The sequence below is a fragment of the Vidua macroura genome, chromosome 1, assembly GCF_024509145.1.
Source record: "Vidua macroura isolate BioBank_ID:100142 chromosome 1, ASM2450914v1, whole genome shotgun sequence".
Taxonomy (NCBI): Eukaryota; Metazoa; Chordata; class Aves; order Passeriformes; family Viduidae; genus Vidua; species Vidua macroura.
In genome coordinates, this window is record NC_071571.1 from 94061005 (window position 1) to 94121952 (window position 60948).

Here is a 60948-nt window from a genome sequence, read left to right on the forward strand (position 1 = left end):
TTGAACTTCTCCTGTAGTTAGTGTTCCAGTAGAATCCCTTCTTGTCACCCTTAATGGCCTCTCCTTGACTTAACTCCAGCTGAGCCTCGACTGTACTCATTTTTATCAAAAAAAAAATGCTAAAATAATATCTTTATATTCTTCCTTTGTTCATCTTTTCAATTCTTGTATGCTTAGTCCGGAGCCCCTTCTGCTGGAAGCCCATCCTTAACAATGGGATGCTTGATTGTTCCTCACCTCTCAGGAAACTGAAATTTTTTGGGTTTGTTTTTGCTTTTTTTTTCCTTTCAGTTTTGTTTGTTTTAAATCAGCCAGCCCTCCTTTGCCCTTTTCCCCCCTTGGCATCTTCCTTAGAAATTTTGCCTAGGGAAATTCCCTAATTAAATCAAACTCTATAAAGTCTAGAGTCCTAATTTTGCTACTTCTCTTTCCACTTTTCCTCTGTATGTTGACCTCAGTCATCTCACGGTCACTGCAGCCCAAGCTGCCATTTCTGCCAGAATTTTGGGTGGTTCTTCCCACTTTGCAAGCAGCGGGTCAAGCACAGCCCCTCTGGCATTTGCATCATAACCTGTGAGCTGCATAGCCTACAACTTCTTGGATTGCTCACACAGTGCAAGCCCAGCAATGTCTACCTGGACATCTGAAAAGTCCCAGGAAGACAAAGGCACAGTCAGGAGTGTTCTGTATTTGTCTGTGGAAAGCCTCATCTTCTGCATCTTGTTCAGGAGACTTTGGTCAGACCCCACCACAGCATCTCCGGTGACACTGCCCATAGGCCTTGGCTCTTGGCTGATACATCCTTGTATTTCTGCTAGAGCTCTGCTGAGTCAAGGAGCACCTTTACAGAGGGGACAGCAAGCCCACTGATCTTCCCTAAGCAGACTGTGCTCAGCCATGAGAGCACTCCAGCCAGGATCCAACACAATAGTTTATGTATCTTTCCTAAGATCTCTCACCATAAGTCTTGATATCATGCATTTGGTGTAAGACAGTGTTACACAAAATATTACTGCTCTGTTTTCACTTTTTACTCCATCTTTTCTATACCACTCCTTCTTATAATCCTATTAACTAGTATTTCAGCTCACTAGGATTAAGCTTTCCTTCTACATTTGTATTTCACCCACTTGAGTTCCTATCATCCCTGGCATTAGTGAAACAATTATCTTTTAAAAAGTGATTCATAATATAACTGGGGTGAGTGTTGGGGTTGAGGCACGGGAAAAGAGGAGTAGCAGGTTCCCAGTACTTGTAATTTGCAATTCATTAAATTAAAAAAAAAATATGAGCATGCTTTAAAAGACTCATAAAAATTTAGCATCCTTTACAAATGTAAGCAAAATTATATGATCTAGTTATAGTCATTTATCATTATTAGGAACAGGAAAAACAGATAATTTTTAATCCATTCAAATGAAAGGGAGATAGACCTATAGGTGATCAGGAAGAGTGAATAGACTGTAATTATACTACCTTTATTCAAAAATTCACTGCAAAATTATGTGCAGTAATTATGCCACTGTTTTACTGAAGCCAAAAATGAATTTTAAAATACCCTTTACTTACACTGATCACATTCTACAATACTTTCTATGAGACCTAAGAGGATAAAAACAGATGAAGGCACCAAAGTTGCTATGCTAATCTTCCATCAGAATACCCTACTAGATTTTATCGAACAGCAATCAATGACCCCAAAGAATATTCAAAGAAATAACAATTCTGTGGTCTCCAGAGGGTGAAAGCAAATGCTGCATTCCAACTTCTCCCTATCCTGTGCTGCTTCTAAGTGGGCTTTTCAAGATTTAGGAGTGTGGCCAGAAGCATGGCCTCCAAAAGGCCTTCAGGAAGTGATGCCTTCTTGAACCCCATTCTCCCATGCTCATCTTCACCTCCCATTCCAAGTCTTTTTCCCTGCCAATAGCACCCAAGTCAGGGAGAGGAGAGGGCATTTGCCAGCTTCAGGGGAAGCTCTCATTAAGACAGTAATGACCTGCCATGCCCAGGAAGAGCCTGTCACAACAAGGTGTGTGAATTACAGGATGGTCTAAGTGACTCCTGACTGATCCTGTGTTATCCAGACACTCTACTCTCACATACTGATGCTTGCTTATGCCAGCAGCCACACCTACTTGTCCAGGGGGCTGTGGTGCTGGCTTCAGGTAATGGGGAGGGAATCATCCCTGTCTATCTGAACTGCCACATCCCTGATAATTATTTTTATGAAGGGCACTTCTCAGACACAATAAGAAGTAAAACAATACTGAGATTTTAAGTCACTTCTTAAAAACTTCCATGCTAAATAGGGTGCAGCTCAGATGCTTTTGTCAAGTTAGGATTGGTATCTCCACTTTAAAAAGTCTTATTAAAACATGGTTCTTCAAGGAAAAACATTAAAGCAAACATGATGAAAGAATTCACAGTCACAGCCATGAGTGACTCTGATGTGTCTGTATTTTAAGCTCTCTTTCCTCCCTCTGATGCCTGAAAGAAGCATCTTTTCACCTCATTTTTTCTAGTAAGTCTTCATGATGAGGAATAATAACCAAGAACACAGTTCTGGTAAGTAGGTGACTTCTGTGCAGATCTCTTCTTCATTGCTCTTGCCAAGATGAGTAGTGCTGTCCCACTCTTTCCTGCCCAGCACTTTACTGGTGGGGAACTGTATGCTCCAAAAGGTGATTTATTAACCCGCTAAACAACAGAGCCAAATGCTGTAGAGGTCCTGCTGTCAGCATCCAGCATGGTAGCTAGAGGAAGGTTTGTTCTCTGGTCTAATCTCAACGATCGCTACTGATGTGAGTCATGTTTCCCACACTGTCACTGATTCCTCACCTGTGTGATGTCTAAAAGGGGATTTTAGACACCATCTCCTGCCCCAATTACTCACACAGAGCTAGCACCCTTATGCACAGACAGATACAGTAATTAGACATGTGTCACATCTCAGGCTTTAAGTACTGCTCCAACCTTCTTGCATGCAGGATTTTGTGAAACAACCTTGGATTTTCCAAGGGTGCAACACAACCACGGCAAATTCTGGCTGGCACACTTTTTGGCCTTGAAAATGATTTTTATTTATTTACTTGAAGTCCTTAAGGAGTAGAGTTTCTTTTAGGCGAGTATATGTAAAAGCAGGAAAGCAACAGACAGTGCCAGCATGACTCGCAGAGAGAGACAAGATCTTTAAAATAGTATTTCCGTTCCTTTTGAGGCTACAGTCTGTGGTTTCATCTGAGGTACCTGTGTGGCAACCTATTCAAATGAGCCCACAGAGAGTCTTGTATGTTAAAAGGAAAGAGGAATTTCCAGTGGAAAATGTGATTGAATGGAGAGATGCTCACTTGGACAATCTCTTACCAAAGCTCAGCAACCAACTAGTTGTATCTGCCAGTCTCTTTTTCCATGCCATGAGGCACTCTGTCTTTACTGCTTACATCAATTAGAACTCATAATGTCATTACTGGGCACATCAAAGCATCATGCCTCCCTTCAGGAAGGCTCATAAGTCTGCCCACTCACATTGTGGTCTGCAAGTAACTATGAATCCCCCAGCACTAAGTGGTCTGTTTCACACCTCAGGTCTGGGCTCTTATAGCCCTGGCAATTAGACACCATTCCTTAGGAACCCGCAGGCTTAGTCAAATATTCTCTTTTTTTCATATTAATAAGAACTACTTTTAGAACACGATGCTCACAATTTAGAATATAATTAAGAAAATAACCCATCTATTAACTGAATATTTCAGGACTGAGGTAATAGTGCAAGACAGCATAAGTACATATGCATTTACAGATTTCAAAATAAATTGTCCTAAAAATTTGCACGTGGGATTTTTAGTTTCCCATGGAACTTGTATGCGCATGTATAACTATCAGAATTGCAAGGATGTTTTGTAAGCATCAAGCTCTTTTCTGGCTACAGGTACTAATTATAACAATCACTGAATTTGTCAATATGCCACTGATGCTTAAGGGAAATGTCAGAGGAGATAGGGCCAATTTGAAAAGGACAAAGGGGATGGAAATATTATGGTTTGGAGTGTGGGTTTTTTGTTTGGGTTTTTTTCAGACAAGTCTCATACCATTGCTCTTGGCTTCACTTCTGTAACATGGTCAGTTTTCTGATCTCCTGACTGTGTGTCGGGGTGCCAGAGACCACAACAGAAGTGACAAGAATGTGTAACTGGGGAGGAATAGTCAGCAGTGGTCCCAAATTAAATAGTGTTTATCTGCAACCTGAGTCTTCAATTAGTGAAATTATTCAGGAAAGTGCAGTGAAGGGATAGAAGTGAGAGGTCAGTGCTCAATGGCTTCTATGTATCTTGTCTTTGGGGACTGAGGCATCTCTGACTGTTTACCTTCAACTTTCATGCACAGAGCCAGTCTTAAGCACAGAGGACACAGCTGTCTTGGGTAGCAGGCTGACAACCAGCCACAGCCCTGATGCCTGCTCTGTACACTGGAGCTGCTGAAAGCCATGCCAACACAGCTGCTGACTCCACTGAGAGAATGGAGTCAGAGGTTTCAGCTGAGGTCTTCAGTCATCCCATTTAGCAACAAGTTGATTTCCCCAGGCTTTCTCCTCTCTCTCTGAGCCAGCTCCTTCCCCTCCTTTCTCCCCTCCCACAGCATGGATCCTACCCCAGCATCTCACTTTGGAGGTAGCAACACTGTGTTTGGTTTTGCAGTGCCAAGAAGCCCCAAACAACCTCTGCTATTTGGCTGTGAGGAGCCCAACCACGCAGCTGTGAGCAGAACAGCTGCTGGCATTTGGGAGTCCTGCAATGCACAAACCTGGAAAGGCTGGGAGCTAGAGGCATCCTCATCCTACCTTAAATGTCCAGCTAGTGGACTGAATGCCTTTGGAGACACAGTGGCCATGAGCAGTCAGACCCCTGGAACTGCAGCCTCTGCTGCACACTGCCATGGACAGGCTGGTCACTGTGGCTCAGCAGCCTCAGGTTATCACTGTAGGTGACCAACCCAAACAGGCAAAATGAGAGTGCCAACAAACAATGGAGGAATATGCTGTCACCTGGGCAAATAAGCCTGAAGAGATCTGGAAGACCCTTCCACAGCAAGCAAAGGAAACTATCTGAAGGCCGCTGTCTTCTTTGAGAAAGTTTCTGCAAAGCTCTGAAGCTGAGTGGCTCCAGATGTCACCAGCGCAACTCTCTGTCCTGTTCTGTATCTCAGTAGTGGGGCCACCACAAAGAGCTGCTTGTGGAGCCTCATCACAGTAATGTCACAGAGAGGTTTTGTGGTTGGTTGGCTTTGTGTTTTGCTTTTTTTTCTTAAAGGTCAAAACAGCTGAAAACTGCAAAAAATGAATTTTTATCAAAATAAAGTTTTGCAAAAAAAAAAAAACAAAAAAAAAACAAAAAAACAAATGTAGTCCTTTGTCCAGCTGAGTATATAAATGTAGTTTCCTCCCGTGTCCTAGTGCAGACACATCTGAACCAGAAGCAAGGGTAAGCTCAATAAATATTGTTAAAGTGCATATTTTTCATTGAACTGGAGGGGACGGAAGCAAAGAGCAGAAAGCTAAGACACCTGTTGCACACCTCCTTCAAAAGAAACTATATAATACTAATTGCAGGCTGCCATAAAAACCCTTATAAATGCCTCAAAGGCATTGGGTCAATGTGTTAACAATTTGGCTCATATACTTAGTGGAAAATAAAGAGAAAAGAACTTCAAGGTATGCTTGGTGACCACAAACTTAAAACTTCAGCTGTATAGTTTGATGAATGGTTTTATGTTGGAAATTCCTTTATAGTTATAGGAAAAGCAAAAAAAAACCAACACCACTCCAGATCTAATATTGAAAAGTTAACAGGGATTGAACAAAAGAATGATTTGGAGACGTTCCCCAGGAAGGAAGGAATTATGGCTTTGTAACCAAAGGGCTACTTTTTCTTCCCTGCTTTCTCAAGACAAAATTTTGTGTTGAGTCTCTCTAAAAACATCTTTGCTTTTCAGGTGATGTCTGCTTCACTCGCTGAGAACAGAACTGTTAGGAAGGACAGCATCTGGGGAGAAACAAAGCCAGGAGCATTTATTGGAAGGCGTTAACTATATCAGAAAGAGTACTTCAGATGCTGATTTAATTGAAATCAGGAATGTAGCTGGAGAAAAGAAACATTGCCAGCGTACCCTGGAGAGCAGTGCTGAAATATGTGCTACATTGACCACTGACAATCCATAGAGAGCTGGCAGGTCACACTGTGCTGGCTCTTCTCCTTGTTTCCAGCTGCTAAATTACATTAAAGTCAGCTTAAAATTCATTAAACGCCTTCCTATTATTACTTTTCCATATAAGCAGTTGTTATAGCTGCTGAAGAGACATTGTGTGATGGTGACAGTGAAGAGAGAGGCCTGAGTAAATATGAATGGGAAAGGAGAGGTGATTTTGACCAAGAAAACGCTTGGGACCCTTCAGAATTTAACTCCTCTTCAAAAGATGAAAGCAGCTACACAGTAGATTGTGAATTCAGATGCTTAAATGCTCCAGAGATACATTAATACTGATTGTGGAGGTCACGTTTTGTTTGGCAGTTTTGCATAAATCCCGATCCAGTCAGAATCATCACTCTGTGAGACTGTCATTGCAATGATGCTGACCCGGTGTCACTGATAATTACAGGTAATTTCAAGTGCTGTCATTAATTTGCCTTTTTCAATCTCGCAGCAAAGCCTTACAGGCTTTGTCCTGTATATAATAGTATTGAAGGTAATAAGATTTCTTCCATCGGGGATTTAAGGAATTGGATTTTACTCTGATTTTTTTAAAGGCTTAGCACTATTTCTTGCAGGTTTTGAAAAAAAGTAGTTTTTTAGAAGTTTTCACCAATTTCGGTGGGAAGCTTTTTTCCACAGCAAGATAGAAAGGAGAGAAACTCAAGTGTTACCAGAAATACAATTCACAGAATTCACAGAATGACTAGGTTGGGAGAGACCTTAAAGATCATCAAATCCAAAACCCTAACACCTCAACTAAACCATGGCGCCAAGTGCTACATCCAGTCTTTTTTTAAACACATCCAGGGGTGGTGACTCCACCACATCCCCGGGCAGACCATTCCAGAACTTTATCACCCTTTCTGCAAAAAATTATTTCCTAATATCCAACCTGTATTTCCCTTGACACAGCTTGAGACTGTGCCCTCTGGTTCTGTCAGTTTCTGCCTGGAAAAAGAGACCAACCCCCACCTGATTACAACCACCCTTCAGGAAGTTGTAGAGAGTGATAAGGTCACCTCTGAGTTTCCTTTTCTTCAGGCTAAACTCAGTTCAGAAGGGAAGCTCCTTTATAGGTGAAAGTGGAGGAGAGAGCAGAGGTCCATCCCCTCCATGCCCCTGTAAACCTTTTTGCTTATGTGATCATTTTTTTTATAAAATATCAAAACCAAAAAGATTATTTTCTTGAATTCTGGCCTTTAATGGCATGACACATGCAACAAAGAAGAATCAAGTGGCATCCAGTAAGTGCAGCTTCACCAACAGGACAGAAATGGCAGGCCAAGCCCAGTATTAAATGGTATTTGGAAGTCAAATATCAGGCACAGTGCTGTCCATTCATTAGCTGCATCATCTGATGTACATGAGAAAAATATATCAAAGGGCCTTCAACAACACCTTCTAGTCCAACTGAAAGAAAGAACCCATCCATTTTCCTGGGAGACCAAAGTATCTACTGGAGGAAAAACTTTTTAAATCTAAAAACAAAGATATAAACCCTTTTTTTTTGTGACTCATATGACTTAGAGCTGCAAAGGCTTTTTAAAATAGTATTTGCAGTTTCTGCAGGGAAGACTTTCAGAATAGCACCACTAAAAATAGAATCAATGCCTTTAAAGATTTACTGTCCATGCCCAGAAATCTTGAAAAAAGTAGCATATTAAAATAATATAGATCTTAACAGAAAGCCATGCCTCTGCATATCTTATAACTGGAGTCTGCAGAGGAGATGCAGAGGTCCATCCACTGAAGACCACTGCTGCATGCCATGCAGTTCCTCTGCATATGCAATTCCCACTGGTATCACACTTGACCCAGTCTACACAAGGATGCTGCCATCACACAGTAGTCATGTGTACTGTTACCTTATTCTGATCTTCATTAAGTATTTGGAGCTGAATTTGGCTTGTCTGACAACTCAGGTGCAGCAGAAGATACAGAATTTCTCCTGACTGCGGGCTTCCTATGAGTTGGGACTATAGCAGGAGCAGCCAAATCAGCTATTGCAAAGGTGAAGAACAACAACACAAGACTAATGAGAATCTTCTGAACCTAAGAGTCTTCTAGGGAACTCAGTTAATCCTGCAGGTTTCTTCAGTGGAGTATCTGCCTCTGTGGAGAGAAGCGCTGCAGAGGCACCAGCTCTCTTTGGGAGAACTCATTTAATGTTCCAAGGTGGAGCTGTTCTGCCCCCGCATGGCAGGTCACTGGCAGAGCATGGAGCCAGACCTCCGCTGCATGCTGACAAACCCATCATCTCATGGCAAAGCATGCCAAAGATTCTGTGCCACATGGAAGGGACCCGTGTTAGTGTTCAGAGCATCGCGTTCTGTTACAGCTGCACATGCCAGAAAATTGTAGGAGCAAGGCAGCTGAAAGGAGCCTATAAAAAAATTAATGGCTGACATAAATACCAACCTGCAAACAAAGAATGGTCAGAAGGGAAAATGGAAAAGAACTGAAATCTGTGACTTATTACAGGCTTTGTGACAGGTTCTCATTTGGAGTACTGATTTTAAAATATCAGGAATTAAAGACAGGTTTTAGACAGGATGCAAACTTGGCTTCTGGAAGCAGAGACCATGCCTATATAAAAAATGCAACTGGGAAGTCCTAATGATGTTAACTACTCCACAGAAACAAAGAATGAAATACAGAGACAGAAGCAGGAGAAGGATGGAGTTAAAAGTTTCTGTGGAGGAATCCAGACAGCCTTTTAGGAGAAGAGAAAAACTATCTCAGGAGAGTCAATTAATTCACAGAGCATGGGAAGTTCAGTTCTCATAGTGAAATGTTCCCATGAGACCAGATAGTCCATCCCATTATCCCCCAGGACAGCTTAGACAACACCAGTAGTCACTGAGAGCTAAACAGGGTCTTGGCTGCATTCAGCTGACTCCTCTGAGAGTGGGAAGAAGATCGTGACTGTTTCCTGACTACATTCAAACAAATGTATAGAGCTTTTATGTGGGCAGGGGCATCTGGTTTTTGTACCATATGCTACTTCTTTTGGAATATAAGTATATAGCTGAGTAAATGCAAGGGGTTGTTTGTATGATGAGCATGAAACAGTCTGAAAGGACACCAGAAGCCACTAGTAATAAATAAATTCTGCTTTTCATCACAGGCCTCCAGATTCTCTTGGTAAACTTTTTGCTGATATGTTTGACCTTAAGTGAGATGGACATGGATGGAGGAAAACACCATTACTTTTTAAGTACACTCGATACTTCCAGACATCCAAAATGTGACAAATGAAACAGAAAAACAAAACCAAAGTAAACCACAGCAAAACTTCACAAAATTCCATCACATCCCAGTTGACATTCTCTCCCTGCAGTGCTTTCCATCAAAGATGCTATGCTCATTCATTGGCAAGGTGGCCTCTTGCCATTCAATGTAAGGGAGCTGTGATCAAGTGAGTAAACACTACTCTTCATAAAAACCTGAAAAAATAAATATTGTAAGTGGTGCAGAAGTGCAGAATTTAAGAGGGTGCCACAGGCTTCAGTAACCAGCGCTGTGGGATTCTTTCTGTCTTGAAAAGGTTTCCATCAAAACCCTTCTTACAGATAGCACAGTAAGGAACAGCACAGATTATTAGCATACAAAAGAATAAAGAAGAAAGAATTTCACAGTCTGTGGTGACTGGCTTTATTAATTGTAGGCTGGGAGAAAAGATAGTCAAAATATAAACTGCTGAAAACAAAGGGAAAGCATCTGCCAAAAGGAGATTACGTCTCAGACTGAAACCTCTGCACATCAGTGTGTATATACATGTGTACATATTATTTGCTAATGTTGGCTTCAGTGCATTTCTTACTAATCTTACCCCAATGAAATGAAAGAATTGTTTAAAAAAAAAAAGGTGTTTTCCTGGAAGAAATTTGAAGAAAGCTCTTGAATGTGGTGTATTAGTTCTTGTTAAAGACTACGATCAGTGACAAATAATACGGGTGGTACAGGGAAAAGTCATACATACAACTGGCATGATGAATTTTCTTGACAAGAAATCTTTGAAGTGTCGTCCAGCAGAGAAAGACTGAAATAGTGCCAACCATGACATGTACAGCCAGGACATAGTGTAAATGTGCAGAGAAAGTGATACAAGGATCTGTTTCTAGCCAGGGAAGGCATTTGTGATTAACCAGTAGCTGGTAGACATTTGCCATTCCAAGCCATAATAACAACTTTCAATCAGACTTGGTTTAGAGTTTCCACAGAGAAACATCAATATTGATGCCCAATGGATTTAGGAAACACACACCTGATGTATCACGTATGCACATATATACATATCTATTTCTGTGAATACACTTCCATATATTTAGGAGCACAAATGTAGAGCCACTAATATATAGTTATGTGATTAGACATGGACGTAGTTAAGTGGTGGTTTTATATTTGCATCTGTAACTATAGATAAAATTTTGGCACATTATAAAAACACTGATATATATTAGAGGTTTCTTTCTATATCTAGAAGAAATAGGACATACGTATATGAGATAAAGCTGTACGTAAATATCTGGCAGCCTGGCACACTGAGTAGGCCTGCGCTCTCACTGAAGGCTGGGGCTGAATTAATGTTAGTTTCCTTTCAACCATGACAGGGAAGGAGGAGGGAGGTCTGGAAAGCACCATCTGTTTTTCCAGATTGCTGTTAATCTGCCAATAATTCATATTGGATATAAAGAATTAATGCTATGGGAGAACATTGAAAAATATACAAAGCCTTCCTCTTCAGCATATGGAGCAAAGACCAGCAAAGAAGAGGCATCAGGTTGTCTTCCTGGGCCAGGAGAGTGGAAAGCCCTCTGAAATTTGTCTTGTATGTTAAAGAAAATGAAAACACAGACAGATGTGGAAGAGGAAGGGAATGTTCCTCTGATAATCAAAGAAAGAAACCTAGCATTCATCAAAAAAAGACTTTATAAAAAAAAAAAAAATAAGATTAGCCAAGCAACACCGAAAAAACAGGGCCCTGGCCCAGGAAATGCAGAGGAACAAACGATATCCTGGCTGTGGGGAACATTCGGACTACGCTTTGTGAGCCTGTGATGGCTTCTCTGAGAACACACATTGTGAGCAAAAGGTCACACAAAGGGAGCCTGAAGACACTTGGAAAGGGTGACAAGGTGGGATCAGCGAGACAGCAAAACATGGGGTGATACATCTGAGGTTAGGCACTCATCCAGGCTGATTGTGGATTTTACATTGACCAGAAAAGGTCGACATATGGTCTGCTGGGAAATCTGCCAGCAAAACTACTGCTATTTTTGGATGGTTTTAATATAATTTTCAACCTTTTCCTTATCTGTGCAGCTTTATTAGAGAAAGAAGTGATGGTTACTACAAGGAGTGATCACTACTTTTTACGGTACCTCTGACGATGTTAAGCTGAGCAGGAGTGAGCTACATACAGGTGACAATTCACTGAAATAGGGCTGTTCTGTCCCATTTCTGCTGCACCTATCCAAGTAAACTAAGCATTGGCAAGCGATCAGCCTTCCTACAAAAGCATGAGAACTCCTTCTTGCACATCTTTGGCCCAGGCCAAATGACATCCTGATCTCTAGTAACACTTCAAGAGCTAATGCAGGTCCACAGACTCTCTACTTTGCTTCTATGGCCTTCACACAAGCACACACTGCATCTTTGGGGAAATTTGCCAGTTCCAGTGCTTGAATCCAACCAATACAAACAAGTACGAAAGCTTTTCCACAGGCAAACATGGTATTCTGGATCCATCCTTCTATTCCTCCCTATACACAGTGGCAGAGGGTCTTTACACAAGTGAATAAACAGCATTTCAAAGCTACTGCCTTTGCATTCCCACAAAGATCCTCTGTGCTCCTGTGCAGCACGGAATTCTCTTACAACAACATCTAACTTCACACCAGAAGTGAAAGGACTTATCTACGCTGACACTAGGAAAAGAAAATCACCCACCTCTCTGAGGACAGAAAGCTGGTGCAGCAACATAAGTGATCTGGCAGTTCTTGCATAAACAGGAAGAGAAGAATTCCACAAATTTGATGACATGTGGTCTTTATTTTCAGAGTTGTTTGATTGACGAGTGACTGTGAAGGGGTGCTGTATACAGGGAGCTCTGCTGATGGGCCCTGTGATCCAAAGCTGGAAGGAGCTCTAGACTGATATCACTGCTACCTGATGACAATTTTCTGGCTCTGGGGGCTATTTCTTCTGTCAGACATGCTGAATGCCATATCTCCTTCATTTCATATGTCTTTTTTTTCTTAGGTTTTTTTTTTCCCCTCTGAGTTTTCTTACGGTATAAAACGTGTGAATGGGTATGGGTTGTACTCTTAAATCATGAATGTGGTGTCTCTGTTTCACTCAAATTTTTACAGTCCTCACTTTAGACCCAGTAAAATCTACCAGTAAAAAACTTGTTTTATTCTCCTCTCTGGTAAGCTTAAGCTGCAGGTTGAGAACTTCTAGAAAGATCAGCCATTGTAAAAAGACTACAAAAGTGGCAGGGGCCAGAGCCTAATGCCACACCTTCAGTAAAAGCATGGACTATTGACTTGCTTTCCAGAAGCAGGACAAGGTTAGTAAATAACAAAATTTTTGAATTGTTTGAAAAAACAAAACAGATAAGATCTGGTATACACAAGAACTTTAGGGGATTCTTTACCATAAAGTGGTCATGGTTTGAAGCTTTAGTATTCTAGATACTAGCCTTTATTTCCACAGATCCACAATGAATTTTAAGGAAAAAAAGTCAGCACATCATGTTCAGTTTACCCGTGAAATGCAAAGCATAAGTTCCAGAAATTAAAGTTCTGGCCATATGAAATACATTTATATTCAATCTATCCAAAGTATATGTTGTTTAACTTAGTCATTTGTTTTATGAAAAGAAAATGAAAGACATAATTTCTATAGCTGCTTAATGTTTTATTCCTGGCTGGGTATTTGGACTAGGAAAACAACAGCTTTCCTTTTGGCTGTTAGTGCTTAATTATTCAATGTTAACAGCCAAGAAGTAAGCTGTTAGCCCTCCTCCTCTTCTTCACAGCTTTTCTTTCCCTCGTGGGTCTAAATCTGTCCTTCACACATATGAAGAGCAGTTTGAATTGTAGGGATTGCATTTTGGCCTCAGAGGAAACATCCTATGGCTTACAATATTTCCTCTTAATATCTGTGTGACTTGTTCTCCAATCTTTTAAAACAACACAGTAGCAGCTTAATTTCCTGTCTTTGATGCTCTCCTTTAAATGCCATCACAGACTCCTTCACAGATCTGCTCCCAAGCTAAGCTCTCTTGGTACAATTTCTGAAATATGATGACTATTCTACCTAAATCATTGTACACAGTGTTAGGCAAAGTAAATAAGCTCTAAATCTAGTGAGTTTCTTTTGTCTTCCTTAGAAGCCTCAAGCAGCAGAGGACATCACAAGACCTAACCAGATTTGACTCTAGCAGCACTTAAAGGTTATCTTGAAAGACGGCAAATACTGGCATCAGAGGATGATGACTACTTAAAACATCCCCAAATAACGTCTCATAAATAAAACCACGTATTCAATGTATTTGGGTCAAGTCCATGAAGGCCAAATCCAGTAGTGTCATCCAGAGAAGTGTGTAAGCTGTGTTTTCCTAAAGACTCAAAAAAGTCATACAGCTTGCCTCTCTAGGATGAGGGCTACTAATGACATAACAACACTCCTTCCTTGGGTACAGCTTTCACCTTTACCCTCTTCTGAAAAAAAAAAAAAAAAACCTCTGGAAATTGATTCATTTGCTCCAGCTAAGCATAACAAAAGGTGGGCATGTACCCCTTCTTGACAGGCCACCCCAAGATACTTTTGCTACATCAACCAGTGATACACAGTTCATGACAGTTCCCTAGCCCTTTCTACCAAATAATTGCATTTAGGTTACATTATAGACTGCTTGAATTCCCATCAGTCTGATAAACTTGAAAAGTTAAGGGCAAAGGGAACACACCATATATACAAAGCCATGATTTTATGGTGAGTCTAGCTGAAGTCTTAACAGTCTAATGAAAGAATTACCCATCCAGTTACAATGACGCTATTGCTTCACAGCTCAAATTATATTACTTAATATATTAAAATTAAAATTAAAATACTTTAATTACTTAAAATTGTATACATACAAACATTTTAGCATCACAGAATCATTAAGGTTGGAAGAGACCTTAAAAATCATCTCATCCAATCATCAACACAGCACCACTGTATCACCCCAAAACTTCAAGAGCCGCATGCAGATGCTTCTTGAACACTTCCCACCTACCAGCAATCCTACCACCTTCCTGGATAATTTATTCCAGTGCCTAACCACGCCTTCAGTAAAAGTTTTTTTTCTAGTATCTAATCTGAACCTCCCCTAGCACAATTTAAGGCCTTTCCCTCTCATCCTTGCACTTGAAACATGACAGAACAGATCAATCCCCACCTCATCACAATCTCCTTCCAGGGAGTTGTCGAGAGTGATGAGGTCCTCCCTGATCCTTCTCTTCATCAGGCTAAACGACAACAGCTCCCTCCACTGACCCTCATAAGATTTGTGTTTGTGTTCCAGACCCTTCACCAGTTTTGTTGCCCGTGTCTGGACACCTGCAGCGCCTCAATGTCCTTTTTGAAGGTCAGGGCCCAAAACTGAACACAGGATTTGAGATGCAGCCTCAACAATGCTGAGTAGAGCAGGATAATCACTTCCTTTGTCCTGCTGACTACATTATTTCTGACACAAGCCAGAATGCCATCGGCCTGGGCACATGCTGGATCACGCTCAGTTGCTGTCAAACAGCACCCCCAAGTCCCTTCCTGTTGAGCAGCTTTCCAGCCACTCTGCTCCCAGCCTGTAGCACTACCTGGGGTTGTTGCATTTTCATTGTTGAACCCCATTGTCTTCATGGCTTCATGGGCTGAGTTGTCTTCAGCCCATCAATCCAGCCTGTCCAGGTGCCTCTACAGATCCTTCCTGCCCTTCAGAAGATCAACTCCCACCTAAATTGGCAATGTCTGCGAATTTACTGAGATGCACTCGATCCCCTCATCCAGGTTATTAATAAAGATATTATTAATAATAATAAGCAGGACTCATCCCAGTACTGAGCTCTAAGGAACATCATTTGTGGTCAGCCACCAGTTGGATGTAATTCCATTCACCACAACTCTCTGGGCCCAGCCATCCAGGCAGTTGTACCCAGCAAAGGGTACACCTATACAGGCCACGAGCAGCCAGTTTCTGCAGGAGAATGCTATGGGAGATGGTGTCAAACGCTTTACTGAAGTCTAGATAGATGAGCATTTCCCTCATCTACTAAGTGTGTCACCTTGTCATAGGAGATCAGGTTGGTCGAGCAGGACCTGCCTTTTAATCTCCTAAACAAGCCAAAATCTGCCTGTTGGAAGTCCAAGGCACCACTGGCACCACTCCTAACTTGACCCAGAATTGAAAACTATAATTTTGTGGTCAATGTGCCCAGGAAATACCAACCCATTTTTTTGGTGGTATGCTTTTCTTTCCACTGCACTCTGGGTCTTAACAAAGACAGCTTCAGAGCAGGGGGAGAGGAACAGTGAGCTCCTAGTGTTCAAATCTTTTGCCAGTATGATGTTGATGGCTTCCTCCTTCTCAGCTTGGAATCTGCTTGGAATCCTTTTAACATGCAAGGTGCACCCTCTGCACCTTGCCCTTTCTTCACTCTTCTCCAACTCTATGTGTGTAGTACATATGTCAGATATTTAGTATTAGTTCTTTTGTAATCCCTACCTGGTTTTACCTATTTCTAAAGATTGCCTTTCTTCAATTTCTTGCAAGGGACCTCTGGTGAACTGTTCACAGCCCTGGGGCCTCAGGTATCATCCTGTCCCTGTAACCCACAAGGTGCTTTATTCCAGGATCAGTCATACACAGTTCATTCTAGAGAATAAGTGCTTGTTATTAATAACTTCCAGTTACAAAAATATATAAGATTAGGTGTTACACCACACAGTTGTACAAAGTGATTGAAAGCTAAAACAAAGTAATAGTTACATGGTCATTAGACAATCACTAATACAGGTAAATAAGCTAAAATAAATCTAGAAGTAGCCCAAGACAAGTCCATATGAAGCCAAACAGTTCAGAAGTCTCCACTGTTGAGACAAAGCCTGTGGCCTCTTACAATAAATGGAACCACTTTATCTACTTGGCTACAAGGCTACAGCTGTTCCTTGAACCCTGGCCTTATCATGGAGATCAGAAAGTATATAACAGAAGAGTCTCCAGTAAAATTCTGAGCTTGAAAAAGCCTCTCAAGAATTCATCTCTTCAAAACAAGTGAACCTTTGGGAAGTGACACGGACTGTGATGCAAATGCTCTCTTCAAGATCAAATATTCAATTCAGACTAGATTAGAAGGGACTAGACTTCATTACTCATCAGTCAGTCTCCATGACAAATGTCTGAATTACAAATTTGCCATCATACAGGAAACAAACACACATTTTTATTCATTGCAAAAGAAGATCAAAACTGAAGACTTCATGGCTGTGAAGAGCACTTTAACACTCTTTGGTCCAAATGAAAGCTTACTTCTCACCAGAATGAAGTGATTGTACTCCTGATAGGTGCTCACTGCTCTTTTTCTAGCTCAAAATATGGAAATAAACAGTAGATGTGAGTTTTCAGGACAGTAAACACAATCCTCAGTCTCTGCATGCATATTAAAACATAAATGCAGATTTAGACTGAAGCTCACTGTCTCTGACCTCTCCAGTTCCATTTCAATGTATTACTTTGAAAAGTGTGTTACTGTGAAAAAAGTGGTTGTTACTGATTATGTAATGAAAGAAAAAGACACCTATGAAATCCACATAATTCTTAGCTCTTTCATGGATTTGTTTCTTGTGAGGTTCTCTTTTTTAAAGAGAGAAGTTATTATCAGACATTGAGTCTCATAGTTCATGAAGAGGCTATGTGACCTTTACACCTATTACCTTCCAAAAATATAAGATTGCCATTTCATGCTAACATGCTTGTTATTATTCTGTTATTTTCAGGCAACTTTAGCACCATCATTCTCATTTACCTCTAAGCAGAGTCATTACAGAATTTGGTGAAGAAAATTCCAGCAGACTGAGAGAGGTGTTCATCAGGGACCACTGAGCTAAGCTCTTCACAAACAGACAGAATGCAATCCTGGACCACACAGACTGACTTCTAAGATCTGCTCTGGGTAGTTTAGCAAACATTCTCATGTTCTGAGTCTACAATGCATAGAAAAGAGGAGGCCAAACTTTTCAGGGCTTTGTCTTTCATTTGCAACCTCTCAACCACATCAACTTGAGTGACTCATCTCAAAATAAAGGGAACAGGTGAAAAAATAGTAATTGTATCTGCAGAATTTTTCAAGAATCATAATTTCCCCAATTTAAGATTTCCTGTCTATCCTGTGTAGTGTAAGTATTGCAAAGGCAAAGACACTTGCCTACAGATACAAAACAGATTGGAAAAACCCTGCCTTTGTGATTGAAGAATGTCTTCACCTCTTAAATACTGGAAGTTGTTATTGATTTCCCCAGCAGATGGAGTAGCATGTACAGTTTTGATGATTCCTGCCGACTTATTTATGGGACTTATTTATTTGTAATGCATACTAAGTTTTTACCTAATATTATGGAATTCTACTTGGTTTAGTCTATCAAAAAAATCAAGCTCTGAAGTCTGAATAATAGCTGGTAAAACTAAGAATCTTCTTTCTGTCCATAACTCTCTGAGACCTTTGAAAATCTGACATAACTTTTACTGAGGTTCTGCTTTATCTTCAGGTCTTTGCATCACCTGCTGTGCAGCAGAGCAGCAGAAACATAACAAGTTTCAGAGGATGCAGACATTCATCTAAGCGTCAAAAAGGCTCCACAAGAATCATATGGTCAGAGGATAATTCAGCTTGGAAGAGATCTTGAAAGGTCATCTAGTGCAACCCTGTTACTTCCACCTCAAAGGTAGGTCATTCATGAGATCAGACCAGGCTTCCCGGGGCTTTATCCATCAGATCTTGAAAACATCCAATGGAAAAAGGAGCCTGCACAACTTCTAGGGGCAACCTTGGCTCAACCATCCTCACGGTGAAAAGCTATCTCTTCATAGCCAATAGATCTTGTTTCAATATAAGCCCATTGTTTCTTGTCCTCCTGCCATGAACTGCCATGAAAAGACTATCTTCAACTTCTTCATGGCCTCTGTGTAGGTCTAGGAAGGATGTTATTAAGCCCCAATTTATCACTGTCTTTCCTATCACTGAGAGTGATCACATAGGGTGAGAGGTGGACACAGCCAATCTCTGCTGTAAATTGACACATTGTGCCATTCTCCTCCTGTATTTCCTCATGCTTACAGCTCATGCACAGGCTAACTCAGATGGACTTTATACTTTTATGCCAAGCACAGCATTACATAGAGGAACATCTCTAAATGAAGGACCCCAGAAATCCTGAATTCCAGCCTGATCTGTGTCACTGAATTGCTACACAAAAAAGATTACATTCTTTCATTTCTATACTGCTTCCAGGCAAGGATAGCAAACATCTTACAGAAAATATATATATTCAAGGTTCAGCCCATCTTAGCAATTCTGGCCTGAGACAAACACTTTATTTCTTCTATTATTTCTTCAGTATTATTTCTTCATTAATGTGACAAAAGAACACACCCCTTAATGCACAGAGATCAGTTTTAGAAGCAGATGTGATAAGGTGGGACTGACCCAATGCTTTCATATCAATTCGTTTTTTCCTGGAAAGGGCAGGATGACTCTAGATCCCCTCAGCAGAAGTACAAGCAGTGCTTTCTGGCAAGGGCCGAAGGTGGGCACATACACAAAGAAATTGGGAGTGGCACTGATGCAGTGCAGACATGAGAGCAGGAGCAAAGCACTGGCACTCGCTTTGATGGAAACAGCTTTATCTCACACACAATGACAAATAACATGACCTATGATTACTGCCTTTCTCAGCAAGCAGAAAGAAACTGCCTGTGCAAGACCAACCAAGGCCAAGGCCAAGTCAGTTCTTCAGTGAACTACATGCAAACTTGAGCTACATGGAATCACAGAGTTGCAGGAGGGACCTTAAAGAACATCTAGTTACAACCACCTCACCATTGACACATGAATTACGTCCTCCTTCAAAGTAGAAACTGCTACTTTTTCAGGTCATTATCAGGAGGTGAGCACAAGTATTATGAGTGCTTAAACAGAAAAGAACTTGAGGGGTTAGTCTGGCCAAAGCTTGAAGGCAGAAAACTGGGAGAACAATGAAAAGATGGCAGTACAGCTTATTATTAATAGCTAGTAAGTAGCAGTGGTTCTTAGTGCTAAAGGGTTTTTATCCAGCAGCATCAAGTGAGGGTGAGAAGGGAAATGTAGGATGGGAAGTACTGCATGAAAGCTCTTCTGTCACAGAAGGTACTGGAAATATTTAGCATGGGTGTGCTAATTAGGCATTGCAGTTACACTTTCAAATCTGAGACCTGATGGTGTTAAATGCACAGTGAAAAAATGAGACTTTGTATGCGAAAGTACCACTTTGACTCCATACATTTGCTGATTTACAACAGCACAATGGATTTACGCTGGAGTGCCAGAACCCATGGTGCCATCATTCTCCCACTTTAATCTGCCTTTGCAGGTTTTTCACAGTTGGGTACTTCACAAAGACGTTTAGAGTAAGATAGGATGCTGTGTTTGGAATGTATGCCAGTTTTTATGACAAAGTTCCCTGTAATCTGATCCATGAATTATCAGTAGCAGTATTGTTGCCAACTTCAGCATTATCTGAAAGCCACCGTTTTACAGTACATGTCTGGACCATCAGTACAATTGTCTCACAGAACTTTTCTATGAAGCACAGTTATTAGGTGGCTTTTTAAGATATGTCTTTTCCTTACCTGATGGTCGTGCATTGTAGGGCTAAGGCACAGACTGACTTCCACCAACACCATCTTCCTAAAGTACAGGCATATTTACATTGCCTGTGAATCAGCTACAGATTTTACTAAATCTGGCACCGCTACACCTACAACTTCACTGCCAAGAGGTGTCTTTTTATACAGGGAGGTAGCTAACTGCTGTACATATCCCAGTGTACCTTCTCAGACAAGATATAGGAAGTTCATATATCTTACATTAAGGAGTTTGATCAAACTGTAAAATGCTTTAACGCTGTGCTGCCTGCAAGAGCAGGGAAAGTGAACTTTGAGACATTGGTATTATTTTTTCCCATTAAGCTTTGACATCTATATGGCAAAGAAAAGCCAGTTGTAAACATTCAAATATCTGTACCCAAACTCCCTAGAAAACACCCACACTTCAGCCACTACATGGGACCTGGCTGGTCAGCACTGGCAATTACCTGGGGTTATATGAAGACAATTCCTCCTCAACACTTTTAGCCTCTTGTCTGCTTGAGAATGAGCCATCCTCCTTAAGACTCTGGACAGACAAATGTTCCAGGAGAAAGAACCAGGTATCTCATCCTGGTTTGGACACACAGGTATCTCATCATTTGGACACACGGGAACCACACAGGTATGCAGTGGCTTTAACTCCTTTTAGCAAAATATCTTAACAATCCTTTTTTATTGGCAAAGAAGTGCCTAGAATAATTGTTACAGTTATATTCCTGGAGCCCCTTTTCCTTTCAGAGAATAGTCAGTTCAAGGGGAGAAAGAATACAGGGTAAGTATATACTTGGACTTTTTCTTCCTTCTTCTGGATTTACTGGGAATGCTAAGAGAAAAGTCAGAAAAGCACACTTTTCAACTGAAATCATACCAGAAATTAACTTTTATGTGTTGCTCTGGCCACCTAGTGCATGTTGTAGGCATCTTCTAGTACAGTCTGTGTGAGATCTACACATAACAGAAATGGTGTAGGCTATTGAGAAGTTAGAACTTTATATAAATCAGTTTATGAGCCAGCAGATAGATCTGAATGCACAGGTGGTGAGTGAGAAATGAATAAGCAGAAGGCCTGGGAACAGTGCCTAGTGAATTTTGGGAAGGCACTCTCAAGCACGTCTGAGTTTTCACTTGCATCCTCCATGCATGAGGCTAGAGTTTGTCCTTATGTGAAATCCAGTATCTCAGTGCCAGGATTACACTCAAGCCCAGACATATCAGTTTTTTTGAGGATGGCCATAAACAGGGACAGAAGCTTGAAGTAATCCTGCAGTGATGCAAACTCACTGTCACGCTGCTGGCAGGAAGGCAATTAGTCTCATTATCTGCATCTTCGGCAAGTTTATGAGGACGCCAAATTTCACAAAGTGGTAGCTGGTGGAGAAGAGCCCTGCAATCTCAGGGACCTTGGCAGTGTGGAAAAATGAGACAAAAAAAAAGCTTCTGAAGTTCAGGACAGACAAATGTTAAGTCCTGTATCTTGGATGGAGCAACTCCATGCAGTGAGACATGGCCTGACTCTCCAGAGATCAGCTCTGCACAAAATGTCCCAGTGGCCACACTGGACATGAACCAGCAGCACACCCTTGCAGCAACAAAGCCTAACCATGGAACAAGATGCACAACAGGCATGTCAAGCGAAGCACTCGTAAAGATACTCTCTTATTGCACACTCGTTTGGAAAACTGAGATTTGTGCCCCCAGAGCAAAAGGAACACTAACAAATTGGAGAATCTATGAGACAGGTATTTAGATGGTTGGAGGCTGGTGCACATGACACATAGGGACAACCAGGTTTATTTAGCTCAAGAGGCTGAGGGTAAAACACAAGCTGCTGTCCCCAGCTAAGGTTAGAAAGTAGATGGAGCTAGAGCCCTCCCAGCAATGCACAGCAAAAGGACAAGAGGCAATCACTGCAAGGTCCAACAAAGGAATTCTGATTGGATATAAAAACAATATCTTCACCAGAGAGTGGTTAAGCACAGAGACAGGTACCCAGAGAAACCCTTTCCCTGGAGATTCTCAAAATGCAATTGCAGAAGGCCCTCAGCAACCTGATCAAGCCTTGATGATTTACTCTGCTCTGAGCAGTAAGCTGGATCAAAGACATCCAAAAGTTTTTATCAAAGTACATTTTGCTATGACCTATACCTGTATTTCCAATACTATTTGGTAATAGTATTGGAATAGTCACTATAGTACGGTAATAGCCACTGTCATGGCCATCTAGTGTTAAAAGCTGGTTTCAGTGTGAATTTCAATTTCACGGAAAATGCTGGCATTTGCAATTATTTTTCATCATAGTTTCAATCAAACAAAAAAATATTACAAATTTAAAAATAATTGCTAAAGAAAGTTAAGAGTGTTAATTTTAAAAATATATTTAATATTACATTTAATTAATTTTATCCCTCAATTACTTTTTGAAGTGAAAGGAGGAATATGGAAACAAAAATGGAACAAAATTAGAAAACGAGGTCTACAAACCCCACAACTGCATCAAGTTCAGATTCACACTGAATTACATTAGTTTGGTCCTTTACAAATTTCTGTGCAGTTGTATCATGCAGTTATGTTTTCTCCCTCACAGATGTCTCCCTGAGGTGAGGAACACATATGTTCTCCTTCACTGATTACAACAAATGCCACACTCCAACTGCATGGCGCTTTTATGAAAGTCGAGAGTAACATTACTTACCAGCCAATCTTGGGAATTTAAGGCAACATTGCTTTAGGTTCTGTTCATATCTCCTTCCCAGAAAAACAACCAAGATGGTAGCTAATAAACTGGAAGGTCTCACAGAATAGTGTTTGATAATTAAGCAAGGTTGGGAACGCAGCCCCTCTGAATCCGGAGCATAGTAACCACCAATTTATTTCTGATTTTGGAAGCATTTCACTCACACAATGTCTAACCTCTGCAGAATGTGTAAGCGTTATTTTCTATATCTCTCTAGTATCTGAGAAGAAAACCAAGTCAGTATACTTACTCAGCATGAACAAAAACAAAACACACTAAACTAGCTGGAATTTCACTTTTTTCACCTTTTAAGACAAGCAGCTCTTTCAAGAGCTGCATGGGAAGTTTTGCTTAGTTCTATTTTATGAAATAATAGTGTAACTTCAAAGAATTTCTGAATTTTAGTTTGGTCAAAAAGTCACAGATACTATTCTGAAAGGCAGCCCTGTGAAAAATAGCTCAAAACAAGAAACAAGGATAATTATTTGCAACCTGCTGCCACATGTTGGATAGCAGTATCAAATCTGTGGTGAGACACATCTGAACCTGAATTTTTGACTTAAGTAAAATGGGTCTGTCCTATTCATTATTGTTACTGCCTGGCATATCTCTGCATCAGAGCATTATCCTACTACATTGCACAGTTCAGTATCTTCAGAGGTCTCCAGAGAAAAAGAGATAAATAGAGCACACAAGGAAGAAGAGAAGATAACAATACATGCCAGGGATGAGATATACTCAGTAACTTCACACCTGCTTTTGCTTAGCCTGCCTTTCCTTTCAGCAACTTCTGAAATCATAGCAGAAATCACAAATGTTTTACAAGTTTCCCCTCAATAAAAAAAAAACCTAAAAGCAGAGTCCCTCCTCAGAGATCTTAAGCTGAGAATCATTACTATTCTTAGTATATTATTACCAATGTCAAGTTTAGAAAAGTCTTCCATGAAACACACTTATATAAACAGCTAATACAAAGGTGTCAATGCAGCTTTATTACCAAAGCAGGAAGTATATAACCAGTTAGACTTTGAAGTCATCTCTTTCTCCAGAAAAAAAACAAAACCAAAAACCATCAGAAAGAGTATATATGTGCATGTGTGCATGTGTTGAGCAGTAGAGCTGGCTTCTAAGCAGATGGCAAAAGTAAAAGGCAAATCTGAAACACCAGAACTAATGAAGCCCATATACCTACAGATCAATAGCTCGTGGGTGATCGACTTCAGTGTGCAAATATGTGCGAAAGCAAAGGTTAAAGTTTTCCTATCATAAAGGCATTAAAGAAGCCTCTCTCCCCCTTTTATTCCTGGGTAACAAGTTAAAAGTGAAAGGCTTTTGCACAGCAGGAGCTTTGACCACCTCCCTCTTCTATCAGTTACCTATTCCATCCAACCCTCAAGAACACTATCTTTCAGCTTCTAAGTCACTGTTAAATTAGACTGAATGTGCTCAGATACTCAGATTTATTGCTGGGGTGGGGGGGAGAAGAAAACCTCAAGAAAGATGAACTCATGTGCAAAAGAACCACCGCCTTATAAAACCCCTTCTTTGGCTGAGGGATAGTGGAGTCTCAGGTTGCAAATACTTTAAGTCAAGGATAAAAGTTCTAGTACTTTATCGTCTCTTCTATGGAAATGCAAGTTCTTCCAGATATCTTGAATCTTTATTGTAAAGGAGGCAAAATAAAGATCTTAAAGGACTTAAGAGCCTTCTGCAGCACCTAAGTAAAGATATTTACAACAGTCAGTTGAGTCAAGCTTGTACTTCAATCACATACCAGTAGGCATAAAAATCCCAAGTCTTACTAATTCCTAGTCACCTGATACAGAGCTTTTCAAATTACTGTCCTTTCTTCTTTTCTACCTATTACTGAAAGAAAGTAGATGGAGACTAGTTTTCTAATCACAGATTAGCTACTGTTTATCACTATGGCTGTAACTTATTCACCCAGGCCAAACAGAATTTCACATTCATTTTTAGCCAAAATTCTGATAAGTCTTTGCAACCTGCATTTCTTTATCTGTACCTCTCTGGAGCTGAAGTTTGATAAACACCAGTTGCAAGACTCCATTTACAACTCGTGTACATGAAACACTAAGAATATGAGCATGAATATCCAACACATCACACTAGTAATTTAAATAATCACAACTTGGAAGCATACAATAGAGAAATCTTGGTTTTAATTAAGTACAAGGAAAATAAAACTACAGATGTTTCAGCTACCTGAATCCAACTTAAGTATCACCAGAGGTAATCTGACACAAAATATAAAGCCAAGCAAGGGTGCAAAGTAATTTGTGCAAAATGACAGACATTAGGCTCTTTTGACAGTGCCTGCAAAAATCCATTATACAGGCCATTCTAGAAAAAAAAAATTATTTAAAATATTTAAGCAAGGAGAGTACTCTCAAAATAGTCAGCATTTTTATACTCAGTTGAACTAAATGTATTAAAATATATTTAAATGTATTAAAAATTTATCAAAATGCTGTACAGCAATAAGCCTTCCCCCCATCACTTTTCCAAGATCATCATCAATTCTGGTGTTCAGAAACAGAAGGACATCAAAAAAGTGAAAATATGGAAGGCTTTAAATGGAATTATTTGATTTGATAAAACAGCTTTTAGGGACTGGAAGTGTTTAAAAGAAAATTGCTTCCTGCTGCATTAGAAAACAGTCAAACAGTGTATTAGAAAACATAGTAAAAAGGAGGCTACTTACTTTGATATTACTGTTATTCCTCATTCTTTATGCTTACACTATTTTAGAATATTCCATTCATTTTCCTTCGAGCACCACAAATTAGCTCAGCACAGTCTGTTCACATGGTCAGCAGAAGAACTGACCTGCATTTGGTCTTCTCTTTACATTTTCTTGCTTTAAAATGAAATTGCTGACTGTACAGAATTTATTTTCTTGCTAAGCTAAGCATTTAAGTGAAGGATCCTTATCTCCATCTTTTGAAGTGGTGAACTACCCCCCCACCACTTACTTTATTTTCCCATGTGTTTTAACATCCCTTCCATATGCATAGAGGTAAATGATTTATGGATCCTTTTCTCTTTGATACATGATTTATTTGTATCAGTTTCCACCAATTTAGTGTTCTGCCACAACACTGCCTTTGAGTCTCCAAAATTCCCTCCTCTTCAACTTCCAAACCTCTGGAAACACCTTCTTACTATTACATTTTCTAAGATAACTTTCAGTTTCTGCTCCAAGTTTTCTATCTTTCCCTCTACATTTACATTAGTTACTATGGCATTAGCACAAATTACCTCTGTAGCCCTGAGACCACATTCCTCATTCTTGTTTTTGTTCTGAACAGTTTGGTCTTTTCAGAAGTAACACTAATTTAAGAACTGCTTTAAGGAAGGTGGTAAGAGAGGCTGCTTCTACAACATACAGTTAGAACTTCTGTCAAGGCTGCATAACTAAGAACATTGTTTTCTCATAACAAGCTGATATTCATCCAGGACTCAATATGAAAAGCAAGCTAAAATAATTCTATCCAACTTCAAGATCATATTAGCAGTGAGAAATGGTAATGCACAAATATGTAGATACCTTTAAAAAGAGAAGAAAGAGCTGTGTGACTGTTCAAAAGGAAAATACTGAACAACCAGAAGTAAACTGGAGTGATTATCTGAAGCAACACTTAGCTGTATCTCAGCTATTTGCATATCCTGTTATTTGAAATGCAGTCATTGCTTTTCCAATCCTCCCATTCAATTTAATTCTCCTTGAAAGAGTCTGGACCTGCAGTCACTCAATCACAAAATATCCTAAGTTGGAAGGGACCCACAAGGACCACTGAAGTCCAACTCCTGGCCCTGCCCAGGACAGCCCCAAGAACCACACCATGTGACTGAGGGTGAAAAATGTCTTTGACAGCCATGCAATTATTCTTTTTAAAATCAGTCAGGTACCAGTTCATGTTGTTCCTCAAGTGCAGCTTGAAAAAAACAAACATACCTATATAATTTTATGTATAACAAGCACTGTAAAGTAAGTAAAGTTTAACTTGCATTTAGAAAATAAATTAAATAAATTCAGCTATTCTGCTGGAGTTAAAGGAAGAACATGCCCATCTCAGCACTGGTACCTCAGTTTTATTTCAACAAGGACATTGGTTATTTTCTCATGTTTGTGAACCTGAGTTTGTCACAAAAGAAGATCTTCTAGCATAAAATTATATACCAATGTATAGTTTGGAAGAATCTGGTTTGAACTCTCAAACAGCATTTACTCAGAAATATGATTATTTAAGAAAACCGCTAGTAAAATGTGCTAGCTGTGGTATACTGGAAGAGGAAAAAATACAGTTAAGACTGTTTCTATTTCCATATACAACTTTTATTGCAACACCTGTATTCTAAGTGTACAGATACAAATATAAAATGACCCATGACAGGCTTTAAAGCTGCCCAAGTAGCGAACTGAGAAATTAATTCGGTATTATAGCCAAAGTTGACAAGACTTCAACAGGTGATAGGAAGCTTCCCCAGTCTCTCTCCAAGAACAACCAGGATCCACCATAGTTTTGGTCCAAGATGTATGCTTTAAGTTGGCAGCTGAGTCTAGGAACGAGTGTATTTACCCCAGATGTGCAGCATAAACACAGAAGCAATAAAAAGAAGACTCATGACCAAAACTGGAACAGGTCCACTAAAAATAAAGAGAAAATGCATTAACATAAAAAAGAAGTCTTTCTTGCCCATTATCAGCCAAGTGAGCTCATCAGTTCATATGAAATTGTACAAGAAAACTCTTCTTCCCTTCCCACAGAAATACCTTAAGGGACATAGAAATGAGATAGTCATCTCTATCAAAAACTGCTGCTGCTGCCACTATTTTAAAAGACAGTTCTATAAAACCCTAAATGTAACATCAAAAAAGCACAACAAACCCTCCCTTGTTAAGAAAGCCATTAATGGTTCATTATTATTCGTCACTGTTTCCACAGTCTCTGGAAAAGTATCCCCTGTGTTTACAACTCAGCCAACTGAGCAAAGATGCAGTCCGATATAAAAAAAACAACAGAGTCCTCTAGCGGCTACTAAAATTTTGGCAAAAAATTCTCATTAGCTGTTTTATTTTAGAGGTTTTCTTTCATTTGAAAACAATGGCAGCAGTAGGTGATAGACGGGACTTCTGCTTTCTTGAAAAACATACACAAAGTGGCAAAGCTACATCATTAAATCTTTACCTAAAATGAATATTTTTTTTTCATTTTTACTTTCATATATTGTTCAGAAGTTGCATAGTAATGTTTTTAAAAAACAAGTTAATCTTAGGGTGCATGTTGATAGCTTCAATTAGCTGTTTCATGCTGTTGAGATGCAACAGTTACATGAATACACACACTCAACACTCCTTCATACCACTCACTTCACACAATCTCATTTTTGATTTTCAACATGCTATTGGGAAATCTGTTATCCAGCCTGTGTTACCCCCCTGGGTACTGTTTGTAAGCATGCAAATGCTACCTGAATACAAAGTAAAAAAAAAAAGGAGACTGAAAAGGGATTCAGAGAGTTTACTGACATATTTTTCTATGAGATCATGAGCCACATACTTGAAAAGATCACAACTGTAATCTTACACTGAGTTTTAAAACCCAGTTATTATCTATCATACTTAGACATATTTGGGTATGGAGAATCCTGAACACAGACATAAAGCACTTAGCAAATAAACCAATAACAAAATAAACAAAGTCCACATACATAGTGACTACACAAGCAACCCCTTCAAGGGATTTCATTAATCAACAGAATATAATTCTCAAACCCTAGCATTTTATACATATAAATAAATATATTTTATAATTTTTATTTATTTATATATATGTATACATGTAAGTTTATAGCCTGCATAATATAAACTATAATTTATAGTCCTTACACTGTATCTGAATTACTATTTAATTCATTTGAGCCTTCAGCAGTAGGAACAGGTAAGCTGCTCTGCCAAAGGCACACAGGAACAAAGAGCCCCACTAATCAGAAATAAACAGTGGGGACTGATTGTGTGTTCAGTGTTTTTTTAACATGAAGAGGACATTGAACTCCTAGAGAAAAATCAACTCTCCAATACTGACAAATATATCTCATTTCCTCCAGTCCCTGTTGAAAAAGAAAAGAAAACCTGTTGAAACCCTGAAATTCTCCTGCACACACCTGCATCTTCTCAGGCCACCACAAATAAATAAATGGATTCAGACACCTCTAAAAATTTGGTACTGTGCATTCTCAGAATGTCTTTCATAAGGTTGCATATTGTACCACAAGCTCAATTCGACTTTCTATCCAAAGGAAAGCTGCCTATAGCTCTTTAAGCAGGAAAGCCCAAGACAAGATAAAGGAACCACAGGCACCAAGTGACCCAAAAAGACAAAAAAGTTTGGGTTTAGTTTTCTTTTCAAAGCATGTAATCTCCAAGCTTTAAAGAGAAAAATATCATATCCCCTCGCAGCCAAATCCCCCACAACTCCCTTTCACTAATAGCTGTTTTCAAAGGCATACACATCTTGAAGCATCTTGCACTGCAAATAAAGGATCTTTCCTGATGGGAACCAAATTCAACATATTTATTATTTTGGATATTGAATACAGATACAAAATACCCAAAACATCAGTCTAATTCTGCACAATATAAAATATATAAACTTTTTTTATCTAGAGTAAAATTCCCCTCATTGTAGCTAGTAAGAATGAACCTGTTCTCAGGTGTTTTTATGTATTTTTATAGTAATTTTAAGAGCTTGCATTTTAAACAATATCAAAAAACACCAAAAAGCCCACCCACCACCACTACCAGGCTAAGCTTTCCCATTGCTTTATGCACTATTGATCACAACCATTTCTAAAAACAACTTCAGTTGAAGCACTTCACTGAGGCAATCACAAACCCTTGATAACCCATTCTCACTTTAAAGCCTACTAAACAGGACAGAGATAATAATAATTTGTTGCTATGGAAAAAAAAGCAAAATTGAAGAAAAATACCTAGAAAGCTGTAAGCAAGAAAGTTGCTACCAAGCCATGGCTCAGAAAAAGTTACATTTAGTGTGAGGTGCTTTGTAAAACCAACTCACTTTTATAGGTTTGATTCTTTCATTAAAACCTGACCATACGGTTACCCAAAGTAGCTTCCAAATAAACCACTCCCGGTGTTCCAAAACCTTAAAATCAGGAACCACTGTGTTTCAACATAAATAGATGGGAAAATCTATTTACTGATCTGCTTACACTGAAGATTTGAAAAACTGAGTGCTATTCAGCACCAAAAGTGAAATCAAAGGATTCACAAGGAAACTTAGCAAAATTGTTAAAGCTTGTATCACAGGTCTATTAAAAAAATCATAATGCCCTTCTGTTTTTTTTTTTTTTTGTTTTGTTTTTGTTTTGTTTTTTTTTTTCTTGTTTGGTGTAATTCATTTTTTTTAATTGAACTTTAGTAGATCAAACAACAGATAAAACAGTTTCCCTGATTATCTGCATAGATTTGCTCTAGAACACTATTGCTGCTCATTATCTTTTCTTTGCCTTGTCTCCTTTCTGGACTCAGAATGCAGTAAGCAAAGCAGAACAGTACTGCTTTGGTGGTTTGCTGGATACATTTTGTTTTCTAAAGTTTCAAGTACATATGAAAATGAAAACATGTAAAACAACTTCAAAGGAAGGATTACTCACAGAACTATCACTAAGTAGCCTATCACCAGTCCTTCCCCAAATGTTCTATTTGTGCAGCTACCAGCAGCCCTCTTGAAGAACTCCAAAATAAAATATATACGGATTTGAAAAAAAAAAAAAAAAAAAAAAAAAAAAAAACCCAAAAAAAAAACAAGCAACAGGGTCAGCCCTGAGCATCTCAAGACTTTTCAATCCAGTAAGAACAAGAGCTCATGAACTGTAATTCTACAATAAGCACAAATTTCCAGCAGGGTATAACTTACCACACACTCATGACCTCAAATACACCTTCCATCTTTGCTACACAAGTATTAGGCTGCAAAGTTTGTTTGGAAAGTCATCTGAATGACTCAGACTGGTCAAAAGAGTAAAAACTTGGTTTTTATAGTTTAAGGGACACTACTAGGTATTTGATCATAATCTTGGAATATTCACCTTGTGAAAATGGAGATACACAAGGTATTGGCAGGCTATTTGCTAGGCAAGTTCAGCTAAAGTAATTTATCTGCAGCTTTTTAATAAAAAACACCAGATGCAAGTATATGGTATATCAGTTATACTGTATTTTCAAGGGGTGCACAGGATCATAACGTAGCTATTATAAGACAAAACCCAAAATTTTTACTTGAAAGAGAATGAAAACATGTACACAAATGCTTTAATTCATTGAGACAAGTGGCCTTTCTCAACTTCAAAGTGATTGTTCACAGCCTTCAAAGACCACTTAGGGTAAGCTTTGGCAATTACAAAATACAACTTGTACCTACCTTTTTAAAACCACTGTATCTTTAAAAACACCTTCTCCAGGGTTACAGATCAAATATGTCATCCCAACAATCAACTCAGCAAGTTTTCCCATGCACACCAGAACACTAACAGATTATTATTAATTCAAAGACTGCGTAGGCAGGGGAACTCTACAGCCCTCAAGCCTGCCATCACCCATTCACCCAACTCACACTTTGAGCCCTGGCGAGTCCTCAGTGTAGAACCGCCACATCCCACCAGTCCCTGTGGACGTGGCACGGCCTGCACTCCTTGTCCCACAGCTGGCATTTTTCCTTTAAGGGATGACAGAACAAAACAAAGACCAAACAACACGTTAGCACTCCACCAGCTTCTAGGACCAAGCAGCCCACGAGACTCTGCAGAAATAATATACTTCACAGAATCAATTAGGTTGAGAAAGACCTCTAAGATCATCAAATCCAACCTATGACCCAACACCAGCATGTCAACTAGACCATGGCACTGAGTGCTATATCCAATATTTCCTTAAATACCTACAGGTACAGTGATTCCACCACTTCTCTGGGCAGCCCATTCCAATGTCTAATTGCCCCATCCGCCTGATGTCCAAGCTGGCGCAGCTCAAGAGTTGTGCTCTCCTACCCTGTCTCTAGCTGCCTGGGAGAAGACACAACCCCTCACCTGGCTACACCCTCCTTTCAGGTGGTTGCAGAGAATGATAAGATCACCCCTGAGCCTCCTTTTCTCCACGCTAAATAGCCCCAGCTCCCTCAGCCCCTCCTCACAGCACTGGTGCTGCAGACCCTTCCCCAGCAGTGTTGCCCTTCTCTGGACGAGCATCAGCCTGTGCTGCCACGTCAGCAGAGGGCACCAGCCGGGCAGCCCGGCAAGCAGAGCGCACGACGGGGGCAAGAGCTGTCCCAGCTGGGCAGCGGCGGCGGGCACCCACCTCTGCCGGACGGTGGATCCCGCGGCGCGGGGAGCCACAGCCTTGCTGGGGGAGCGGCCGGAGGAGCCGACGCTGGTGGCGCTGGGGTTGGGCCCGGGCTGCGGAGAGAGGAGAGAAGCGGGAGCGGGTGAGAGGCGGCGAGCACTGCCGGCGGGGAAGGGGCGCCTCAGCCGCCCCCCGCCTCGGGCAGCCTCTCACCATAGCGGCGGCGCTGGCTCGGGCTCGGCGCGGTCTCACACACGCTCCGCTACAGCCGCTCCGGCCACGTCCCTGCCCGCATCAGGCTCCGCCCCGCGCCGCGCATCCCGGAGCCTCGCGGCTTCCCCGGATAACGCCTGAGCAGCAGCAGCAGCCCCTTATCCCTGCACCCCTCGCTCGGCGGCCGCGTTCCGAGACCGCTGCCCTCTGTGACGCCTCGGTCGCGCCCGCTCCTTGCGCAGCGGCCGGGCCGGCGCGGGACCGCGGCGAACGGCGAGTCGGGCAGCAGCGGGGCCGCCCGGCGGGCGGGGCGGGCGGGAAGGCCCAGGAGGAAGGGAAGCGAGGCTGACGTGTCCCACCGGCGCTGCCGGGCTGCGCATGCGACGCCGCGGCAGCGGCCATGGAGGAGGCGGAGGAGGCGGGAGCAGCGGGCCCGTCCGTGCTGTTCCTGCACCCGGACCTGGGCCTGGGCGGCGCGGAGCGGCTGGTGGTGGACGCGGCGCTGGCGCTGCGGGCGCGGGGCTGCCGGGTGCAGATCTGGACGGCGCACTACGACCCCGGGCGCTGCTTCGCGGAGACGCGCGGGCTGGCGGTGCGGCGGGCGGGCGGCTGGCTCCCGCGCAGCCTGTGCGGCCGCGGGCACGCCCTGTGCGCCGCCCTGCGCATGGCCTTCGTGGCGCTCTACGTGCTGCTGCTCAGCGGAGAGACCTTCGACGCCTTCGTGTGCGACCAGGTGCGGGCATGGGCATGGGCATGGGCAAGGGCAAGGGAGCGCCGCTGCCGCTGGCCCGACTGGATGCGGGGATGCTGGTGGGCTGCTCTTCACAGAATCACAGAATTGTTAGGGTTGGAAGGGGCGTCTGGTGATAATCTACTCCAAACCCCCTGCAAAAGCAGGGTCACCTACAGCAGGTGGTGCAGGAACGCGTCCAGATGGGTTTGGAGTGTCTCCAGAGAGGGAGACTCCACGACCTCCCTGGGCAGCCTGTTCCAGTGTTCTGCCACCCTCAATGTAAAGAAGTTCTTCATTTGGATGTAGAAGTTCTCGTGTTTCAGTTTCTGGCCACTGCTCTTCGTCCTGTCACTGGGCACCTCTAAAGAGTCTGGCAGGATCCTCTTGAGTTGAGATCCACCTTTGAGATATTTACATGAATTATTAAGATGCCCTGCTAGTCTTCTCTTCTCTAGACTAAACTGGCCCAGTTCCTGCAGTCTCTCATAAGAGACATACTCCAGAATCCTGGAGTATCAAATCCCCATGAAATTGGATTCATTATTGGGTGTGCAGTAAGCCAGTAATAACACACTCAAGAGAGAGACATCGATTGTTCATTCCAGAGCTGTGCAAGCCTGGCTGCTCCACGGTGTTGCACAAATTAAGGACACCCCATCAGACTTTCTGTGCCATCTCTTATACACAGAAATTCAAAGTTGGTAACAATCCAAATTCAGCCTCTCATAATATTATGATTGGTTAATAGTTTCCAGAGAACGGCAGTGAAGGTGGAGGAGGGTCTGGAGCTCAAGTCTTATGACAAGTGGCTGAGGGAGCTGGGATGTTTAGCTGGGAGAAAAGGAGGTTCAGGGGGACCTTATCGCCCTCTACAACTGCCTGAAAGGATGTTCTAGCAGGTGGGGATTGGTGTCCCTGACAGCTAGTGACAGGATGAAAGAACATAGTTCTGCATTAGGCTGCACCAGGGGAGACTTAGCTTGGACATTAGGAAGAATTTCTTTAGAGAGGTGATTATACACTGAAATGGACTGCCCAAGGAGGTGATGGAGTCACCGGTCCTGGGTATATTTAAGGAAAGACTTAATGTGGCCCTTTATGCCATGGTCTAGTTGACACAGTGGTATTGGGTCATCACTGGGATTTGGTGATCTCTTTTCCAACCTTATTGATTCTGTGATTCCATACAAGTTACATATCCTCAGTTAACTTCTACATTTGCTCAGGGAAATGCTTAACCTTCACTTAAACAGGTCTTTCTGACCCATAGATGTGGTTTTTTTTGCGTTATAATGAACATAGTTTAGCTATAGGATATATGGACCTTGAGTATTTTGCAAAGTTAGCAGTGTATACATAGACATAAATCCACATCTTGATTTACTACATCTTTAAGGCTTGTTAAATGCCAGGATGTCATTGACTAAGGGATGCTAGCTGCTGACAGTTCCACTGATGAGGTCTTCTTTCTTGCTGATTAGTCTTGAAAGTATACAAAGGTCTTACATCAAAGAACATCCTGACTTTAGATAATCTTGACCTATTCCACATTTGGCAATTTACCTCTTACATTCTGGGGCAGCTGGAGGGAGAGGATGCCACTGCTGCTTGGACTCTGCTCCCAGCACTCTGGGTAGTGGGAGAAGGACATGCTTGGAGAAGTCTTGGCGCTTGATGGGACCTTGGTGAGGAGCTCGGAGAAATTATAGGGCCACAAGAGGTCCTGGATGAGGGAGTACAACTTAATGTGCTTGTGTGGGGGAGAAGGAAAAGGCATTTGGCTTACAAAGCAGCGGCTCTCAGAGCATGGCTTTGAAATCACATGTGCACACTGGTGGCACTGACACAATTAACCTCTCCTCTTGTCCTGTCTCTGGTTGCACTAGGTGTCTGCCTGCATTCCTGTACTTAGACTGGCCAGAACCCGTAAGAAGGTTTTGTTTTACTGTCACTTTCCCGATCAACTTCTGACCAAGAGAGAATCTTTCCTGAAGCGCCTCTACAGACTGCCACTCGACTGGCTGGAAGAGTACACGACTGGCATGGCAGACTGTATCGTTGTGAACAGCAAGTTCACTGCCAGCGTGTTCAAAGACACATTTAAGTCCCTGTCACACATAAAACCAGATGTCCTCTACCCATCGCTCAACATCGGTAGCTTTGAAGAAATTGTTCCTGCAGACATAGCTGATCTGATACCGAAAAAGAAAAAGTTCTTGTTCCTTTCCATTAATAGGTATGAGAGAAAAAAGAATCTGGCATTGGCTCTCGAAGCTTTGCACGAACTTCGAGGGAGACTTGATTCTCATGAGTGGGATGAAGTTCACCTGGTTATGGCAGGTGGTTATGATAAGAGAGTTCTGGAAAATGTGGAGCACTATGAAGAGCTGAGGAGACTCGCAGCCAAACTTGATGTTAATGATCATGTGACTTTTCTGAGATCATTCTCAGATGAACAGAAAATCTCTCTTTTTAGTAATTCTGTGTGTGTGCTTTATACACCAAGCAATGAACATTTTGGCATTGTCCCTTTGGAGGCAATGTATATGAGATGTCCAGTTATAGCAGTTAATTCAGGTGGTCCTTTAGAATCAATCGCACATAATGTTACAGGATTTTTGTGTGATCCTCTGCCAACACAATTTGCTGATGCCATGGAAAAAATTGTGAGAGATCCTCTCTTAAAGGACACAATGGGAGCAGCTGGGAGAGTGAGAGTTATGGAAAAATTTTCTTCAGAAGCTTTCTCAGAACAGCTGTACCAATACATACGCAGATTAACAGAATAAAATTATATTCCTATGTTATATTTAAAAATATTGTGTCTTTCATTTATGTAGGGAACTAGTATTCATTGTGACTAATGAAGAACTAGGGATAGCTGAACGTTCTTGTTTTGCTTCTTGTGCTGCCTTATGTCACTTGACACATAGAAGAAGCAAAACATGTCCCACTGTGTCATTGGAAGGTTAAAATTTTCATGTAGTACACTGATCTGCCATTGCAGGAGTTCTTTTGTGTACTGTGCCTTGGAAAAAATGCAAAGTTTAATGGCAGTAATTTACTAGGAAAATTACTGCATGTTTTATTTAATACTGTATGGAATGGCTGATTCAACTTATAAAATTTGGATTTGTCCAGATAAGACACACACAGCCTTATTTTTATGTATTTAAAATGGTCACCAGTAATTTGTAAGTAAAAGGGCCATCTCAGCTAACTATGGAGAGAATTGCACAACCAACTGCATGTTTCAAAAACCCAGCAGTGTTAGGAATATGAATGGTATGGATTTTAAATGATTGTGCTTGTCCAATTGCATTGTGTAGTCACACTGGGTGTCAGAAAAGCATACAGGTGTGTGAGCAAGGGGAAGTGACACTTGAATAGCACCAAGGATATCAGACTACCTCAGGCAAAAAGGTTAGTGCTGAAAACTATGTTTGTTCATTACCTGCAATGCTTGAAGACATAATTTTACTTTGGGAATTTCTGGTTTGTAGATACTTAAATGATTTTCTCTATATTTAGCATTTCATTTTAAATGACGCCACACTTTTAGAAAAGGTCTTAATCTGGACCAGGCAATAAAGACATTTTATTCTGTCTAATTTAGTGGTAACTTTATGTTTTCCTAATGCAGTGAGTGCACACATGACAGTACTGTGATTTTTTTTTCCAAGCTGGTCTGGAGAAAGGAATATATTTTTTGTTCATCTACCTCTCTTGGCACATCTTTATTAGTTGGTGGTTCTGTTTGTTATAACACACATAGTCCACACAATTGAATTTTAAGTGTGAAAATAGATTCAGTGAAATTCTGTGTTACTTATAAAATACAATTTGTACTGTGGTATGAAATGTAATTTGTAGTCTGAATTCTGCAATTTCTATTTAAGATAGTTTCAGGCATTTCCACATTAGTACTTCACAAAAGAGAGACCATTCTTTTTGTTGCTTAGGACCAAAACCAACGTCTCAATATACTTATAAGGCTTTTATTTGAAGTAAAACAAACAAAAATCAAAGTCTGTCATTGTCTTTAATCAAGAAGTTGGAACACTCTAATTTTTGTTATGGAGTGAGAGTGGATGGTTTCACAGCCCCTGTTTCCTACATTTCTATTCAATCATAAAAACTGGCAAGCCTAAATCTATATTCTTTCTAGCCTGCTCCTGCATTTCTACTCCATTCCCACCCGTAAAAGTTTTCCTAAATCTTTGTGCAACTTTTTCATCGTGGGTGTGGCAATGGATGAGTGAAGGACCAGAAGAGATGGTGAAAACTATCCGTGGTCAGATAAACACCCTTGAGACATGCTTGGCCTCGGTTTTAAGTTCCATTTAGAAGGTACAAGGTGGTTGGGGCCAATTCCTGCTTGCTTAGTCTGTGTTATATTCTCTCTCAGTTGTGCTGGAGTTAACCTGGAGCCTTAAGAGACACTGGTGCACACTTGCCAGCATAGCTGCAGGAGTAGCTCTGTTTCTGCTCCAGCCTTGGCCTCCAGCCCTTTCCTGAGCTGTGTTGCTGGCAGGCATGTGCCTAGTCCTATATCCTGCAGCTTCTGTTCACTGAATTTCATGGATTCCACTTGGACCTGACCTGCCATCTCACATTTACCTGGTGATTGCTGTGACTGTCAACAGCTGCTCCTGTCACCAGGCTGCCTCGCTTGGGTACTGTGCCCTGGTTGGTGCGGTCACTGTCCCGTGATGTTATCTCCCCTGGCTTTTCACTGCCATCCCTTGCAGAGCAGCCCCAGTCCTGCTGCTTCATGGCAGGTTGGACCACCTCAAGGCTGAGGCTGACTGCATGGAGCCTGGCCTTCAGGCTCCCCATCAGCTGCAGATTAGGCTCAGATTGTTGCGGGAAGCTGTGCTCAATATATAGAAGTGTGGCAGAGCACTACAGGCTGCTTCAAGATCTCTTGCTTTCCATCTGGAGAAACCTGATCTAGCAAGAGATATCCCTGCCCCTTGAAGGAAGGTTAGACAACATGGTCTTTAACGGTCCCTTCCAACTCAAACCTTTCTGTGGTTTTATGGTCTTCCAGAACCATTCAGTGGGGACTGCACAACCATATTAGGATTTATTAGTTAGCTATGGCTAATCTTCGCAGCCTATCCAGGAACTATGTATCCCAAGGGCCACTAGATGATCAGCAATAGTAATATCCCAGAGCAATGTGGATTGTGACTGTGTGGAAGACAGTGGCCATGGGGTCCAAAAGCAGGTGACTTAGTTCATTTAAACAGTTTTCGAAGGGACCACAACTGCAGTGGCCAAGCACTGGAGTGCTGGAGCTCCATCACAGGAAGTAATTGGCCAATAAATACACAAATCCTTTGACTCTGGAAACTGGATGTGAAAAGCAAGCTCCTTTAAAGTCTATGTCTGTCTGTGACCCTCAAAATGAGATGTTAGGACTGGCCTGTGGAGGCTCTCAGTTCAGTCAAAGAGAGAACAGAGAGAATTCTCTCAGGCTTCAGCCTGGGAAAGTTAGGAGAAAGAATTCAAACAGTTATTATCTCTGTTCATGTGTTGTGCCCATGTGAAATGTGTTCTGAAGATTGTTTACCCAAGGTGATTGCTTGATTGGATTCTGTTGATGGTGTTTGGATTCAATGACCAATCAGATCCACAGCTGTGTCGAGACTCTCAGGAGAGAGGGTCGTGAGTTTTGGAGTTAGTGAGACCTCTTGCTACTTGTAATATAGTGTAATAGAAGTATAATATAATATGCTATAAGATGATATAATAATAAAGCAATTGATCAGCCTTCTGAATAATGGAGTCAATGCTAATTATTACCTGGCTGGGGGCCTGCAGCAGCACTGGCCTACCCCAGAGCTTGGGCCAGTCTATCGGTTATATTCTGGTGGTAGGCCAGCACCACTGTTGGTTCTTCTGCTGCCTCAAGAATGCCTCCTCAGAGGCAGCTTGGATTGCTAGGACTTGTTTGTCTCAGATGGAAGATTCCTATTTGTGGGAGTGATCCATCTAAAGAAAAAGACACGGGGGCATGGCTTCTGCTTTGGGCTTGATTGTGAGACAGTATAACCCCTATGGCTCAGAGATATCTGCTTCCATAGCGAAATGCCAGCCAAGACTTTGGCAGGACAGTAAGGTGGGATGTGGGAATAACTCTTTCTGTTCCTCAGGAGCTTCGTGTGCTTCTCATGTCCATAGGAAGTGAGGTCCCTTCCAAGTAGGTACCACTAGAAGAGCCATGATACTGGAAAAGCCTGTTTTGATTCATCAGAAGAAGCTGGTAAACTCTAAGAAGCACTGCACTTCCTGCATGCTAGAAGGGAATGAGCAGAAAAGTCCTTTCTGAACCAGATACAGACACTACAAGGATCTTGTGGTACTGTTTGGTCTCTCCTGTGCTCTGACCACCTTCCATGGTTCTGCACATTGTGTGCTGCACAGTCTGCTTGATAACTGTGTAGTGGTATTCTCAGCATGTTCATGTTCTCCAGCACTCAACAGGCACACAGGCTATGCCAGGGATGTCCTAAGTCACTTCCAGCAGTGGTGACTCCACGTCAAACCGTAGAAATCAGCTCTTTTCAACAACATGGGGTGGAGTTCCTGGCATGCCTGGTGGACCCTGACTACTGACATGTTGATCCCAGATAGGTTGAAGCCACCTTAAAATGACAGGCTCCTGTGAAGGGTCAGAAGGCCCCATACTTTTTTTTGACAAAAAATGTGGAATACTGGCAGTGGAGGTAGAGTGTCAGATCAAGAAATTAAATCTGTGATTTCTTAAATGTTTTCAGATTATGCTGTGACTTGTGGATTCATGTTCTCATGAGCCCTGAGGTTGGCTCAGTTGATTAAAGCAGGGTGCTAATAATGCCAAGGTGGTGGGTTTGATCCCTGCATGGGCCATTCACTTAAGAGTTAGACTCAAGGATCTGTGTGGATCTTTTCCTTTCTTTTCACTATTCAGTGACCCTGTAAGGCTATTTTTCTGTTCTCTTGAGCATCTCTCTCTTTATCTAGTCTCATACTGCCATGGAATCATGGAGTGGTTAGGGTTTGAAGAGATATTAAAGATCATCTTGCTCCAACCACTCTGCCATGGGCAGAGTCACCCACCACCACACCAAAATTGGTTTCTCAAAGCTCCATCCAACCTAGTCTTTCCCTGCTGCTGTTTTAAAGACCCATACAAGAAAAAGTTTTAGGTTTACAGAAGAAAGAGACTTATCATTTCAGAAGTGCAAGCACTCAGTTCCTTATTGTAGCTTTGTTTCCTCTCTACTTCCTCTCCTCATTTTTGGAAATCCAACAAGAATTTTGATTAGGGACATAGAATCCAGGATGGTTTTTGTCACTGACAAGCTTCCTGTCAATTAAATGGAAGCGGGTCCATCACGAGAGGACAGTAAACACCCCCATATTTTACAAGTCAGCATGTTCTAGGGTATATCAAGTACATTTTATTGCGCTGTCTCTTGACCAACACAATATGAGAAAACAAGGCTGGCCAGTGTCAAGTTTCCAAAAAGGCAGGTTTTTAAAGTTATTTTTTGTACCTGTTTTGAACCTGTTTCAGAAATCCATACTTTTCCCTCTCTTCTCCTTTAAATAAATAAATTATTTGTGAGAGTTTTCTTTAAATCAAATTGCATATGCCTTGTGCAATCTGTTGTCAGAAGAAATATTAAATATTGGACTAGTATTATTAAATAAGTTATCATTAGTCTACAAGAAAATGAAAGATTTAAATTCATATTCCACCAGTGTGGTGTGAAGGATAATGCAACAAAAAGAAAATGGCAGCAAGGAGGATCTCTCCTCTCCTCTCCTCTCCTCTCCTCTCCTCTCCTCTCCTCTCCTCTCCTCTCCTCTCCTCTCCTCTCCTCTCCTCTCCTCTCCTCTCCTCTCCTCTCCTCTCCTCTCCTCTCCTCTCCTCTCCTCTCCTCTCCTCTCCTCTCCTCTCCTCTCCTCTCCTCTCCTCTCCTCTCCTCTCCTCTCCTCTCCTCTCCTCTCCTCTCCTCTCCTCTCCTCTCCTCTCCTCTCCTCTCCTCTCCTCTCCTCTCCTCTCCTCTCCTCTCCTCTCCTCTCCTCTCCTCTCCTCTCCTCTCCTCTCCTCTCCTCTCCTCTCCTCTCCTCTCCTCTCCTCTCCTCTCCTCTCCTCTCCTCTCCTCTCCTCTCCTCTCCTCTCCTCTCCTCTTTTGCATATCCTGCTACCTTCTCTTAAACCCCAAATGAATAAAAAGAAGCCAAATAAAGAAGTTGTTTAAAGCATAATTGGAAAAATAAGGGCAGAGTATGTGCAGGGTATTAGGTGTAAGCAAGGAGTGAGGTGATTAGGCTTAAGAGTTTCTCCATTTACCAATACTGTGGATTGGAATGTGCAAAGACAGAGTTCTCTTTCTTCAATTTACATTTAATCTAGTCAATCAGATAGGCCAGAAAAATAATTTAAAATGCATATTTTATACACTCTTGTTCAGATTCTAAAAAGAAGTCTGAAAATTTTGTGATTAAGCCAGTCTGAGCCTGCTGCTTTTTTTTTTCTTTCCCCTCCCCCTTCATTGCTTTTTCTTACAATTTTACACAATATAAAAAATTTATAGATTTTAACATTTGCATGGAGTCTATAAAAGCCTCATGCTACATTATCATATTGGTAAACTTTATTATTTTTTATTATGGCTTTATTCTCTCTCATGGATGAAATAGCTGATATTTTATTTTGAATTGTAATTTATTATACAGTTAGTATCACAGGGGTATTTTTAATGAAACTATAGCTGTAGAATACTGAAAAAATATAGTATTAAGGAAGGGGTATATTCAATAACATGAATGTTAACACTAACAGTAGAGAAGGAAAGGCATTTTAATTAGTTATCCTTATCTGCTTTTATGGTGAAAGTAGAATGTGTGACCCAAAAGGAAATAAATTAGGGGTTACTCTCTATTGATTTATGGGTGTGCCATTCTTTAGTGCCCATTATTCTATGTACAAGATTAATTTGAGTTAGTTCCAGATTTTTGCACTGTTAGTCATATGAGAAGACCAACAAGTTTCACCTCATGAGCTCTGAGACAGGTCTATTAACCTTATAGTATCTTTATGACTCCAATTTCTGTGCACTGAAAGATAGAAAAGGTGTAATGACTGACAAAATGAAAATAGAAATCATTTGGAGTGGTTTTACATGGAGAAGGGGAGCAAAAGTTGCTCAGTTTAAAAACCCATATGTAAGTTAATCAGTCTTGGGGAAATTGATCTTCAAACAACCTACTTTACAGGCACACACACACATCTTGACTTAATGAACTTTTTCCCTCACAATTATGCACACAACTCCTGCACTGTATAGCCGGCTTTGTGAAAGACAAAAATCTTGTCTGATTTACTCTTTTAAACGTGGCCTAGGATTAGCCCTGTAAGCAAACCTACAGCTGAACAAGGTGCTGTGTGCAGTACAAACCTCATAGCGATTGGCTGCAGGAAGAGATCCTGACCACCACCTCCTGCAGGAACACAGGACAAGAGGACAGAGAACTGTGGAAGCATGAAACCTGCCTGGAACCTGGTTCCCACTGGGACCTCTCTTTTAGCACCTGGCGAGAGACAGAGCATTTACTTCCTTCATCTCTCTTTTAATCCCTGTTTTCTTAACAAACTGAAAGTCAAGAAGCCTAACGTGACAAAGGACATCTTGGTGGGACCTAGTGATGAGTCTGGCAGGGCATTTGATGCCCCACCAAGGTGAGAGAGGTCCAAGCAGAGTTCCTACAAGAGCAGTGCAGAACATGAAGTGTCCCCACTGAATGAAGCGGGGGCTCAGCAGTGGTCAGAGAGAATGAAACCATGTTGGTGCTGACAAAGGAAATATCATTCAAATAGGTCAGGGAGAAATCCAGGGCAACCTCCATTCCCAGATGCCTCAGTTTCTCTCCCATCAAACCTTTCTCTTACCTCTCCCAAGTGTCTGGATTCAGTCAGCATAGAGTGCCCAGGGAGCAGGAAAGACTGTTTGGTCACTAAGGAACAGGGAGTTGGAGCCATGTGCCATGAAGAGGGCATCCCACAGTGTCCAGGCAAGGTAAGCAGAGCAGACCTGGAGATGTGTGAGTCACAGATCATAGCTGTTGCCCAGCTCTGAACTTAGCAGAAACGAAACCAGAAAGTAGCCTTTGCTCCGGGTAAATGACTATCAGCTGGGTGAATGCACTGCCAGGGGAACTGTTGGTTTTATTGGTTTAATAAAAACAATACATGTACACCAGCACAACTCAGTGTGGATTATAACATGAAAACAACAAAAATGATTGTCCAAATACAGTAATTGCTTAGAAAGTCCATCAATACTTGCAATTAGGAGCTGGAAACTATATTAGCACACAAATAATACCAGACATAAGCATTTGCTTTTGGACAGATCCTGCTGAAAACAGAACATAAATCTAATCTGATTCTTGATCCATATTTGGACCTCTTCTGTTCTTTGGCAGAATCCCAAACCATGGAAAAATTAATCAAGAGACCACCCACAGAGCATATAGAGTGCTTGAAGGACATGAAAATAGACAACTCTCTTCCTGAAACAGTTCCTGTCTGAGGAAAAATGTATGCATTGACATAAAAAGCAATATACAAAGAGAATTCTGCCAAAAAGGGATATTCCATTCATCCAGTGTCTGATTTAACAATACTTAAAGGAGAGGATGCTTTGTCACCTATTCCAGCAGCATCTAGTTTTCTGCATAGAAGTATTCTTCTAACACTTTAGTGGTAATTCAAGACAAGAAATTGGCACTTTTCACTTAAGATACCAATTTGTGATTTACTGTGAATAAAATCTTCATCTATGAATTTTTAATCACTAAAGCTATATGTAAGTTCACTACAGGTGAGAGGGTAAAATTCCCCATCTTGTATTCCTGTTACATTTCATAAATAATCTGGGATGCTCAAGCCTCAAAGTACTTTCTCTATACATGAACCCACTGTGGAGAGCTGACCTTTTGAGTGAGAGAGGTCCAGTCCAGGCTGTCCTCCATGGGGATAAAGATGCTCACAGTAAGGTTGCCTTCTGCCTATATATTCTTAAAGACAAGTCAGTTTCTAGAGCTTGAGGGTTATGGGGTTGTTAGTGAGACATTTCTGGAGGCTGAAGTAAATATCAATTAGAATTAAATTTGCAGTATTCTCTGCAGTGAGTAGGGGAACTTAAAATTTTGTAATTGCTTTGGACTTGCAGAAGAATTGTTCAGAAGAGAGGGAAAAGTACTCTAAACCCAAGCTGTTACTGTGCTGAAAGCAGCCACACCTCAAGTCCAGAAAGGTTATATCGACATTGATATCTTGTGTTTGCTGTGTCTTCCACTCCCTGTCCCCTTGTGCAATACTTTGGACAAGAGGACAGGGAGTGCAAGTTTGCTTTTATGGGATTTCGTTTCCTCAATCTCTTCACCTCTGTACTTTACCTCTGTACTGTTAATTGTGATACAAGAGACACCTTCCTGTTACGAAATAATCAGGAATCTGTTCTCATCTCTGTTTCTTCCTAGAATGGCCTTCGTGGTCAGCATGTGCAAGAAGAAAGGAGCAGAAGTTGCTGCCTGTTGTGATTAATGCTTTGTGTAATTGTATGTGGCATTGAGATGCTGTTCTCTTATGAGCGTGTGAAAGCCCTACAGAAGAGTGAAAGAAAGATTAAATCTGCAATATGATGTGTTCCGTGAGACCTCTTCCAATGACCATGGTATGAATTGGGAAAAAAAGATCCCTGGTGATCACATGCCAGTATTCAGTCACCTCAATATTACAGCTGCTTGGATGGAAACTCCTCTGGATAATAAGCAGATGATAGACAGGAAGATCAACTCCTTTTACAACTTAATTCAAATCTCCTCTCTCTTGCCTGCAGGATTCATCTAGTTTTAGCCTTTCTCCTTTAAGAATCCTTTTATATCAGATTCTCTCACTCAGGCAAAGATCAAGGTCATTTACAATGGCAATACAAAGTTGATTAAAACAAATAACAAAGACTTTAGTTTCAGCAAGTTAAAAAAAAACCTTAAGAGCATTAAATGGACAAAGCTAAGACAGGATCTAAGTCTGATCTATTCCAACAGTAGGTTTCATGTTTTTCCTTTCCATAGGACTCTACATCTTTGCTCCACCGCAGTGATTCTGGGTTCAAAATTCATCTTAGAACTGTGCTCTTAAACACTGATGCATGAAAGGGCCAAGCAATTGATTCCCAATGTTCGTGTAAAATGACAGGCTACACCACGCTCACTTCAGGCCTTTACAAGGTGAGCATAGTAACTAAGTTCACATTTGAAACTCTCACCTCCCCAAAATACTCAAATTGGCCATTTTACTGTGCTTGGTGCTGGTATTGGTGGACAGGGACAAGAAGGATAAAACTGGTTTTTCAGCTTTGAAATGTTGTTTTTATTCCTTCCCTAACAGACTCCCTTTGCTAATTGCAAAGAATATTTCAACCCCTACAGAGGAAAAGAGCAGGAGAAATGGATGGGGGTGGGCCTACAGCCAGAAAGTTATCCATAGATTTTCAGACGACATCTCATTTAAGCTGATGAAACTCACTTTCACATGAGTTGTGACATAACCATGGCAGGAACTGACAAGTGTCAAAATCTTGCGGAACAAATAAGATTTCAACTCCTATTCCTCTGTACCAAAGAAGAGCCAGCAAATGCTATACATTTATTCTGCTTTTTCCAATGGCACTAACTCCTCTCAGCAGCTTCACTGACACTCTGAAAGCATGTCCAATTCTCTCGTTTACTTAGAATAGCTGCTGATAATTAACCTGCATGGCTTTATGAATATGAACTTTCGTGGCTTTTCCATAGAGACATCTTCCTAAATATCACTCTGCTGTGGGGAATAAAGAGTTACTCGATGCTCTGTCATCAGCACTGGAGATTCTGGGCAGATTCTGGAGCCCAAGAAGCAACCTCAACATTCTAATGGCATACCAGTGTCTTAAGAGAACAAACCAACAAGAGTGGACCTTGGCAGAAAGGAAAAATAATGGTAAGAAAGAGACAGATGTAGGTATAACTAGATCATGGTGTCAAAGTGCAAACAGGGAAATTTCCAGCTTTTGCCCCTTCACAGTCACCTACTGCACTGGAGGATACCGCAACCTCTTTCAACTGATCAGGTCCTGCAGCCTGTTTTTTTCCAGAATTATGTCTACATGAATGATGGAGATAAAATACACTACAGGGTGTCATCCTGGTAGCCCCACTCATCATCACACAGTGCAGACAAGTAGGGGCAGTGAGTGCACCAGGTGGGTCTATACTGCATTAGGAGAAAATGAGAGAGAATTGCTCTTGAAGTTCTGGCACACTTTCAGCTACTTTGCAGTACAGACAAGGCCTGCGACCATAAAAGCCCTGAGATGTGGCCAGCACAGGCTCACACCAGTCTGCTCACTCATCCAAGTAACAAAGACACATACAATTCATCTAGGACAGAATGATCCATCTAGGACTGTTCAACTTACCTGCAGTAAATAGTTTATCCAGTGTCTTATCTGCAGCCACCACAAGCAACAGAAATCTCTTCATTATTTATTGTTAGTACCTCATGATTTGACATTTAATTTAAGTCTTTTCACTGTGTTTTGCCCAGGAGCTTTAGCATTATAAATAGGGAAGCACTTTCTTTCCCATTTAAGAGCTAGCCACAAGGTTTTAGATCTGTTTGATGAACCTTTCCATAAGGCTTGCATCATATTGTCATAAATATGTGATGCTCAGAAGATTTCAGGCTTCTGTGTTATGAGGAAAGTTACCTAATTGCTGAAGGCACTGTTTCTTCAAGGCATTTATCCATGGACAGACATGTTTCTCTAGATACTGTAGAGATTAGGTAGTTTTTTCTTTTGTTTACAGTTGCAAGCTTCTTTATAAACAGCTGGGTGTTTTTTGACAGATTTTATTTTCTCTCTGTTACAAAAGCTTCCGTGGCACTTGGGATACCAGGCATTTTGACACAGGGAGCAGGCAGATTGGCCACAGACAACATACCCATGTTGAGTAGTGCTGATTGCTTTCTTCTACTTGACGTGCTTAGGTGTGGCTGCCAAGAGGATGCACTCCATGATCTTTACAGAGAGGGCTTTCACTGTGTTCTTTTCTTACTGTACTTCATCCTTACTCACGCTGCTTTACCCTTTACAATATCTCAGATGCTGTATTACATTTATTTGTAGCCTCCATTCTCAAACCAGAAGATTAATGCCAAATCCAAACATCCTCCAGATACAAAAACTTTCCAATAAACAGAAAAATAAGAGGTTTCTCTTAATTGAAACAGGCTGTTAAGGCCTAGAAGAATCTAAAAGAAGCAACCACTCATTACTCTTCCAAGGAAGCCTCTCAGTCCTTTTAAGCATGGTTTGAAACCTGTCCATGCATCTTGCAGCTGGAACTGAGAAGTAAATCAGGCCATCTGGTCTTCAGAGCCCTCACCTATGTAATAGATTGACCACTTTGTCATTAATTGCTTTTCAAAGCACCATAAAAGCATTTCCAGCACTTACACTTACATAGGTACTCACGTGTTTGAAACCTCTTTGTCTGTATTAAATGCTTATACTATGCTTATTAACATAATGCCTGAGTAGCATACTTCATATGGCCTCAAAAGTCTCCTGGAAACAGGAAAATAATATCCCCTTCAACTTACAGGCTAGGAGAAGTCCATATATTTTAAGCTCTCTGCATTCAACTTCTGTCTTCGGACAAGACTTGCCCTTTCATTTCTGAAAACAGTACTTTGTTTCTGTCCTTGGACCCTGCAATGCTGACCACAGACACACATCATTGGAGTGCACTCCTTGGATGCAGAAGCTGCAGTCTGGGACATCAGGAAGAGATCTACCAAGTCACGTAAGCCGGTACCATCATGGAATGAATGTCCTCTGGCTTGGACTAGAGATGGTAGGCACTACAGACTTTTTCTTCCTCCTTCCTCTGCCAGCAGCTTCTATGTGGACTGAACCCACCAGGCCTGCCCTAGGATCTGCTGGATCAGGTTCCCTGGCTGAGGAAGCAGCTGCCCCGAGGGACCTGAGCCATTCTGAACTGCTCAGCATTTTCCCTGGAGCACACATTGTTCTTATCCATGTGGATCTGTGAACTAGAAAAAGTGCCCATACTTGCATAGACTTACTTCATGTTTGCAGATTGTGTGTTTGAAATGGCTTTATTAAGGCACCGATTGGTATTTTATTTGAATAGCAGTGAGAACTCAATATTGTTAATAATAGGACTTTGACCATGAATTCTATTGCTTCACATTTTATTTTTCTTTTCAACAAATTTCTTCCAGAAAAACATAATCTTATACTCCTTTAAGAGAGAGGTATAACTTATTAGTGGTTTGTATACTTGGTCTATTATCTTCATGACCCTCCTTCCTAGATTTCAGAAAGACTTAAAATTTTTCCTCAAATCTGTATGTCTTGAAGACTGTATGAACTGATTGAGACTCTTCTCCTTCCCAGCGGCTAGGATAGTCTGTATTCCTGTACTCTGAGGTTTTGTTGGTGTAGCTGTGCATTGGAAGACTGCAACCTCAAGGTCAAATGGAATGCTAACTTGGCAGATGACACAGTTTTGTCCCTTATGTATGCATTTTGTTTTACAGAATAATACATGAAGGAACAATTCATCTTTTCCTCCATTTTCAGGCTCAAAAAATCAAAGACCCTGCTGCTGACATTTATTTGTTAGCTGAAGTAATTTTCCATGTTTCATAAAGTAAGACATTTAAACATAAGGAAAGGATCTGCAGTGCAGGAATAATGGCTTATGTTAAATATCTTTGGAATAAAATTATTATTTATCTCAGAATATTAGCACTGGCTATTCCAGGACATCTTTCAAGTACCGCTGTCCTTAGAGCCTTGAAAATTATGCCTAAGCATCCATTTCAGTCTGTCAAAGGCATGTAGCAGGTCAGGACAGGAAATAAAAGAATCAGTGGGAAGCCAAATGTAATAATGAAGACTTCCTTGAAGGCAGAGAACAAATGGGACATAATTCCATGTCTGAGTGGTACTTCTGCTTCTGGTTCCTGTGGTGCTGCTCTTGAAGGGCTTCACCCTGATCTGGGTGAAGCCTCGCAGCTTGGGTATTCAAGGCAGGACTACTCCCTCTTTTGTAGAGTATGCTTTGAGCAGGGTCACACTTTATATGTTTGGACTATGGAGTAGAGTCTTGGCATAAACTACGACGTCAAGAGTGACTATGCTCTCCAACATAATATTAAGGTCAAAAGCAGAGGTACCACTGTAGGGTATGATTCAGTCAAAGGGAGCTCTGAGGAGCACAGGCTGGAATTTGGATGTGCAAAGTGGACATTAATAAGATTTTTGCCACCTAACTCAATTTAAGCCCTAAACTTACTCTTCCCAGGCTACTTATTCAAAGGCTTTTTTCTGTGTTTCTAGCTGGAAATACTGTAGAATTTCAGCTGATATGAGTTTGCAGTGCACATAGATGGCAAATGTGTTTAGTTCTCTTTTTCATAGCACACAAAATTAAAACTTCCAAAACTTTAATTTTCTGCCTCCAAAAAGTCACCAGTGGACCTTTGTGATTTGTTTCATCTGTAATGCAGGAATGATGATATCTTGCATTTGGCAGATGAAAATGATAATAAAAATCCAAATGAGACACACACAGCCTAATCCTGGAAAAGGATGACATATGAAAATATTATATAACTTACCTGTAAACTTCTTTTTTACTTCGGCTGTGAAACTTCTGGGTCAATCACTTCCCAGTCTTTTCCTAGCTATAGTAAATTTGGCTAGTAGAAGACTGATAAGTTAAAGGAAGTGATTCCTCCCTTTGTTACACACTCATGAGTACTCATCACTACCTTTGAAAGACAGATAAAGACCACACAATAGTTAATATATATTCTAAAAAGAGCTCTAAAAGTTCTTGAGAAGCATTAGTATTTATTTCTGAGAAAAGTGACTGGTTATATGATTAGAGATTCACTAGACACATACCTAAATAAAGTTAGATGGTAAAATCCCTTGAATATCAGAAAAGTGTCCTTACAATCCTCTGATTTTGTAAGCTAATAATACCTTTTTTAGCTACTTATAGCCTAATGGTAGGGTTTTAATAATGAGGGATATGAAGAAGATGAAGCATCTCATTGGAGGTGCATAGATAAAGGACAACAACACACATAATTTGCAGAATTCTGACTAGATACACAGGGGAAAAGAAATCACTGTATGGGTGGTCAAATAATGGACCAAGTTGCACAGAGAAGATGTGGAATCACCATCTGTGGAGATACCTAGAACTTAACCAAGTGTGCCTCTGAGCAAATGACAGGATAATTCCCTGGCTGGACTGGATGATCTCCAGAGCTTCCTTGCAACCTAAATTTCTGTATGATTCTGTGATTATGACTACATAAAGACCACTTTCACATTCACCTGAATCATGTAAAGTCACTGCATGAGCTCATATCAGCCCCTTGATGTCGTAATATCAGTCTTTTGGGGTTCTTTTCTGTTCTTATTTTACACTATGTCCATCCTCACAGTCACTGAGAATTTTTAAATGTAATTTTTATTAAATATAAAGAATTTTTAAAGATAATTGTGTTTGCTGACCTACCCTAAGCATGACACTGGTCATATGTTAAATGTGATTTCATTAACTGTTTTTTTTGTGAGACCTTACCTAATAAGGCTTGATAGCAAGATTGCTATTTTTTTCACAGCAAATGTGGCTTTATAATTAATGAAACTAATGCTACCTGTATTGTGAAGAGTTTTGCCATTTTTTGGCCTATCTAGATGGCCTCTTATTCTGGTGGAGATACTTTGGAAGTGTCTTGGAATATCTGTATCAGTTATAGGCAGCTTGCATGTATTTCTTCTTGGGTGAAATGAAAAATTTAATTATACGAAAAAAATGCAAATTGCTGCCAACTGTGTTAACTGTGAGAGAGTTGCATTATCTTCTAACATAAATTGTCAGTGAATTGAAGAAAAGACGTTTTGGAAGCTGATCTGATTACTGTCAGGGAAAGTGCTCAAACTCAATTGTTGGCAAATGTCCAGTACCCATCACTGAACGATCATCACCTCATCATTCAGTCTTCTCAACTGACATGCAAAACAACATCCAAATATTCATTGCACATCTGTGCTGGACAGATTATGCATTAGCAATTCAAATCAATTCAATGTACAGGCAGTTTCTGTAAAGGCGTCTGTTTGGGTGAGATGCCTTGTTGTCTGGGATGGATAATAAGGCAACTCTGTCTAATCTTGGAGAACAATCAGCCCATCTTGAGAAGGTGACTGACTACGTATGCTCTTGCCCTGACAGCGCTAGAACAATGCCCCCATAATGCACTTGACTCAGCTGGTAATAAAATCTACTTTTGATTAGCAGCCATGGCTTGTGTCAATCACTGCATGATGTACCATTGTCCTCTGGTCCTGAACACAGTTTATTTACAGGGAAACAAAAGCTTTTTGGATATGGCTGCTGCCCAGAGATTGCAAAATAGATTGAGCTGTCAGCCTCACACACTAGATGAAGATTAATGAGTTGTGCAGACAATAAATATGAAGCAATGACCATAAATATGCTAATAGGTATTATCCATATACACTATAATTGCTACAAAAATTAAAAAGTAGTGTAAAGGAAATAGGTCAGAGGGTGACAGATAGATAATCTTGGATGCTGAAGATCTTTGGTTCAGTCAGATTCTCTACAGGTTTATTTCCTTCAATTAGACCCTTCAAAAGATTAATTGTTTAAAAGCTGTTTGAATAATCTCTTTTGAAACAGAGGTTTATGGGAAAATGTTTATGAAAAAGTGTCTTCAATGAACACGTTATTGAAATAAAAAAGGTGACTACCAAAAGCAGAGATTAATGTCTCTGATCAGCTGCCCAGCTTCACTGTGAGGTAAATATTTCTAAGTGAGGACTGGTGGGGACTGCAAGGAAAACATACCAAAGAGACACATCAGTTTATATCCACAAACACAAGATGTTAAGGTCCTTCCAAGCAAAATATAGAAGAGTTGCCTGAACATCTGATTGCATTGGTTTGTTTGATGTTTTCAGCTTAGCCAATTTTTCCTTTTTTTTTTTTTTTTTTTTTTTTTTTTTTTTTTTTTTAATTTAAGACGATAAGAATCCCCACTACTCACATTTTCAAAGTACTTCCAATCCAGCCTCTGGCTTTCCAATTCCTTTCAAAGAGTACATAGTCTAGATTTTTGACACCTATGGGTTTTATTTGTACTTGAAACTCAGAGAGTTAAACTGTTAGCTCTGTGTTTAAGTGCTCCAGCACCTAAGGCTACTGAAATTGTAGTGACACTGAAAATAAAAGGCAGTCATATTCTTGGTATTCATGGCTTTGATTCTCTGGTCTCTCAGGCTTAGAAGTGCCACTGGATGCTTTTCAGGTCAGCTCACACCACCCACCTCCTCGACAATTTCCTAGTTTCTGGAATGAGGAAGTTAACTTACCCAGATATTCTCCCAGGTACAATTTACTGTTATGATGCCAAGCTCTGTGATAAAAATGAATTGGTTTGGCTTTTTTTTTTACTTTCCATACTTTAACTAGATGTTGCATCCGTTTAGCTCTTAAAGTATCACTCCTTGGATTTTGACAAATAGTCCATAAAGACTTACAACTGCCTGACTGCTTCTGTGCCAGTCTCCTTGAAAACACAGCTGAACATTAACTACACTTGCCTAATATCTTGGAATTTACCCTTTCTAACTATAAATGCCAGTAAAACAAAGCACAAAAAATAATTAAAATAAAGATAGGGAACCATTTAGGAAAATGTCTCACACAAAGCTGCACAGTCAAAGGAGAACCACACCTTTCTGGAAAAATGAATGGAGAAAGAGGACCATTGGAAGCTGCAGGCTCAAGAACTGTGTTTTTTCTCCCAATCCCACTTCAGCAGTGACACTGTGAAGGAGGCTGTGATGTCAATGTCACATGTTGCCAGGGCACAGCAAGGTGCTGTCCCACCAAGGGAGGTGAGCACAGCAGATCCAGAATTGATAAGCAGATTGAACCAAGAATCCAAATCATCGGGCAAGTTTGTAGAGGCAAGTCCAAGGCTGCCCTTGAATCCCTCCAGTGGCTTCCCTTTCCTTATTACACTGAGTTTCTTCATCTTATTTTTATGAGACTTCTAGTAATTTCTTCTTTCCCTGCTTATTTTCTGATGTTTCTGCCAATCTGAATTGCCTTGAGACACTCTTTTTTGCAAAAAAACTTTTATTATATCTACTTTTAATTATTTTTAGTTAAACAATTTTGTGTGTGTCCATTATGATTTGTGGTTTAGGACTGAGTAAATTGTCACCTCATATAGAGTCTCTTCAGCTTGTAAAGCCTTCATTTTCCTTGGCTTTGCCAGACATTACTATCATTTCCTAATGGGCTGTTTGCAATATTAAATAAATTGGATTAATAAAACACTGAAAGATTTTACTATTTTTGAAGGAGGAATCTGCAGCAATATGTACAAAGAAACTGACATTTTTGGTTTTATTGTGACTTTGAGGAAGGCCTGTAGCATTCACTGTCCTATTCTCATGTGGAATTTTTACCTGCATTTAAGCCTCAACTTTAGACATTTTATAACATTAAGTAATTAAAATAAATGAGGAACCTGAGAAATTATGGGGTTAAAGATACATCATAATTACAGAAGACCTAATGCAAGCAGAGTAGAAAACAAAAATAACTGACATTAGAATTAAGGAAACTAACATACATGAATTAAAGAAATGTTGAATGAAAGAAAAGAGTTAAAAGATCACTGCTGCTTAGGGGTACATGGGCCAGATATTCCACTGCTCAGATAAATAGCACATATAAGAAGAGAGGAACAGACTTCATGTCCTTTGTTCTATAACCCACCATGTATAAGATATAGATATCACACTATTGTGAAAACACTATAGTTTTATTCTGTATATTTCCTCCTTGAGAGTCATTCCTGCAGTAGTGTGACCTGATCAGATATTCTTCTTTACCTAAGGGAGGTCTATGGATTTTTAATGAGCCTTATTTAAACTCCTGGCTAAGAAAGGCTGTGATAAAGGCATGTGTGCCATTTGCAAAGGCCTGCTCATTAAAGGCAGAGGCTCTGCTTTAGAGGGACTTGCATGAAGAAGCACAAAGCATCTGTGTCAATCTGCTCATACAAGGTCCCCTCATGGTTCCTTCCATGTAGAAATTAATTCCATCCAACCCAGACAGCTGGGTTCTGATTTCCAGCTCTGTGTGAACCACTGTTTTCAGGGGTAGCTGTACCACAGCTGAACTCTGGATGTGGTAACCAGCACACCTGAAGTCTCTGCATGCCACCACTTTACTGCCTTTTTGTCTCTTGTCTTTACTCAGAGCTGTAGAAAGTCTTAAAATAATGCAGTACCTTCTACAGATTCAATTCAGTGCAATAGGGTGCAATGCAAAAAAGTGAAGAAGCAAAGCTTTCAGTTGCATCAGTTGCCAAGCAAGGACTCCTGCACTAGTAATTTGTTTTAGTATTGCAGGAGGAAATTACTTGGTTTGCCTAAATTCCATCGTGGCAACAGCAATAAAAAGGCCTATTGATAAAGTTCAGTTTCATTTCCTGGCTGAGAATAAGTTTCAGTTTCTATTCTTCCTTACCAAGGCAGCGGTTTCGTTTCTTCACTGTCAGGTGGAGAGTGTATAAAAAGATGGGCTGAGCAGTCTCTGAATGCTTCCCTGGAATTGTCACCAGCAGAAAGCAGAAGCATGTCTGACCAGAACGTCCGCAACGCTGGTTTCACTCCCTCTGGGATCACAGGAGGATCTCTTGCTTCATCACTGATGTCCCGAGAAGCCAGAGCCTCTGGGGGAGGTGTGCCTTCTGGAGGACCCACTTCTACTCTCCAGGAAATGGGTATGAGCAATTCTGTGTGTGACTCTGTGTGTGGTTTTGTGTTTCAGTGCATAGAATCAGACAGCTGTTTCTCCTTGAAAATAAGCTTGCCAAATAATCTCTTCTCTCCTACATTCCTGTATGGCACTGAAGAAAGAAGATTCCTCTATTTAACTGTGTGCTATGAGCAGGATATTATTGAGGGTGTTTTCTGTGAGGGCACATACTATTCATGAATGAACATATACATATGTGGTGTTCATGAGGTTTTGGACAGTGTTTATTTGAAATTTGTGCCATCCCTCCATTCTGCCAGGAATCATCAATGATGTGAAGAGTCATGGTAGCAACAAGCAATGATGCACTTATGCAAGAACATGATCTGTGTAGCTACATTTCATATGAATTACCAGATTTCCCTTGCCCTTTACTCACACACATCCATACAGGGAGAACTCCTAAAACCTTATGCAAACTCTCTAAAGGAGAGAAATTAGTTGGAGTCCAAGGGATGAATTAATGAAGGGAATGCATAGACATCCCTGACATCCTCTATCTAAGTGCTAAAATCAGGCATAGCTGCCTTTCACATGAGCTAACCCTGCAGGTGTTTGCTGTTCTGCTGCTGGCTGGGAGCAGTCCCTGACCAGAGGACTCTTACCAGCTTGGCACTTGTTTAACCCCAGATCCTGTGGGATTTGTGCACAAGGTATTCTCCCTGCCAGATGTGCCTGTGTGACCTGATCCAGCAGGCATCCTCTGAACAGGCATGACTCCACAGAACAGAGTGCCCCCTGCAAACCTGCTTTACCCAGCAGCTCAGTATTAGCTCTCTGACCTCTATTAGCCTGATAGAGGCTTCAAAACCCCTTCTGCCCTCGGGGTCTCAGACCCACATGTCCCATGTGTCAGAGGTATGCTAGTCAGCAGGCTGATTATAGGTGGGCATCTCTGCCATATTGGTCTACCACTGGTCTACTGTTTCCATAATCAGCAGGTAGAAATCTGAAAGATGGAGTTGAATGTGACTTCTCCAACCATAAAATGGGTGGTTGATCAGGTGAGCTGGCCAGGGTCCAGATTCAGGAAACATCTTTTAATAGCCAAAATGTGTTAAGCTTGATTGAAAGGAAATAAGTTGGATTTTTTTTTTTTTTTTTAAGATATGATTTACATTGCCAATATTATTCATGGAGTGAGGCCCTCTAGACAGTGAGGGAATAGGTGAAATAAGGGTCATTCAGAGACATACTGCATGTGACTCCTGTGAGGCATTTTTTTAATTTTCACATAGTATGATTTGAGTTTAGGTTGCTGAATACAGCGTTTATTGAATATTCAGTAGGAAAGAGCTTAAGGGATAGTAGCAGCCAAGGGACAGAATATGAGAGAAAGTCAGGAGAGGAGGGGGACAGAAAGAGTGAAAAGCAGAGAGGAGAGCTGCTCTCAGGCACCACACAGCCTCAGCAGCAGAAATCCTGGTATGAAGGAGATGCCAGTTGCTCACTCTAATGATGAGTTAGTCAGCTGCACAAGCTGCCTTCTGTTACGGATCAGGGTGGTACAGCACACTCATAACCAGTGGCAAACTCTTCAGTGTGGATGCCCTACAGAGGTCATGAAGCTGTCAGTTCTGAACTAAAACCCTGAAGATTTCTATCCCTCTGTGTGCTGAGAATTTTTATAAGAAACAGAAGCAAAATAAGCATTTAACTATGCCTAGCTTTATTCTTGCAACCTCTGTGTTAACTATGGACTTTTATGAAAACCACCATTTTGGTGAAGAGAAGTCTGCATGACTCAAGGAAACCTTAGCCATGCCGACAGGAGATACTCCAAAAGAGCTTTTATCCATGTGGAAAATGCTAGCTCTGTAACATTGCCAAGACAGGTGTGAGCTTTGGCTCCCTGCAGCAGGAGAGCTTGCCACACATTCTTTGCCTGATTGAGAGCTAAAAGGGCCTGATTTCATTTCCGCAGGTGCTCCCTGAAATCTCTCCAAACACATCTTCTTAACCTTTTAATTCAGACTGTAACCCTTCCTCCCCCCAGAACAAACATGCTCGAAGGAGCGGCTGATTCTGCAGTGGGACATGAGTATTGTTCAGTGTCACTTTACAGAAGATGTTATAACAAGCTCATCACCAAAATATTTGAGCATCCTCCAGGAATGCTTTAAGCATTATCACTAATATTTGTCATCACTGATGCTTTACTCCTCTCCCAGGAGAAGAAGAGTTTGCAAAGGAATGTTTTGCTTGGGTCTTATTTAGACTGAGATAAAGATAAACATAAATTGACCACTGGCTACCACAACTTGTGGTACTTGAATTTTACAGGTATCTATTACAGGTTTATGTGAGGGAAAGTGAAGTGAAAGGAGCATGTTCATCACCTGGAACAGAAAGTACAACAATTCCTATTTTCTATAGAAGTTTATTCCACAATCTTCAGGCAGCTCCACAGAAAAGTGCAATTTCAGAAGAGGCAAATTGTGCTGAAAATATTTTGGAGATCCAGGTTTATCAAAAACAGTCTGTTCAAGACCCATAGATTTTCTTTGTGTTCTGGGTTCTGGGAGCTCCCCAACAGCACTGATAATATCCTTTCCCCAAGGCAGCAGCTAAAAAGCAGTAGACTGACAGAACAAGTCAAGTGATCAGCAGTCATCTTATCTTTTGATACATTTGCTAGCCTTGAACTGTTTTAAAACACAGTCGTTTGTAATTGTCCTATAAGGACAATCGTCCTTTCTTTGTCAGTAACATATCCTTTGTAACTGTTCTAGGTGCCAAAGGCACAACCCACTCATCAGGTTATACCAGCAGCGGGATCTCTGGTGGATCCAGGGCCTCTGACACAATGTCCAAGGAGGCCTCAGCTCATGGAGGTGGAGTTCCCAGGGGCGGCACAACTTCCACTGTCCAGTCCATCTGTAAGTGAGCGTCCTCTCCATAAAGATGACTTAACAAAGGACTTCTGAGCAGTCAGCAATATTTCGGTTCATTTACTGTACATTCTCTAGATGAAGGGATGCAAATAACAGGAGTGGCTGCTTTGTACTTGTAGCAATATTTCTATTGTTTGTTCCTTTAAACTTGGTGGGAAGATGAAACTGGGCAATTAGTGGAAATAACTATGCCACGAACTTGCAAAGGTATGAGTGGACAGCAGAATCAGAAATCTGAAACACAGTGACAGAAAATAAAGCCCAATGTACTTTTAGATTATGCTTTCATCAGCACCACAGTAGCAGTTCAATAGTTGTTTTTCAATTACAAATTTAGGATTAAAACAAGGGCTCCACACTTGAACATACAAAGCAGATATAGTGGGAAAAAAAAAAAACAGTGAACCATGAGAATGGAGTTATCAGACTGATAGACAGGAATCATTAGTTTACTTCTTGGGGCCTTTCAGAACAGCTTAGCTTTCTTTCCTTTAAAGGAAATTCATTGGGTCAAAACCACAGGAATCTGCCTGCCCTTACCAGCTCAAAGCAGAGAACAACAGAAATCTCCCTCATCACTCTGCCAGGTTAATGCAACCCACACCCAGACAGAACAAACCAAATTGTGAGAGAGCCTAATCTATACCTGAATGCATCAGTAAGGATGCTCATTGTGTTAGTAGGATCCTGTGGGGTTAGGAAGAGCTTTGGAGACAGGGTTGAAGTTCTTGATTTTAAAAAGTGTCTTTCAAATAGTAACAGAGACCTTTGATTTCTGACCTGGGAAGGTTTGTAGCCAATGCTTTTATGGTCTGTATATTTTCCTGTACTGCAACTTTGCTTTTTATTGTCCTCACAATTTCTCTGTATTTCTCCTTAGCCATGGGTGGAAAAGGAGGAAGGCACTGAATAGAAGAAAAACATCAGTCCAAAACTGCAAGCAGTTCATTCTTCACCATCAGCTTTGACATTTTCTCCCCTTTTATGATCTCCCTGTTATGAAAGGCAAAGCCTTCCACATGCAAAAATAAAGTTTCTGTTAAAATGATGGATTCTTGCATTAAATTAATGGGGACAGAGATGGGGGGCTGTTCTTTCCTTGATTAAATATTCTCTGAAGCACAGACAAGCACAAGCCAATAGAAGTTAAGGTACTTGGACTACAAGGCTGCCTTAGGAAAATCCTGGGTTTGGCAACACTAGGCTCTTCAATTGCAAGTAGCTTGCTATGTTTATTTCACAAAAAGTAATGACAGTGCCAAAGTCATCCTGTTGTGAGAGAGAAGCATAGAAACACTCAGTAAGGGGCAGTTCCTTCTAGATGTACTTCTAATAGGCTATCAAATTAAATTCTACTTAATAAAGGAGACACATAATCAAACAAAAACAGGTCCCAGGACTGATTTTTGTATACCTCTAGAGTTTTTAAGGCCCCTTTCATAATAATTTCTAGTCTCAGTTTGCTTGCAGCAAGGCGTCAGCTTTGTCCCAGTCAGACTGAAACTTCCCCTGCAAACTTATGACAGGTGTGAACAGGTGAGGAAGAGAGCCCATTTTCTGATGCTGGTCTCACTGTTGGGATTTTTTGCTGTTCCTCACACCTGGCTCCTTTCCTTCATATATGCTCGTACAGCAATGTGTCACCAAATGCATGTAACATTGTGCATTCCGTATGCAAATTCCCACATACAAACCACCCCACAGTTTCATCTTCCTTCTCTCTGGCTCCTCATCCTCCCTACTCCATCACCTCCCTCCCTCTGTATTTCAAACAAAACCACAAAGCACAGCTTCTTCTTCCCTTTGTCCACTCCAAGATGGAGGGAGAGAACGTCACACCTTCAGGCCAGAAGTTAAGAGGTGCTGGATTTGGGGAGCTGCAGTCAGCAATCTTCTCCAATGACTCCTGTCACCCTGCTTTTTAATTCCCATCTCAGCTGCATTTCTCCACAGCTGGGAAATGTGTTTGCTCCCATGCACCTTATGCTGTCAGATATGGACTTCTCCCTCCTGCCTGGGCACCTTCCAGAATGCACATGAGAAGTCAACGTTTGCCTCCAGTTGGAGCAAAGTTGAATTATACGTTGAGTGGTGAAATGCTAGCACGGAGGAGAGACTAATGAAGAGAAGAAATGTATCTTCACTTGCCGTGCTACCCAAAGTATTAAAAGGCAATTGAAAAACAAGGGCTTCATTTCATAGGCTAGAGCTGATGTCCTAACAAGGAGCTATCTTGAATTCATAAAATCACAGAAAGATTAAATTTCACAGAGACCTTGGTGTGAGGAGAATGAAGGCAGTTCTCTAATCTAAACTTCTGTTAAAGGGTTAACCTTAATGTTAGACTTGTTTGCTTAGGACTTTGTCCCATCAGATTTTGAAAATCTTCCAGGAGGATCCATCCTACACTTTCCTTCCTAGGTCTAATGCAGCAGCCTGGGACTATTAAAATACAGCTGTGACCTACCAAGAGAACTTTTTTCCCCTCTAGGCCCTTAGCACTGGCATGATTTGAAGCCAGAAGGTCTACCCTAGGTTTTTCCCATTTAGAAGTTTTTCTCCATGCCAAGTTATGGTCTTAGAGAATAGCAGGGGCCTTGATCCCCATACCATTCAAACAACTGCTTAGCGCTGATAATGATGATAAATGAGTCATAAGAATGAAACCAGTGCAGGAATGACAAGAAATAGTAGAAAAAGTCAAGTACATACATAACTCATCAGACAAACTGAAGCTGTATTATCTGAGAAACAATGTGTGACCAAATT

At 41.0% G+C, this 60948-nt stretch overlaps 3 protein-coding genes across 3 annotated transcripts; 2 read left to right on the forward strand and 1 right to left on the reverse strand.

Annotated features, from left to right (window-relative positions):
• Positions 1-27266: 27266 nt before the first annotated feature.
• SEC61B (SEC61 translocon subunit beta) lies at positions 27267-32718 on the reverse strand. Its single transcript, XM_053979664.1, has 4 exons — positions 32530-32718; positions 32332-32429; positions 31592-31693; positions 27267-27600 (listed from the first exon to the last, which is right to left on the reverse strand). Exons 1-4 carry the CDS (start codon positions 32530-32532, stop codon positions 27513-27515), a joined length of 291 nt encoding a protein of 96 aa, XP_053835639.1. The 5' UTR covers positions 32533-32718; the 3' UTR covers positions 27267-27512.
• A 65-nt stretch (positions 32719-32783) lies between these two features.
• On the forward strand, positions 32784-36873 carry ALG2 (ALG2 alpha-1,3/1,6-mannosyltransferase). The gene is made up of 2 exons (XM_053979653.1): positions 32784-33262; positions 35149-36873. The coding sequence occupies exons 1-2, from the start codon at positions 32930-32932 to the stop codon at positions 36049-36051; spliced, it is 1236 nt and encodes a 411-aa protein (XP_053835628.1). The 5' UTR covers positions 32784-32929; the 3' UTR covers positions 36052-36873.
• Positions 36874-55044: 18171 nt separating this feature from the next.
• On the forward strand, positions 55045-59227 carry LOC128814624 (interferon alpha-inducible protein 27-like protein 2B). Its single transcript, XM_053990640.1, has 3 exons — positions 55045-55250; positions 58018-58164; positions 59060-59227. The coding sequence occupies exons 1-3, from the start codon at positions 55103-55105 to the stop codon at positions 59086-59088; spliced, it is 324 nt and encodes a 107-aa protein (XP_053846615.1). The 5' UTR covers positions 55045-55102; the 3' UTR covers positions 59089-59227.
• Positions 59228-60948: the final 1721 nt, after the last annotated feature.

Bases quoted from the DNA above. Each gene is read 5' to 3' on its own strand.
- SEC61B (XM_053979664.1), bottom strand. The intron at 31,694-32,331 runs GTGGGTGCCCGC...CATCCCTTAAAG, and splicing joins GGATCCACCGTCCGGCAGAG to GAAAAATGCCAGCTGTGGGA. The intron at 27,601-31,591 runs GTGAGTTGGGTG...CTTTATTTTTAG, and splicing joins GACTCGCCAGGGCTCAAAGT to TGGACCTGTTCCAGTTTTGG.
- ALG2 (XM_053979653.1), top strand. From the start codon at position 32,930: ATGGAGGAGGCGGAGGAGGCGGGAGCAGCGGGCCCGTCCGTGCTGTTC. The intron at 33,263-35,148 runs GTGCGGGCATGG...TGGTTGCACTAG, and splicing joins ACGCCTTCGTGTGCGACCAG to GTGTCTGCCTGCATTCCTGT.
- LOC128814624 (XM_053990640.1), top strand. From the start codon at position 55,103: ATGTCTGACCAGAACGTCCGCAACGCTGGTTTCACTCCCTCTGGGATC. The intron at 55,251-58,017 runs GTATGAGCAATT...TAACTGTTCTAG, and splicing joins TTCTACTCTCCAGGAAATGG to GTGCCAAAGGCACAACCCAC. The intron at 58,165-59,059 runs GTAAGTGAGCGT...ATTTCTCCTTAG, and splicing joins TTCCACTGTCCAGTCCATCT to CCATGGGTGGAAAAGGAGGA.